Source organism: Podarcis filfolensis (genome assembly GCF_964270895.1).
Source record: "Podarcis filfolensis genome assembly, chromosome: 14".
Classification (NCBI taxonomy): domain Eukaryota; kingdom Metazoa; phylum Chordata; class Lepidosauria; order Squamata; family Lacertidae; genus Podarcis; species Podarcis filfolensis.
This window is the reverse complement of record NC_139616.1, coordinates 595,962-666,239: the sequence shown is the minus strand read 5'-3', so window position 1 is coordinate 666,239 and position 70,278 is coordinate 595,962. Positions and strand designations below refer to the sequence as shown.

The 70,278-nt window shown below is 45.4% G+C and overlaps 3 protein-coding genes across 12 annotated transcripts in view; 1 reads left to right on the top strand and 2 right to left on the bottom strand.

Annotated features, from left to right (window-relative positions):
* ACSBG1 (acyl-CoA synthetase bubblegum family member 1) overlaps positions 1–17,562 on the bottom strand; it is a 27,553-nt gene extending 9,991 nt beyond the window's left edge. The window contains exons 1-8 of one of the 4 annotated variants that reach the window (XM_083586555.1): positions 17,327–17,562; positions 15,517–15,578; positions 11,824–12,041; positions 11,195–11,283; positions 9,544–9,664; positions 4,054–4,134; positions 1,967–2,116; positions 1–7 (exon numbers count right to left, since the gene is read on the bottom strand). The exon at positions 1–7 is cut by the window's left edge and continues 170 nt beyond it. In XM_083586555.1, coding sequence (XP_083442681.1) covers positions 1–7; positions 1,967–2,116; positions 4,054–4,134; positions 9,544–9,664; positions 11,195–11,283; positions 11,824–12,041; positions 15,517–15,578; positions 17,327–17,349 — 751 coding nt within the window. In that variant the 5' untranslated portion in view covers positions 17,350–17,562. Of the gene's footprint in view, positions 8–1,966; positions 2,117–4,053; positions 4,135–9,543; positions 9,665–11,194; positions 11,284–11,823; positions 12,042–15,516; positions 15,600–17,326 lie in introns of all 4 variants that reach the window. The other 3 variants (XM_083586554.1, XM_083586556.1, XM_083586557.1) reach the window with 3 other exon arrangements.
* Positions 17,563–31,687: 14,125 nt separating this feature from the next.
* Positions 31,688–49,353, top strand: DNAJA4 (DnaJ heat shock protein family (Hsp40) member A4). 2 transcript variants are annotated; one of them, XM_083586724.1, is made up of 9 exons: positions 31,688–31,890; positions 33,503–33,685; positions 40,283–40,423; positions 41,224–41,404; positions 42,744–42,848; positions 45,279–45,506; positions 46,662–46,892; positions 47,961–48,061; positions 48,788–49,353. In XM_083586724.1, the coding sequence occupies exons 2-9, from the start codon at positions 33,527–33,529 to the stop codon at positions 49,001–49,003; spliced, it is 1,362 nt and encodes a 453-aa protein (XP_083442850.1). In that variant the 5' UTR covers positions 31,688–31,890; positions 33,503–33,526; the 3' UTR covers positions 49,004–49,353. The 2 variants fall into 2 exon arrangements, with proteins under 2 accessions (XP_083442850.1, XP_083442849.1); XM_083586723.1 differs by lacking the exons at positions 31,688–31,890; positions 33,503–33,685 and adding an exon at positions 37,428–37,564.
* Positions 49,354–49,709: 356 nt separating this feature from the next.
* SKIC8 (SKI8 subunit of superkiller complex) lies at positions 49,710–66,794 on the bottom strand. Of its 6 annotated transcripts, none has more exons than XM_083587001.1 (11): positions 66,515–66,794; positions 65,759–65,804; positions 65,647–65,674; positions 64,207–64,312; positions 63,448–63,620; positions 59,348–59,496; positions 57,425–57,518; positions 57,111–57,204; positions 53,698–53,790; positions 50,770–50,848; positions 49,710–49,969 (listed from the first exon to the last, which is right to left on the bottom strand). In XM_083587001.1, the coding sequence occupies exons 2-11, from the start codon at positions 65,768–65,770 to the stop codon at positions 49,880–49,882; spliced, it is 918 nt and encodes a 305-aa protein (XP_083443127.1). In that variant the 5' UTR covers positions 65,771–65,804; positions 66,515–66,794; the 3' UTR covers positions 49,710–49,879. The 6 variants fall into 6 exon arrangements, with proteins under 6 accessions (XP_083443127.1, XP_083443129.1, XP_083443131.1 ...); XM_083587003.1 differs by having other exon boundaries at positions 65,583–65,674; positions 66,515–66,713; XM_083587005.1 differs by having other exon boundaries at positions 65,647–65,669; positions 66,515–66,709.
* Between the last annotated feature and the right edge of the window lie 3,484 nt (positions 66,795–70,278).

Below are 70,278 nucleotides of genomic sequence, written 5' to 3'. Positions count from 1 at the left end.
AGGTTATCTGTGCAGATAAATACAGAGGCGTTAGATAATGGAGCAGATGTCCTTTGACAACAAGGAGCCCTCCATCAGCAAAGACCAAGGTCACATTCACACCATGCATGGAAAACACTGAGTCCACTTGAAGCAGTTCACGGCTTGCCCCAAATAATTCTGGGAGTGGGAGTTGGTCCAGGGGGCTCAATCCCTTTCCCCAGAGAACTCTGGGAATTGTCGCTCCATGATCAGAGGGGACGGGAGGGGGGATTTTGGCCCACTTCAAATTTGTGTTCACCAAACACTTCTTGAAATGCTACGTGGTCCATTAGTCCATTTAGCCTAGTAATGTTGACTCTGAAGGGCAGCAGCTCTCCAAGGATTTGGGAGAATCCCAGGTTGGGATTCAAGGTGGCTTACAACATTTTAAAACATCATTATAAAATACAAAGTAAACCCTAGTTTAAAACAATGGTTAAAATACATAAAAGCACATTTAAAATCAGCATTAAAGTTCAGTTTGCAGTGGCAGCTGCCCAGTGCTCAGCATCATCTGCCTGAACAGGAAGCTCCTAACCTCCCAGCAGAAGTATAGACAGAGGGAGCCTGTCTGACCTCTCTTGGGAGGGAATTCCACAACCTGGGGGCCACCACAGAAAAGGCTTTCTCTTGTCTCACCACCAGCTGAGCTTCTGATGTTGTCAGGACCCAGAGAAGGTGCTCCCCGAGGAGCTTAGCACCCAGGCAGATGTGTATAGAGGGATGAAGAAGATTAGACAAATTCATGGAGGAAAGAGCTCTCGAAGTCCACAATCGGAGGCAGCAGGAGGGGAGGGGCTCTTGTGCTCCGGTGCTGCTTGCAGGCTGCCCTTGGGGGCATCTGGCTGGGGGACAAGAGGCTGGGCTAGATGGGCCGGATCCAGCAGCCAGCCTCTTCTTAGGTTCTTGGGCCCAAACTTCAGAAACAGGCTGGTAGCCAGTGAAGCTGTTTCAGTAGGAAAGAGCTTGCGTCCTGTGACCAGCGCCAGTCGGCACTCTGACCACAGCACTTTGACTAGGAACGGAGTAAGACTGGGAAGCTTTGTGGCATGTGAGAAGGGCAATGGGCAAAGGCTGAGATCAAGCAGGTGCAAGAGCTGGTGGCAGAGAAAGCTTTCTTCTGAGTCCAAGGCTTTGGTGTCTCCTGCGCATCTAAATATGCTTTTCTGCATCATCCTGTGATGCTGTGGCTCCGAATTTAATCACAGGCAGAGGGAAACATACTTTAATAAAGAGGGCATCAGCCCACACATGTGGGCAAGGGATTTTTCCAGGCTGAGGGTGACATTATAAATAACCTCTCTGCTGACAGCTGTCAGGAGCAGGTCGACCAGCCAGAATAGAAATCACGTAGGGAAACAGGAGTCACCAACTTTGCATCCACTGTCAGGGACACAGGAAGCAGCCTTTTGCAGAGGTAGCCTATTGTCTATCTAGCCCAGCACGGTAGACTCTGGCAGGCAGCAGCTCTCTAGGGCCTGGGGGAGTGAGTCTTCTCCATCACCTGCTGTCTGCTTATTATTCCAGCTGGAGGAGCCAGCAACTGAACCCTGGGAGGTTCAGTGTGCAAATCATGTGGAATATAGCCTTATGCAGACTCAGACCACTGGCTCTTCTGCACTGACTGGGAGCAGCTCTCCATGATTTCAAATGGGTTCATTCCCAGCCCTACCTGCAGCTGCCATGGCCTGAACCGTTCTGGTTTGGGTGAAATTTTTGACATTCCGGAGGCAGGCTTTTGAGAGATGTCCCAACAAACCCCATGGATTGTTCTGCTCTCTTGCTTAGAGTTTAAGAAACATTTTTTCCTGTCCTGTTGTGTTCTTAAGGCAAGTTACTTCCAAGCATTCCCACGGCCAGGTACTGCCTATTTGAAGCTGAAGACTAAACTGCACTTTCCTGCCATGGGCCAGCCCATGGAGAGGTGGGTGCCTGGAATACACACATTGTCATGGTTAAGCATCACCCCTTTGGGTTTCCCCGTCGTTCCGGATGTGTAGATCAGAACACAACATTGATTTGGCTTTTGGGACTCAATTAGAGCATCCAGCTCTCCATCCTGGACCTCATTGCCCAACTCCATAAATTCATCCATCTGCAATAGAACAGGAAGGAAAGACATTGCTTATTTAACATAATTTATATAAAGCATTTTTACCCTGCCCTTCAGCCACGTGACTTCTAGAACAGCTCATATAATAATAAAAGCAAGACAGTCCCTCCCTGCTGTCTTACAATCTATAAAAAAAAGCAAAACCAAACACGGCACAAAAGAAAAAGGGGAAGAGGAGGGAAGAGTAAAACAAGCAAATTAAATAGCTAATTTTTGGAGTTGTGTGGCAATCCTTATAAGCACCATCTGGAATTCAGGAGCAGATGTCAAAAGCAGGTGGGCTCTCATAAGCCTGAGGGTCGGGACTGTCGTGTTCTGCTTTGGGAGCCTTTTTGCAGGGCGCACGTGCGCTAAATAAATCAGTGAACATTGCTGAACTTCTGTTTCCTGATAGCCTGTTTACCAGAGAGAAATAAAAAACTCTGATCTTTGTTACTCTTACTAAATTCCCCCAACGTACAAGTACATGTGAATCAGCTAATACAGGGGTCAGCAAGGTGTATCTTGCCTGGGCCGGATCAGTCCCATGGAGATTTCTCTGTGGGTTGGATTGCACGCGCGCACCCACAATTTTTGGGCTCTGTGTCTGCGCAGATGCGATTTTTGGCATCGGCACGTACGCAGACACGATTCCCAGTGCCATGGAAGCGAGTCCCCGCGCCGTGCCAGTTTAGCGCAGTGTGAGCGGGCAGCTCAGTTTGGGAGCAGCTCATGGGCCGGTCAAATGACCTCCACAGGTCGCTTCTGGCCCATGGGCCTTAGGTTGGTGACCCCTGTACTAAAGACACTTGCTGCAAACATGCTCAAATGGTAATGGCAGCTTACCCCTCACAGAGCTACAGTTCCCAGCACTCTTAACAAACTACAGTTCCCGGGATTCTGGGGGTGAGGTGCTTTAAATGTATAATGTGTAAGCAGACGCTTACTGGAGAGTTAATCTAACTGAAGTCAGTGATAGGGCTGATCTGAAGCTGCCCTTATCTACACCAAATTGTTTCTCAAGTCTAAGGCATAACTACATGATGATAAAGAATGGATGTTTGAGCTAAAGATTCCTGAATCCACGTTCCTTGTTGTGGCGAGTCTCCGTGAGCCAACGTCCTTTTCTGCCCTCTGCGCTCGCTGGGCAGGTGCCATCCCTCTGGTTATGGGTCAAGGATTAGTTCTCCTTCCCTGGTGACGCTTCATAATGCCCTCATCCTGGCCAAGTGATCCCTGTCATCCCATGAAGCGCTAATCCTTCTGCTCCCAAGCCGCCTGGCTGCGGATTTCTTGGCAAGCTCCTGCATCAGGGTAAAGTTTCCGTTTCCACAGACATTTGATGCCGCCATTTGAAAAGGCTGGGCTGCATCTGAAGAGCAAAGGGGAAATGAGCCCCAGGGCTCTTCTGCAGAGGCTTCAGGGAATTCATGCAGAATGCTGGTATAGCCGGCATGGGAACCTGCAGCCCAGAGGCTGGATGCAGCCCTTTAGGCTGCTCCCTGGCTCTTGGGCTTCCCTCTTGCCTGCCTTCTTGGTGCCCTGGCCTCCCTGGAAAATGCCCTTGAACTGCAAATGTGTGTCAAGTTCATATGAGGCCCCTGCCGGGCTGCCCAGAAGAGAATGCGGCCCTTGGCTTGAGAGAGGTTCTCCCATCCTTGCACTAAAGGAAGAAAAAGACTCACTGAAAACAGTCCTTGGAATATTCTGCTTGCAGGATAACAAGCTCACCAACTATTTCATATGTAAGCTATATTCTGCATGCACAATGTATTCCAAAGAAATGCTGTTCTTTACTATTTTTAACAACTTGCACTCCTGGAGGCATTTTTCATTGTTTTTCAGGCATTCCAGCAACAAGGAAGAAGAGACAAAATGAATCAGATAAGCAGAAATAAGCAGAATTTCTTGTATGGTTTGTGGTTCCTTGCCCATCATACCGTGTACAAATTGGGATGCTTCTCAGCCAAGGGCCCCCTGTACATCACAATGGCCTTCAAGTGTGGTAAACAATTCTGGATCTGTGCAACATTTAAAGGGGGGGGGGAGATGAAACATATGTGAATTTATTGCATTTTAAATCCTTGTTCCAAAAAAAGCCTCATAGCTAGTGAACCCGGAAGAGCTGGGAAAAGACTCTCAGCCATGGGGAGAGATACCTGAGCTGCTAGTGACCAGGCTGACTCAGGAGCGCAGCCCTGGGGCTTCTCCAAACCCCCTCTTGTTCCACTGCTCCCCAGCTACCACCCATGGCCTCCCTCAGGGAAAACCACTCTTTGGCGCTCAGTCAGAGCAAACGGCAACTTCCCTGGATTGCCCTTTGTTCCAATCTGTCACTGAAGAGCAGGTTTTCCCTTGGAAAGGAGCAGGGCAAGGGAAAATCTGCTCGGCCGGTGCTTTCTAGGGATGACGCAAGCAGAAGGAGGGAAGAGACCCTGCTCCTTCCAAGCAGCCATGTACATAGGATTTCCTGGGCCAAGGACACAGTGGCGTAGCATGGGTTGTCAGCACCCGGGGCAAGGCAAGTAATTTGCGCCCCCTAACCTGTGGATTTTAGCACTCAAGTCTCTTCCACAGTGCGAGCGCGCGCCCCCCGATGTTGCGCCCGGTGCGGCCGGCCCCCCCTGCACCCCCCACACTACGCCACTGCAAGGACACTCTCTGCGGGTTGGGCCCCCTGCATTCCTCCTGTCCCCAGCAATCTATTGACAAGAGCCACTGCTTATGTACCCAACCCCCGCCCAGCAGGCTTGGCTTTTATCAGGGGTTCCCAAACTTTTAGGGGTCACCCCCGCCTTTGGTTCCATAACTCATCCCCAGTGTCCCTCCCCCTTACCCTATAATAAGCATTGTTCTGAATTCATGACCAGTCAGCAATTGCACATTTATTCAAAATCCATTTTAAAGTACAGGTGTCCCCCCCACCACTTATGTGGGGGTGCATTCTGGGCCCCCATGCACATAAAGTAAACCACATAAAGTGGGGAGCACCCTCTAAAAAGCCTCCAAACACCCATTTTAACCCTGCTCTCCAGCTCTCTCCCCTGCTCTCTCTCTCCACACAACTGGAGTTGAAGCTCTGGAGTCGGCTGGAGGATGCGCAGGAAAAGGGCCGCTGTGGCTGCTGCTGGGCTACCAGCACACCAGCTGTTAGGCGGGGAGGCTGAGCCATGTAAATTATTATTGGTTTCCCCAGCCACTCTGGGCGGCTTCCACAAAGACCAAAAATACACTAAGATGTAACACATTAAAAACTTCCCTGAATAGGGCTGCCTTAAGATGTGATCTGAATGTCAGGTAGTTGTTTATCTCTTTGACATCTGATGGGAGGGCGTTCCACAGGGCAGGTGCCACTACCAAGAAGGCCCTCTGCCTGGTTCCCTGTAGCTTTGCTTCTCGCAATGAGGGAACTGCCAGAAGGCCCTCGGCGCTGGACCTCAGCGTCCGGGCAGAACAATGGGGATGGACCGCTCCTTCAGGTATACTGGGCCGAGGCCATTTAGGGCTTTAAAGGTCAACACCAACACTTTGAATTGTGCTCAGAAACGTACTGGGAGCCAATGTAGGTCTTTCAAGACTGGTGTTATGTGGTCTCGGCGGCCGCCCCCAATCACCAGTCTAGCTGCCGCATTCTGCAATAGTTGTAGTTTCCGGGTCACCTTCAAAGGTAGCCCCACGTAGAGCGCATTGCAGTAGTCCAAGCAGGAGATAACTAGAGCATGCACCAGTCTGGCGAGGCAGTCCACGGGCAGGTAGGGTCTCAGCCTGCGTACCAGGTGGAGTTGGTAGACAGCTGCCCTGGATACAGAATTGACCTGTGCCTCCATGGACAGCTGTGAGTCCACAATGACTCCCAGGCTGCGCACCTGGTCCTTCAGGGGCACAGTTACCCCATTCAAGACCAGGGAGTCCTCCACACCCGCCCGCCCCCTGTCCCCCAAAAACAGTACTTCTGTTTTGTCAGGATTCAACCTCAATCCATTAGCCACCATCTATCCTCCAATCGCCTCCAGGCACTCACACAGGACCTTCACCGCCTTCACTGGTTCTGATTTGAAAGAGAGGTAGAGCTGGGTATCATCTGCATATTGATGGACACCCAGTCCAAACCCCCTGATGATCTCTCCCAGTGGCTTCATATAGATGTTAAAAAGCATGGGGGAGAGGACGGAACCCTGAGGCACCCCACAAGTGAGGGCCCAGGGGTCTGAACACTCACCCCCCCACCACTTTCTGAACATGGCCCAGGAGGAAAGAGCGGAACCACTGCATAACAGTGCCCCCAGCTCCTAGCCCCTCTAGACGGTCCAGAAGGATGTTATGGTTGATTGTATCAAAGGCCGTTGAGAGATCCAGCAGAACTAGGAAACAGCTCTCACGTTTGTCCCTAGCCCGCCGGAGATCATCAACCAGCATGACCAAGGCAGTTTCAGTCCCATGATGAGGCCTGAATCCCGATTGGAAGGGATCCAAATGGTCCGCATCCTCCAGGCGTGCCTGGAGTTGTTCAGCAACCACCCGCTCAATCAACTTGCCCAAGAATGGAAGATTTGAGACTGGGCGATAGTTAGCCATACTGGCCGGGTCTAAAGATGGTTTTTTAAGAAGCGGTTTAATAACCGCCTCTTTCAGCGGATCTGGAAATGTTCCCTCACAGAGGAAAGCATTCACCACCCCGCAGAGCCCATCGCCCAGCCCTTCCCGGCTTGCTTTTATTAGCCAGGATGGGCAAGGATCAAGGAGACAGGTGGTTGGTTTCACGCGTCCGAGCAGCCTGTCCACATCCTCGGGGTAACGGATTGAAATTGATTCCATACAACTTGACCAGACAGGGTTCTAGCACTCTCCTGCCCCAGCCCTGCTCCCACAGTGGTGTCTAGCTCCTTCTGAATATGAGTGACTTTATCTGCAAAAAACTTTGCAAAATCGTTGCAGGAGATCTTGGGGTCTTTACAAGGCCCCGGTGGTAAAGGTGGTTCCGTTAAATTGCGGACCACCTGAAAGAGTCTCCTGCTACTATCTTCTGCAGATGCAATAGAGGCGGTGAAGAAAGTCTTCTTCGCCGTTGCTATCGCCACTTGGTAGGCTCGACGTTGAGCTCTAACCTGTGTCCGGTCAGATTTGGAGTGAGTTTTCTGCCACCGACGCTCTAGCCGTCTCAGTGATTGTTTCATCGCCCTCAGCTCCGAAGAAAACCATGGGGCTGTCCGGGCTCCATGCAATTGGAGAGGGCGCTTCGGAGCCAGACAGTCAATAGCCCTGGTTAACTCCGCATTCCAGCGGGCCACCAGGGAACCAGCTGAAAGGCCATCAACATGGGATATAGCATCCCCTGCCACTCTCTGGAAACCATTTGGATCCATTAAGTGGCGGGGGCGGACCATCCGAATTGGTCCCACCTCCCTGCAGAGGGGAAGGGTCGCGGAGAAGTCCAGTTGCACCAGGAAGTGATCTGACCATGGCACTTCTTTTGTTTCACTTTTACTTAGTGTCAGATCACCCACTTCACTAGAGGTGAAGACCAGGTCTAAGGCATGTCCGTGGCTATGAGTTGGACCAAACTTATTCAGGGACAGCCCCATGGAGGCCATGCTTTCCACGAAGTCCCGAGCGGCCCCTTGTAAGATCGTGTCGGCATGGATGTTAAAACCCCCCAGGACAACCAAACTAGGTGTCTCCAGGAGAACATGGGCCACTACCTGAAGCAGTTCAGGCAGGGAATCCTTGGTGCAGTGGGGAGGTCGGTACACCAAAAGGAATCCTGTACTGCCCCTATTGCCCAACTTCCAGAACATGCACTCAGAGAACTGGGTCTTCCCAGTAGGATGCCTGATGCAAGCTAGTGACTTCCTAAAAATCACTGCAACCCCCCCCTCCCCACCCACATGACCTGGGTTGTTGTGCATAAGAGAAACCTGGTGGACAAGCAGAAGCTAAGACAGGCCCATCTGCTTCATCCAACCAAGTCTCTGTTACACATGCCAGGTCAAGTCCTCCATCCACGATCAAGTCATGGATGGCAGTGGTTTTATTCATCATTGACCTGGCACAGCATTGACACAGCAACACCTTCAGGTCATGTGGGTTTCCCTTGTTGATTCCAGTATCCATCCGGTCAAGACCAGACCCGGAGGCAGGGATAGTCTTCAAACGACTAAACCTGCCTCCTCGGTAATGACATGGTTTGGTCTTAGCGTAACTCCTCCTCCTGCCCATGATCACCGAGATCGGATGTCCCAGTGCTCCCCCCCCCCCCCCCGTGGAACTTGCCCCAGCCATTGTGTTGGCTGGGGCCCCACTCCCAGGCAGCCCTGATCCCGCCCCTTAAAAACAAAACGCAAACTATACAACAACCAATAAAACAACAAAAAACAAAAACAGAACAATTATACTAAAATTAACCCCCAACCAGATATCCATCCCACCCACCCACCCCCAACAAAGCAAAAAAGGAGAAAAAGAAAGAAAAATTTAAAATGCCACCGACTGCTTAAGGACATTTTAAAACACATTAACCACTTGGAACAGGGAAGCAATAGCAGAACAACTTCCCGCACTTCCCCAAAAGTTTGTTCCAAATGAGGGCCTGGGCCAGCTGGAAAAGGCCCTGGAAGGGCGCAGGCCCTGCAGTCCTCCCCACAGCCGATGGTCCCCGCTGCGCCACTGGTCTCTCTGGGGCATCCTTTGCCCTCACTGCTGTCCCCTTCAGGCTCCAGGGAGGGTCTCCTTGGGAGTCATGAGGACTCTCCAGCTCTCTCCCACCATTACCTGGCTGGACTCTATTTATTTACCGGTATTTCCTGGTGCTGTGCGTATACACAGTTGCATGCAAATAAAATGTGAGTAAGTAGGGGGTGCTTGTATTTGGTTTAATTAATTCAACAAAATGGATGAACTTGATCCAGTGAGCCCAGCTTTTCAATGCCGCCCCTTGCCTCCCAGCACCCTGCCAAGTGATCCCACCCCAGGGGGCACTACCACCCACACAGCCTCCCCTTCGCCAGCACCAGTGCAAGGTCTGCTGATCTGGGGAGTTTCCTCCTCATCTGCAGCTGCTCAGGCTGATGGAATACAACCCAACTCAGTGAGGCCTGACTCTGCTCTTCAGGCCTTCCCAGAAAACAAGGCAGACAGATCAGAGCGCTGCTCCACCTGGCCCAGTATTGTCTTCCCTGGCTGGCAGCAGCTCTTTGGCAGAAGGTTATTTCTTAGCACCTGCTATCTAATCCTGTTAACTGGGGGTGGCAGGGATTGAACCTGAGACCTTCTGCATGCAGAGCAGGTGCTTCACCCCAGAGCAAGGTCCTTCTCCAGCTGCAACCAGCCTTGCCTCTCAGCCCCCAGTCGATTCCTCTGGGAATGGGTTAGCTTTCTAGCACAAACTTTCTTGTGCAGGTCAGTAAAAAGAAGAAGAAGCTGGAGTCTCTTACTTGCGTGATTTTGTCCAGTTGTTTCTGGTTTTCAACCACAATGATATTAGCTCGGCAGTCCTGAGCAATGTAGTGGCAGACCTCAGGAGAACTGGTTGTGTAGATCCCTGTCACAATGCCGCTGGAAGGGGAGGGAAAGACACTTTTAAAAAATGAAAGCTTTGCTTCCTGGCAATGTTGTGTGCACCTCAATCTCCGAGAGAGGCTCTAGGGGTTCCTGCACTTTCCTTGCAACAAAGGTCAGCAGAGACGGTGGTGTCTTTAGGACCTATGGTTTTATTTACACCCATACACAAACTGAGCATGGGATGGAGGCAGTCACAGCATTAACCCTCCAGCAGATGTCACTTCCCCATTAGGTTGCCAGGGAAGTGCCCCCCCCCCAGCCGGGGGTCCAGTGCTGAGCAGAGATGCCTCTGTCTCTCTAGCTTCCAGCATCAGCTTCTAGCCACACTGGTAATCTGGCTGGTTATTCCAAGTCCAGATAGGAAATTTGACCATCCTTGCAAGGGCTTAGGTCACACCATGGTACTCCAAGGCTCCTTCCTCACCCTGCCAGAATTACTCATAAGGCTGGGGAATCTGTGGCTCAGGAGGTCAGAGGATGCCGACGGAAACTGGTGTGGAAATTGACAATGTTTACTCATTCATCCTGTGTCCAGAATGGAAATCAGTCTGATGCATATGGACTGTATTTACTGTTATTGTTGCTTTCAGTCCACAAATCAACACATAATGGATGATATACACCCATTGTCATTGTGTTTCTTTCACACTGAAACTAACGGTATGGAATATCACATAATAATAACAATGCAGCTAATTGCACAAAATTCCACCACAGTGGACAGCAAGCCCAATGATGTAATTTTTGTTGGAAACTAAACAGCAGTGTAATGGAAACAGTGCAAGTAACACTGGAAATTGGAGTCTTCTACCCTGACCTCTTGGGATGCGGGTGGCACTGTGGGTTAAACCACAGAGCCTAGGGCTTGCCGATCGGAAGGTTGGCGGTTCGCATCCCCGCAACGGGGTGAGCTCCCGTTGCTCAGTCCCTGCTCCTGGCAACCTAGCAGTTCGAAAGCACCTCAAAGTGCAAGTAGATAAATAGGTACCACTCTGGCGGGAAGGTAAACGGCATTTCCGTGTGCTGCTCTGGTTCGCCAGAAGTGGCTTAGTCATGCTGGCCACATGACCCAGAAGCTGTACGCCGGCTCCCTCGGCCAATAAAATGAGATGAGCGCCGCAACCCCAGAGTCGGCCATGACTGGACCTAATGGTCAGGGGTCCCTTACCCTGACCTCTGGACCACCCAGGTGTTGCCGGACTCTGACCCCTGCCATTGGCTAGGCTGATGAGTGTTGGGTCCAACAACATCTGGAAGGCCACAGGCTCCACATCGCTGGCTTTACAGTATAGAATGTGTTCCCCAGGATATAGTCTTGCAAAAGCTAAGCACATGTGCTCAGGGTTCCAAGCTGGAAGAAAGGTGAGCTATCAACATAAGAAAAGAGTAAAAAAAAAAAATGAAATACTGGTGAGGTGGTGACATAATGGAATAAATGGTGGTTCCTTTTGTTTCTGATCTTGCAAAGCAAGGTTGGCTGAACAGTGCCTGAAATAAGTCCTGTATGCCTCCTCCAAAGCTTACCCAGCAAAAACAGCTCCCACGGCTGAAATGAACCATTCTGTGGAATTGAATCCAAGTATCGCTACACTGTGGAATCGCTCAAGGCCAAGCTGGAGAGAGAAAGAAAGAAGATAAAGCACAATTTTTTTGCAAAAGAAATAGGAGTCTGAATGCTGCCTGAGGTCAATAGGTGGGAAGTTCCAGCGTGCAGGTGCTGCTGCACTAAAAGATCAGTTTCCAGCACATGTGGAACTGGGATTATGTGGCACCTACAATAGTGCCAGTTCTGCAGATTGAAGCAGTCTTGTAAGGCCATCTTGTAGGTCAGCTGGTCCCAAGTTGCTAGGGCTTGAAACACTAATAGAAACACTATGAGCTTGGCCCACTGGCACATCAGTAACACCCCCCCACCGAGACACAGACAGCTTCTGGACCAGACATCTCTCAGGCTTGCTCTCGACGTTGGGGCTGTTGGTCCTCCTGCCAGGGACCTGCCCACCCTCCTAGGATGCTCGTCTGTTCTTATTGGGTGGCCTTATTGTTCACACCTCTCCTTAAGCTTTAAAAATTACTCTGAAAAGCAACCACACAAGAGCCACACCCCAAAGGACAGCATTTTGGATCTCCCACTTCAGGCCCCCCAAGTTTACCTTCAGGAAGCTTTTAGCTGCTTTGCGAGAATAGTTGTAATACTCAGCAAAGGTGATCTTTTCCCATTCCCCATCCTTCTTGCTGACCATTGCATTGAGAGACCCATATTTCTCTAAGGATTCTTGAAACATCTGATGAACAGTTATGGGAGCTTGCAGACATGTGGGGTCTATCCTCAGCTTAACCAGCCCATCAGCAGACGTGGTCCAGAGAGGCACTGGGGAACAGGCAGAGAAATAGAAGACTGCTGCAGCACCCATGCATCTCCATGTAGACAATGAAATATTCTCTTGTGTTTTGCAGGAGCGGGGCCAGTCTGTATGATGCCCTGGGTCCCATCCAGATCTTGGGCTCTTGGGCCCAGGGAGGACTGGAATCTCATGGAGGAGGTTGCTGGACTGGTCAGACAGGTTTCTTTGTAAGGCTAAGTGACCTTAGGGGGCCACCTAAGGGTCTTCATCAGCATATTGAAAAACCCGAGCTCAGTTGTAAGAGCTAACTGCCCTCCAGGCTATTGGGTGGCCTTTACTCCCACCCCCACTAGCTGCTTGGGAGGAGAACTGTGGGTAGAGTGGGGGGAGAGAGCTGAGCTGGAAGCAGGCAGAAGCAGATCTAGGCCAGTTCAGTTGCACAGGGCAGGGAGCCTTGCAGGCACTGCAGCAGGTGCCACAACTATGGTGTCCAATGGAAGGCAAGAGGTGGGGGGCACCAGAGGTTGGCATCGCACAGGGGGCCACTGAAATCTGAGTTGCCAAGGTCTGCCACTGAATCCGGAGACCTAGAACCCTGCTTGTTCTGTGCTACTTCTCAAGCTGAGACTAATGGAGAAGCAACATCTGTTGGGGCGTTAATGCTGTGAGCCCCTCCATCTTAGGCTCAGGTTCTATATGTGTGCAACTAAAACCACACATCCTCAAGACACCACCGTCTCCAAGGAAACGGAGCCCTGGAATCCCTGAAGTTTCTCCATGCTTAGCGATTGAGGCGGCACATAACAATTTTCTCATTAATGATGTCTCAGTGCTTGCCACCCATTCTACAGGCAGCTTATTCTGCTATAGAGAAGGTGGGATTTGGCATTTAGATGCAATTCCTCACTGTCAAGATTTTTAAAGGAATAAAAACTACAAAAGCTTGGAGCGCTAAGAAGGTAAGAGCTCTGCTGAGTAAGTCTAAATATCCATTAGGGTCCAATGTCCTGCTCCCCCCCCCCCAGTAGCCAACCAGTTGCCAGCAGGAAGTCCAGGCTTGAAGGCAATAGTCCTCACTTCTTGTTAATGTTTACCCCTGCTGCCTGATATTCAGAGGTATACTGTATTTGTACATGGAGGTTCCATTCTTATCATAGCTAATAAGAGCCCAAGATTCAGACCAAAGGTCCATCTAGTTCAGGGCCCTGTTTCACACAGAGGCCAACCCAACACCAGGAGTGAGGTAGCAAATTCAGAAGTGTGGGGTCCTTCACAATAGTCACAGCCATGACCCTTCTAAGATTGTGCAACCTTCTAAGATGATACAATAATCTTATAACATAATAATAATAATAATAATAATAATAATAATAATAATAATAATGAATTCATTAGAATGATCCTTGCTACATGTTGCCTTTCACCAAGATCTGCTATTTGCTGTGCACATACTGGGCAAAGGACGCAGGCTGCTCCAACATCACTTTCAGAGTGACCTAAGTCGTATTTTCCTGGAAGTTCCACTGCATGTCACAGAACTCGCTGCATCCCATTGTCTGGAAATGGAGGCACTGAATGTTTTCGGAGTTCCTGAATGCTCAACTTTGGAGCATGCAGTGGCTAAACAGCTCCCCTCCTATGTTGGTGGGGTGACTCCAGGGCCCTGGAGACTGGGATATTGCAGAGACCCCACTGCAGAACGAGCAAAAGGTCTTCAGCCCCCACCCCCAACCCAGGACCAAGGCCCGATGCCCAAAAGTGCAACGCATAAGAAGGAGCCTCTCTCCTGCAGCTGCAACTCAGATGCATCACTGCCTCCAAACGAGGAGGTGCTACAGAGCCATGTGTTTTATTTCATGGCTGTGCTAGAGTGCGACAAAGTGAAGGGATCCAGAAAGTGGCAGGGAGGGAGGACTTGGATCCATGGAAGGGAGACAGACATTTGGTAAGCATGGAGGTAGAGGGTTTGGCAGTCAGAATAGGACAAGGCTTAGCCCAACAACAACACACTTAGTTCTCAAGTAGCCCCCAGAGCAGCACTTGTTTCTAACCCATGGAGGGGTGGGGGAAGTGCTACTCGACTCTTACTTCAGCCAGGAGGCGGGAAGGAAAGAAAGTTTGAGAGTCCCTTTTGGAATGTGCTGCATCCTCAGCTGAGAGAAAAACTAAGGCGAAGATCATTTTGCCACCAAGGGATGGAAAGGGAGAACAAATCCCCCAAAGAAAGGCAGAGGGAAAGTTTGCATTTTTCCAGGGAAGGAAAGTCAGGGAGGAAGGCAGCAGAGGATTTGAAAGGGATTGGAAACTCTTTGGTGGAGCTACTCTGGATTGCCACCGCCACACAACGAGGCTCATTCAAAACGGGGCCTCTGTATCCCTGAGCTAGACATTCCTGAGGGTCCCTCTTGTTTGGAATTGTTGAAGGTGCAAAACCCATTTGTTTGTTTTCCCACCAAGTGGGAGATACAATATTTGAATGCTCTTCCATATAAGAACTTCCTGAAGCCAGGACAAAGGATCTGGCCTTGTCCTCTCATTGCTGTGCCACGTTTCTACGTGCACAAAGTCATTCATGTGGGACAGCGGTGAGGAACATGCAGCCCAGTGGCACACTTTATCCTCAGTATATACCTTTTTGTGTGCATTATTTGGTGGGGAAACTGCATTGCAAAATTAAACAAAGTGCAAATTTCAAAGGATGGCTGGGTTTCTGTGAGAATACTGTTTGGGGAAGTAGAAATAGTTTTGCCTTTCAATGCAACTGATTCAAACTGCCCCCTCCCCCTTAGGGATCCCAATGCTGGATCAGACAGGATTTTGGTCTGATCCAAGAGGGCTCTTCTCACCACTGAGGAAGTTGCCGCACACAAAGGAGGAACAGACACAATGGGGAAGCCCTTCTGAGTCCCAGAAGCAAGGAAGCCCCTTTTTAAAGCTGGCTCTGTTCAACAATGGCAAAATGCTCCCATAACAAGAAATGGCAGAGTGCCATCGAAACCCTGCACAAAGTTGTTGAGGAACAGAAAAGCCATTCTAGGTCCCCACAAAAGCTCCTTTATTCTGCAGACACCGACAACTAGTTCATTTTTGGCTTTGTCCTGATTATGCTTTGAGCAAGAGAGGTCGCAGACCACAAGAGGGGAAAGGAGCCGCATTTGAAACTCTGTGCGCACAGCAGGGAGAGGTATGAAACTCAGGTTAACAGTATAAAAAGTTACCACAGACAAATCCAGAAGGCTCCCATCCAACTTATGTGGGAGAAAGTGCCGGTGCACTCAGGAGGCGGTTTGGGTTGCGCTGAAGGCACAGGAATAGGTTGCGTTTGCTGCACTTTAGCAGTTGCTCTCCCCCCACGCTTACCTGCAGCAAAGATGGGTGCTACACCTGGAGCAGGTTAATTGGCCTCTTGTGCGTCCTCCTCCACTCCCCCCTTTCACAGAAGGCCCAATTAGGCAATTATGGACTACATTGTGGGTATCCCCTTTCCTGACATATGCTTACCTGAGGAATCTTCTTGCCCTGTTCCAGAATTTTTCCAGTTGTTCTGTGCTTCTGACAAATTCCTGAAGAAGGGGGAAGAAAGTCTGTAGGCAGAGTTTTGCATGGACTCAGAAGAAGCACATCACCAAAAGAAAAAAGGAGATAGATTTGCATAAAATGTAGTTAAAAAGGAATGTTTTCACCTGGTGACTAAGAACATGTAGTGAAGGCGCCAGGTGAGCCTCCCTGGGGAGAGCATTCCACAACTGAGGAGACACCACAAAAAAGGCCCTTTCTCATGTTGCCACCCTCCAGATTTCTCAAGGAGGCAGCACACAAAGAAGGGCCTCAGAGGTTCATAGGGAGAGAGGCAGTCCTTGAGGTATGGTGGTCCTGAGCTGCATAATAATTTCAGTCTTATTCATTGTTCAGGTAAGCCCAGGGTGGCTGGCCCTGCTCATTAACCCCCACCCCCTGAGCCAACTTTGAGAGGTGGGCAGGACAATTTATCTGACAGTGACCTGGTTTGGGAGAAGTTGGGAACCACAAGGGGTGTTGCAAGCTCTATGCCCAGCAAAGCACCCTGCATTTGGTTGGCAGAGCTGCTTTCTGAGTGGGGATTAGCTGCATGATTGAGTTCCCCATGGGGAACTGGGCCCCACAGTCAACCCCACAGCCAATCCAGCTGTGCCTTGCCTTGCCGCACTCCCAATTTCACACATCAGACACCATTATTTTTCTCCAGGTCTTTGGCTCTTAATTATCCTTGAGTGAGTGGGATGTTCTAATCCTGCCTTTTAAAAACAGAACTGTCTTTTAGATTTCTTCCTTTTATGACAGTTTCAACATATGTGTTTGTTTATATGTTGTAAGTTGCTTTGAATTACCTTGGTTAAAAAAAACCAAACAACAAATAAATAATAATAGTAACAACAACATCATCATAATGGTGTCTAGTATAGAAAATCAGTGCAAATTATGTTGTTGTTGTTGTTGTTGTTGTTGTTGTTGTTGTTGTTGTTACTATTATTATTTATTTGTTGTTTGGTTTTTTACTCCCATAACAGCAATTTTTGCTGCTTTGTGTACATGTATGTGGTTTGCAGAATACCTTGCGATTTTACAGAACTTTTCCCGTTCCCTGCCTGCCCCTTTCTGCATGCATTCTTATGACTTGGCTTCACTCCCAACTGAGCAGCACTTGTTTCCATGTCGGAATGCAAATTGCTACTTTCCCCACTTCATTCTCTCCTGTTCTATTTTCTCCATTTACTGGTTTCAGGTGTGGGGTTTTTTTTTTAGGGGGGGGGATAGTATCACATCTATGTACTAACATACATAGTATGCTAATATTAGAAGGTTCAGCAACTTAAAATTATTGCTTGCTTGTTGTTGTTGTTAAAAAACAACAACAAGGTGCAAAGTAGCTATTTTTTGAAGGGCAAAAGTTCTCTTTCCCAAGTCAATGTCAGCAAATGAGAAACGGTGCACAAACTTCCATGTCCTTCCATTGACAAAGAATTCCTTGTTTGGTTATCCTTGTTACCAGTTTTAAATTAGCAACCCATGCCTGCTGATTTACAGGGAGCGTTCGCTGAAATCTACAACATTTACTACTTGTTGTCATGGAATGAGAGAGAACACTCATTTAATTTCTTACAAGAGCAGAATCAGGTCCATGCTCTCAGAATGCACAGAAAATCAACCTTCCTCATGTTCACTCAAATGCAAGCCCCACTGTGTTCAGTAGGACTCTAGCTGGTAAGTTTGCATTGGACTGCAGCCACCATTTCTTAGGAAAGAAATATCGAATTTACAAAAATTACTTTACCTGATTTCATTGCTTTCGGTCATTCTCTCTCCGCTTATTGTTTTATCCTTGATGGGAGTTGGGGGAGAGGTGCCACTTCTTTGGCAGACGAATGCTGGCTTCAAATATGCTAAGAGTTTTGTATGGCCAGGCAGAAATAAGCTGATACGACTTAGGAAACCAAGAGCAAATGGTCACTTTCTTAGTCAAAGACGTAATGCAATAGGAGGAGACTCAGAGTTCCTAGGAGCCATTTCTCACTGACCATGCTAAAAAATGTATCAATGCTTGGATGGTGTTCAACAGTTACAACTTTCCTTTGCCTTTCTTTAATATCCATGAGAAGAATGTCAATGAGACTGCTGCTTTTTAAGATGCAAATTCTCTCTCTCTCTCTCGCTCCCCCCTTCTAATCTTTAGTTCAAATTATTCCAGTTCTCTTATTTGAATATTATATTTTGTAGGATAGTGGTTCTCTTTCTATAGGACAGAACTGGAACTCAGTCACTGACTTGGGGGAAAGGGTGTTGAAATTTTAAGGCATTTCTGCAACAGACCAACAGAAAGATGGAATGTGGGGCACACATCATTCAAAACCCAGATTCATACTGCTTAATCTCAGCATGGGAGAGTCTGCAGCTATTGTGCAAAATTCGTGAAATGAAGTCCTCCAGCTCTTAAACAACAGCAACATATATGTTTGTTCAGATTAGGGGTGACTAACATAGCTTCTAAGAGCCCATGAGGCAGCTTACTGCTCACAATATAGTCGTCACAAACTCATTCTCCAAGTCTGGAGCCTTTGGACGGATCAGCAGGCTTGGGAGAACTCCAAGATTTGGAAGGAGGAGAAAAACTTAAGGAGGGGTGCAAAACAGAAGGGCTGATCTGGCTAAGTGTGCAGCAGACAAGTGAGGGAAACAAAAGACCGGGGGGGGGGGGAGGCAGAATGGAGTATTGTGGGAAAGGGCATGGCAGGCTGGTTGGCAGGAATACTGAACAGGGGAACTTCACATTGCAATGTTTTGTTGCAAGCCATGTGTGTGTGTTGTGTGTGAGTCAGAAAAGTTTTCTCGTATTGGAAACCATGCTTGGTGTCGCCCCCCCCCTCCATTTCCCTCTACTGTTCTGCTGTCCAATGATTTCATATCATAGAATTGTAGAGTTCATAACCACTTAGAGCTTTTATTTACATTTAAGCACTATGCAAATTAAATAAATAACCTAAAATGACTAAATAAAGTGTGTGCAATGAAGGGGGAAAATATCACTTTTTAATATTAAAAAAATGCACAAAATTTCACTGTAACAGTAACAATTCCCAAGATAATTTCAATATAATATCAGAGAATGTGTTTGTTTGTTTTTAAAGTTTACCACATGATTGCCAGCTCTCTAACTATACCAAATGCTAAGCAAGCCAGTATAACACCTGCGAGGAGACAGTTGCATGGTGAGGGTGCCACAACCAAAAGCCCCAAGATTTGAGGCAGCCAGTCTCTCATTGGCCAATGCAGCAAAGAGCCCCATGTGAGGCAGCCCATGGAGAGGCGGATGCAGACACATCTTGTGCAAATCAAAGGTTCAGCAAAAGAGGAGCAGGTTTTTCTTTCTTTTCTTTTTTTTATTTCTTTTCAAATTTTTGTATATGAAATTTTACAATTTAGTATTCAACACATTTATCATATAAAAGAGAAAAAAAGAAAACGAAACCCCTCCATCCTGTGACTTCCCTCAACTTCCCCTTCTGATTCTTTAAATATTTGCTACTTCTGCTTAATTTTCATCTTATTTTTATGATCTTTTAGCTAAATGCTCTTATGTTCTTATCATTTTTATACCAAATTTCTTTCAAATTACATATTACACTTAATTAATTTCTATGTTGTTGTTTCTTAACCTTTACACTTGTTTTCTTAGTTGTAAGTGTTTCCTCAAATCCTGCTAGTGAGTCCATTTCTTTACAATATTTCTGTAGATAGAACATGAAGGGTTCCCAATCTTTTTTTTAAGTCTTCATTATCATTGTCTTCCCGTGAGTTTTGTTTTTCCAGCGTATTCCATAAGTTTGACTTGCCATTCTTCTTTCGTCGGTATCTTGTCCTCTTTCCATTTTTGAGCTAGTAGAATCCTAGCTGCCACTGCAGAATACATAAACAACTTCTTCCGCTCTTTTGGCAATTCCTGTCCAATTCCACCACATCTGTGGCGAAGCTGCATGCTCCGCTACCGGGGGTGGAGAGCAGGCGGGAGTGTGACTGGCGCCCCCAGGGGGCGGGACGCGTATCCTGAGGGCATGGTACACCTCCCGCAAGGGCGTGGCACGTGTTCTGGGGGTGTGGCGTGCCGTCTGTGGGGGTGTGGCGCCCAGTGCACACGGGGTACACAGCGTGTGTCCAGGGGGGGCGCCGTGATGGCACCCTACCAGAATAGTGGTGCCGGGGGCGGTTCACTTCCTCCGCTCCCCCGTCCCTCCACCAGTGCACCACATGTGATAAAACATACCTTCTTTCTCTTTACACTTCCAGCACTTATTGGAGCTTGTTCTATACATTTTTACAAGTTTAACAGGAGCCATATACCATCAATACATCATTTTCATATAGTTCTCTTTCAAAGTTATACAGTCAGTAAATTTTAAATCCAATTGCCATAATTTTTCCCAATCTTCCATTTGTATGTTATGTCCTAAATGTTGTGCCCATTTAATCATTACACATTTAACCTCTTCATCTTTGGTTTCCCATTCTAGCAATAAATTATACATCTTCAGTAATTTGGTATTGTCATCTATAATTTCTCTTTGAAATCTAGATAAAGTATAACTGAATCCTTTCTTTTTATCTTCTTTAAATACCTCATTTACTTGGAAATACAGTGGTACCTTTGGTTACATACGCTTCAGGTTACATATGCTTCAGGTTACACACTCCGCTAACCTAGAAATAGTGTTTCAGGTTAAGAACTTTGCTTCAGGATAAGAACAGAAATTGGGCTCCGGCAGCGCGGCGGCAGCAGGAGGCCCCATTAGCTAAAGTGGTGCTTCAGGTTAAGAACAGTTTCAGGTTAAGAACGGACCTCTGGAACGAATTACCGTATCTTTTGCTCTATAAGACTCACTTTTTCCCTCCTAAAAAGTAAGGGGAAATGTGTGTGCGTCTTATGGAGCGAATGCAGGCTGCGCAGCTATCCCAGAAGCCAGAACAGCAAGAGGGATCGCTGCTTTCGCTGCGCAGCGATCCCTCTTGTTGTTCTGGCTTCTGAAATTCAGATTTTTTTTCTTTTCTTATTTCCCTCCTCCAAAAACTAGGTGCGTCTTATGGACTGGTGCGTCTTATAGAACGAAAAATACGGTAAGTACTTAACCCGAGGTACCACTGTATTGCAACCAGTCATTGACATGTTCTCAAATCTCTTCACAATCTTTCAATTTTAATTTCCCTTCTGTTTCTGGTAAGCCATTTTTCTTTCCTATTTATTTTTTTAATTGATGTTGCTTCTCTTGGTGACAACCACCACGGGGTCTTTTGTTCTAATAAATCTTTATATCTTTCCCAGACTTTTAGAAGTGATCTCCTAATTATATGATTGTAAAATTCTTTATACACTTTCCCTTTATCATACCACAAATACGCATGCCACCCAAATCTGTTATGTCTTTCGAAGTCTAACAGATCTGTATTTTCTAATTTAATCCAGTCCCAGATCCAAGCAATTCAAGCAGCTTCGTAATATAAGTTAAAATCTGAAAGAGAGAAACCTCCTCTATTTTTTATATCCGTAAGTAATTTATATTTTATACTTGGTTTCTTTCCTTTCCAGATAAATTTTGTAATATCTCTTTGCCATTTCTTGAAGCATGCTGCATTACTTATAACCGGTACTGACTGAAATAAAAATAACATTTTTGGCAATACGTTCATCTTGATCACTGCAATTCTTCCTAACAATGATAAATTCATTCTCCCCCATATTTCTAAATTCCTTTTTATTTCATCCCAATTTTTTTCATAATTGTCTTTAATAATGTTAATGTTTTTGGTTGTCAACCAAATTCCTAAATATTTTGCTTTTTTATGGATCTCTATTTCTATATTCTGCTGTAGTTCTTTTTATCCTTTTCTGATAGATTTTTCACCAACAGCTTTGTCTTATTTTTATTCAACTTAAAACCTGTTACTTGCCCAAATTTCTGTATTTTTTCTAAAACTTTTGGAAGAGAATTATTAGGGTCCTCAACTGTAATTGGAAGGTCATCTGCATATGCCTCTATGTCTTTTCCCCCACTGTAATTCCTCTATTTTTCTGCCCTGATGTTTCTTGTCAGGACTTCTAGAATCAAAATAAATTATAAAGGTGATAATGGACATTCCTGTCTTGTTCCTTTCTCTATCTTACAATTATCTGTTACCACCTGATTTACAATTAGTTTGGCTTTTTGATCAGAGTAAATTGCTTGAATCCCTTTCCTAAAGTTTTCTCCAAAATTCATTTCTTCAGGGACTTTTTTTCATAAATTCCCATGAAACATTATCAAACATCTATAAACATCAACGCTGCCTGTTTTTCATTTCTTACTTCCAGGTATTCTATCACATCTATGATATTTCTTATATTATCCTTAATTTGTCTCCCCGGAAGAAAACCTGCCTGATTGTGATGTATAAATTCCTTCAATATTGTTTTCATCCTATTAGACAATATATTGGCAAACAGTTTATAATCGTTATTTAATAGCGAAATCGGTCTATAATTTTTTATTGAGGTCAAGTCTGTCTCTTGTTTTGGGATTAGGGTTATATACTCCTCTCTCTTTCATTCAAAATGAATGAAATGAAATTTCATTTATTACGGCCATAGGCCCATACAGGTAAAAACAACACATAAATAACAGCTTGTGCCGTAGGGGGGAAAAAAGCAATCGCTAAAACACCACTATAACAATAAAATACTATAAAATGGAAAGGCATACTACGCCTTAATTAGCTTGTAGTGCTCCTTGGCGTCGCTTTTGGGAAAGGACAGCAACTAGGAACCTAGCCACCTTCAGGGTCGTGTGGGTATCCTTGTCCTGCAAGATTTGGGCAAGGTGGAATTTTGGTGGGGTACCCTCTAGTTTCTGTATGATTGATCCCAACAAATTTGCCCGTGGCACATTAAACAAGGGGCAAGTGAACATAATGTGCTGGAGCGACTCCAGCGTCACCTTATCACATTCGCACACGGCGGGGGCTTGGCCCTTTGAGAACCTATGTCTCAGGACATTGGAGGGAAAAACGTTAAACCTCGCTTTGGTGAAGGCCAGTCTATGGGCAACAGTCGAAAGGGGGGAGAGGTATGATGGAACGCAGTAAGTTAAAGTGATGCCAATGTTCTGGGGCGAACAAACACCTCCCCCCAGCGTATAATTTCGCTGTAAATCGATGTCATCCGGTCTTTGGTGGATCAGTCTTTGAGCAGTGATTTGGTCTAGTTTTAGGGAATCTGAGGGAGAGATTCCGTAACTCAGGAGTTTGGCATGAATTCTACTAGTCCAAAGGCTAGAGAATTCGTCTCGCCATAAGCATTGGACAAGGTAATGGTTTGGTAATCTATGCCACAATGATAACCAGTAATTGAAGACTTGCTTCCACAGGCAAGTTTCTAAGGATGCGACCTTCAATTCTAGTCGCATGGCTGCGTTGCTTACGCACCGGGGGAGCATTAGGAGCCGACGTAGGAATTGGCCTTGCAGAGTCTCAAGGGGAGCAAGATCTGTCATCACGGCCCAGAGCGGGGCAGCATAAGCAAGCACGGCAACCACTTTTGCCTTAAACACCTTAAAGGTGTTCAAGGCCGAGGGAACATGCAAAGCTCCGTCCGAAAAGAAGAATCGGAGGAGCGCATATGACAAAAAAATTCATTCATTGTAGCTTGTAATGGTGCTAATAATTGTTTATTTGTTTTTTAATAATATTTGGCTGATATTCCATCCAGTCCTGGCGATTTCCCTGTTTTTGCCCGACTAATTACTTCCAATACCTCTGAAGTTGTTACTGGGGCATTTAGAATTACTAATTTCTCATTTGTTATTTTTTGGTAATTTGCTTGCTCTCATATATTCCTCTATTTCAATCTTCTTTTCTAGTCCTGTCCTATATAGATCTGTGAAATTTTTGAAAAATTATTTCCTAATCTCCTTTGAGTTATCTATAAGTTTTTCCTTAACTTTAATTTTACTTATAGTATTTTTCATCTCATTTTTATTTAATTGCCATGCCAACAACTTCCCTGGTTTGTTAGCATTCTCAAAATATTTTTGTTTCTTTTTTTAATTTTCCAGTCTAATTCTTTACTAATGATCATTGAATATTGTGTTTGTAATAATTTAATAGCTTGCTTTGTACTCTCTTTATTTGGTTTGTTTATTAACTCTTTCCATTTTTATCAGAGCCTCTAAAATTTCCCTTTTCTTCTGTTCCCTCACCTTCTTTTGGTATGCATTTTGTTGAATAAAAAACCTCTCATCACAGCCTTACTGGCATCCCTAACAATCTGAAGGTCTGTTCCTTTTTTAAAAATTTAGCTCAGAATAATCCCCTAATATTTTCTCTGTTTTCTCTAACAGATTCTGATTGTCTAACAAATCTTCATTCAATCTCCATCTCAGAGTGGAATGTTTTTCATTTTGCAATTCTAAAATTAATGGATTGTGTTCTTGGCATTATTTCTTTTTCTTTTCTTTTCTCTTAATTCCAATTCTTTAGAGAGCCACATTACATGACTTCTTGCACTACTTTCGTAGACATGTGAAAAGACTGTAAACTCTCTATCTAATGCAGGGGTCGGCAAGGTTTACTGGCCATGGGCCAAATCACTCTCACGGAGATCATCCGTGGGCCAGACTGGCGCAGCACGAATGCAAAAATTGCATTTGCGCATGTCCGCGGCGGCGGAAATCAATTCTGCACATGCCCAGACGCCAAAATTGTGCCTGTGCGGAAGCGATTTTTGGTGTCTGGACATGCACAGATGCAATTTCCGGTATCTGTGCATGCACAGGCACGATTTCTGGCGCCGCTTGGTGAGTCCCTGTGCCGCACTGTACTGGTTTAGCGAAGCGCGCGGGAGACTCGCCAAGCAGGCGGCTTGGTTCAGGGGCGGCTCATGGGCCGGTAAAATGGTCTTCGTGGGCTGCATGTTGCTGACCCCTGATCTATTTTTCCCCCAAATTTTTTTATTGATTTTCCAAAATTTTAAACAGACAAACAAACATAGATCTTAACTGTACTTGATCCAATCTTAGTAACATTGTTAAGTGACTTCCTCAAATCCCCCTGGCTGAATTTCAGTGTATATCATTGTAACAGTTTTACAAAACCAATTTTTCTCATAAAATTTACTTAATCACTTAACATCTTTCTTTTCTTTTCTTTTCATTTTAACTTTAAACATATTATTCTCTAACATCACATATTTAAATCCTAAGCCTATCTGATATTTGCAAGTTTTTCCAATTAAATTATCTTAGCATATTTAAGTAAATAGTCTTTGAATTTCATCCATTCCTCCTGGTACTCCTCCTCCTTCTGGTTGCAGATTCTTCCAGTCAGGTCGGCTAGCTCCAAAAAGTCCATCATCTTCATCTGCCATTCCTCTACTGTTAGGACTTCTTGTGATTTCCAATTCTTGGCTAACAAAATTCTAGCTGCAGTTGTGGCATACAAAAACAATCTAACATCTTTTTTTGGCAATTCCATACCTGTTATTCCAATAAGAAAGGCCTCTGGTTTCTTAATAAATGTATATTTCAACATTTTTTTCAATTCATTATAAATCTTCTCCCAGAAGTCTTTCACCTTGGTGCAGGTCTACCACATATGATAAAAGGTACCCTCTTTTTCTTTACATTTCCAGCATAGATTATTACTATTATGATATATCTTTGCTAGTTTTACAGGGGTTAAGTACCATCTATACATCATTTTCACAATATTTTCCTTTAACACCGTACATGCAGTGAACTTGACTCCCTTCCTCCACAACTGGGCCAAAAGAGAACTGGGCCAAAACAAACAAGATGAATTTTAACAGGGAGAAATGTAAAGTATTGCACTTGGGCAAAAAAAATGAGAGGCACAAATACAACATGGGTGACACCTGGCTTGAGAGCACTACATGTGAAAAGGATCTAGGAGTCTTGGTTGACCACAAACTTGACATGAGCCAACAGTGTGACGCGGCAGCTAAAAAAGCCAATGCAATTCTGGGCTGCATCAATAGGAGTATAGCATCTAGATCAAGGGAAGTAATAGTGCCACTGTATTCTGCTCTGGTCAGACCTCACCTGGAGTACTGTGTCCAGTTCTGGGCACCACAGTTCAAGAAGGACACTGACAAACTGGAACGTGTCCAGAGGAGGGCAAACCAAAATGGTCAAAGGCCTGGAAACGATGCCTTATGAGGAACGGCTAAGGGCATGTTTAGCCTGGAGAAGAGGAGGTTAAGGGGTGATATGATAGCCATGTTCAAATATATAAAAGGATGTCACATAGAGGAGGGAGAATGGTTGTTTTCTGCTGCTCCAGAGAAGCGGACACGGAGCAATGGTTCCAAACTACAAGAAAGAAGATTCCACCTAAACATTAGGAAGAACTTCCTGGCAGTAAGAGCTGTTCGACAGTGGAATTTGCTGCCAAGGAGTGTGGTGGAGTCTCCTTCTTTGGAGGTCTTTAAGCAGAGGCTTGACAACCATATGTCAGGAGTGCTCTGATGGTGTTTCCTGCTTGGCAGGGGGTTGGACTCGATGGCCCTTGTGGTCTCTTCCAACTCTATGATTCTATGATTCTAACCTTTCCCACTCTTCAAACATTATATTATGTCCCACATCTCTTGCCCAATCTATCATCACAGATTTAACTTGTTTATCCTTTGTATGCCACTCCAACAGTAAATTATACATTTTAGACCCATTTTTAACTTTAGAGTCCAACAACTCCATTTTCAACTTAGTTTTTTCTGAAGCAAAACCATTTTTCTTATCTAATTTGTACAGTTCATTGATCTGGTGGCTGTGTAGCCAATTTATTTTATCTTTAATTTGATCAAATGGTTTTAATTTGTATCCTTTATCTTCCAATAACAGATCAGAGTATCTCAACCACTTGGTTTCCATATTTAACTTTTTCTGGGCCTTTGCCTCCATTGGCGAAAGCCATCTGGGTGTTTTCCTCTCTAAAAGATCTTTGTATTTCATAATAATAATAATAATAAATTTTATTTATATCCCGCCCTCCCCAGCCGAAGCCGGGCTCAGGGCGGCTAACAACAATAAAATAGTGCAACATTCTAAAAACATTTCATTATAAAAGTTAATTCAAATCAAACCGATGGCAACCATTGGGCCAGAGCTCCACGAAGATTGCCAAAGGAGGGAGTCAGGCTGTGCCCTGGCCAAAGGCCTGGCGGAACAGCTCTGTCTTGCAGGCCCTGCGGAAAGATGTCAAGTCCTGCAGGGCCCTAGTCTCTTGTGACAGAGCGTTCCACCAGATTGGAGCCACAGCCGAAAAAGCCCTGGCTCTTGTTGAGGCCAGACTAACCTCTCTGTGGCCTGGGACCTTCAGGATGTTTTTATTTGCAGACCGTAGGTTCCTCTGTGGGGCATACCAGGAGAGGCGGTCCCATAGGTACGAGGGTCCTAAGCCGTATAGGGCTTTAAAAGTTAAAACCAGTACCTTAAACCTGATCCTGTACTCCACCGGGAGCCAGTGCAACTGGTATAGCACCAGGTAAATGTGATCTCGCAGCGAAGACCCCGTAAGGAGTCTCGCCGCGGCATTCTGCACCCGCTGGAGTTTCTGGGTCAGTCTCAAGGGCAGCCCCACGTAGAGTGAGTTACAATAATCCAGTCTGGAGGTGACCGTCGCGTGGATCACAGTGGCTAGGTCAGGGCGAGAAAGGTAAGGAGCCAACTGCTTAGCTTGGCGGAGATGAAAAAATGCCGCCTTTGTTATAGCTGTAATCTGCGCCTCCATGGAGAGGGAGGTGTCGAAGATTGCACCCAAACTCTTAACGGACGGTGCTGGCACTAATTGCACCCCCGCAAGAGATGGGAGTTGCCCCCTCAATCCCATATCATCCCTTTCCAGCCAGAGGACCTCTGTCTTCAAAGGATTTAACTTCAACCGGCTCCCACGTAACCATCCAGCCACAGCTTCCAAGCATCTGATCAGTGTGTCTGGGGCCGAGTCAGGATGGCCATCTATCAACAGATAGAGTTGGGTGTCATCAGCATACTGATGTCAACCCAGCCCAAAACTCTGGACAAGCTGGGCGAGGGGGCGCATAAAGATGTTAAAAAGCATCGGGGAGAGTATCACACCCTGAGGCACTCCACACACCAAGGAGTGGCGCGATGACAATTCCCCCCCAAGCGCCACCCTCTGTCCCCAACCAGAGAGAAACGAGTGCAGCCATTGAAGGACTGTGCCCTGGATCCCCACGTCGGCAAGGCGGCAAAGCTTCTGGGGGGTTTTTGTTAAATTTTCTAATTTATTGCACATTTCTGTGACCATTTTAGTATTTTTTCCCAATTCCACTACCATCATTTCAGACTGTTTCTGCATTTCTTTCAACATGTCTTTTTAAAATTCTGCCAGAAAACCTGCCATTTCTGGAGAGACATGTCTGTCTGGTGTCTCCTGCATAGATCCCCTTCTGCCTGCAGCAGCCTGTTTTCTGATGTTGTCATTCTAAGTTAGTTTACACTGTTTCTATACTAGCCAGTCTTCTGGTTTATTCTCAAAACAATAATTCTTTCAGCTCAGTCTTATCACTCCTTCAAGGCCACAAGTCACCCCTTGGTTGTTCTCACCACCCAGCCTTAGCTGGGAGCAAGCAAAATAGAAGGCAAAATATCAGACAAAGGGATAGGAGCAATTTGGAAATGGAAATATCCTAAATTAACAAAGACAGTTCCACAAAATAATGACAGAAAATAAAGCTAATAAAGTGGGGAAAGTTAACAAAATGATACTGTTTACAATGTCTAGATGGTATGCAGTAGTTGTTAATTAGTTCTCTCAACATCAATCCAGAACCGTCGGTTGAAGGAAAAGGCCGCAAGGACAAAGAGAAACTTTCCCCAAGTCCAATTAAATGTAGTCTACTTTCTTTTTGTGATCAATTATTATTTCCTTCCAAAGTTCCAAATACTCTGGTCTTCACCAATCACTTTATTTGGCCTGATTAGTTGCCCAACCTCCAGCTATTTCCAGGCTTTTCCATGGACTTTTTTGTCCAGAGTTAGATGAGTGTTCCCCTCCGTAGGTTTGGGTTTGATTGTGAAGTTCCAGGTAGTTCCAAATAATTCCAAATAGTTCAGTAAGGTATTTTCCAAATCAGAAACTGTGCAAGTTTAAGTCAAAGATCAAAATTATATCCAATATTCCAATAAGATAGATATGCTAATGAAGCTCAAAAAAAGGATTTCTTACCAGAGCGATTGAAGTGGCTTGTCAATCTTCCACTTACAAATCTTTCCCCAGCAGTTGGAAAGTAGCCAGAAAATGGAAGTTGACTTCCTTTCTAGTTTCCGTTTTCACTGAATTGAAAGAAAGAAATTTCAAACATTTACAGAAATCTTCTTACTGATATTTTTCGGCTTTATAATGTTGGTATGAAAATCCCCTGCTTACAGTGGCAGATTGAGGCTTTGACCCACAGGTTCGCGATGCAGCCATGAGCGCTCTAGACCACTCTTTCCCCGCTACTTGCCTTTCGGTGGTGTTTTTCAGGGGCGGGAGATCGGCGCTCTGCCGGACTTCTCAATGTTCCACAACATAGCGGAACTTGCGGGGGGGGCTTGCCTTGGAGCTCTCCCCTCTTTCCCCTGCAGGTCTCAGACTGATCGGACGATCAGATCCACGCTCCCTTCCCGATCGGCAGGAAACCAGAAGAGCAGGTTTTTCATACAGTTCCTAAAAAACTTTAGTTCCCCCAAACCATTGCTGGCCACCTCATGCCTAACCCCTTGCCAGCTGGCTGCAAGTTTTTAAGGCTCAGGCAGCACATCTTTAACCCTCCAACCAGGGTTTCTTTGCAGCCAGAACGCACCATAGCTCTGTTCTGGCACCTCACCTTCCAGGTGGCCACTATTACCATTCTGAGAGAAAGAGGGAGGTGTTCATGGTGAGTTCTGGCATCTCTTTTTTTGGAAAAATAGCACTGCCTTCAACAATCCTCTGATGAAAATAGGGACATCCTAAGGAAAAGCAGGATATTCCAGGATCAAATCAGAATCCAGGACAGCTTTTGTAAATCTGGGGCTTTCCCTGGAAAACAGGGACACTTGGAGGGCCTGAGATAGCCCATACGGAATTGCCCAGATGTTGTTAGCTACCGCCAACAGTCAGCAGAGATGGGGTGGTAGTCCTGTGCTGCCGGCCACGGCAGAGCTCAGTGGGGGGAGAGGCCAGCCAACCAGCCGAGTCTCAGGGGAGAGGTTGCCTGACAGCAGAGTCCATATACAGTAGGACCTCGGTTTAAGAACAACCCTGTTTATGAACTATTTGGTATATGAACTCCGCAAAACCGGAAGTAGTGTTCCGGTTAGCAAACTTTACCTCAGTCTACGAACGGAAGCCGAACAGTGGAAGGGGCACCTGTGGTGGGAGGCCTTATTAGGGAAAGCACACCTCGGTTTAAGAACGGCTTTGGTTTAAGAACAGACTTCTGGAATGGATTAAGTTCATAAACCGAGGTACCACTGTACAAGGTCCAGTCCAGTCCTAAGTTCAGGAGTATCTCAGTTCACATAGTCAGACGATCCGGGGGTCAAGAAAGCCGAGGGTCCAACGTCACAAAAAGCATGAAGCAGCAAGAGTCTGGTCAGGAATTATGAATGTTGTTTCAGCAACTCACTGAGACTGGAAACCCTGCTTAAGAAAGCTGGAGCCAGCTGGTTCTCATCAAGAGCAAGAAGGTTGATCAGCAGCAGGTAGAGCCACTTCATCTTCTGCTCCTTCAGGCTGCTGCTCAGCAGGTGAAGCCAACTTCTGGCCCATGACAGATGGGAGTTGCATTCCAACAGAATCTGGAGGGCTCCAGGATGGCTGTTCCTGCTCCAAGGCTTTAATTCTGTGCATGTCTTCTTGGAAGCAAACCCCACAAAGCTCACTGGGATTTACTCCCAGATAAGGGTGTTTAGGCTTCTATTCCAAGTCTGTATTAGAATGGTGTGTGCCCCCATCAATCTGATTTGGGGCCCAATCCAGCACATGAGAGTGGGGACCTGAAATGATCTGGAGCCAACCCAGCCAGGGTCTCAAACCATTGCAGTGGCCTTGTCCGGTGTTCCATAGGGACTTCACACCCACGCTGGCCCACCCATGAGGCAAGGGGAGGCAACCACCGCAGGTGGCAGGATCCACAGGGGCAGCAGATCTGGCCTCCAAGCAATGCATCACCACTGCTGCTGTGGCAGCAACAGCTGCAATGCGCTTGCTGGAGGTCAAACAGAGGTGCTGCTGGTCTCTTCCCACCGTTGTTCCCAACATAGATTTTTATTCCCCACCCCACTCCCTGTTCCCGCTGTAGATCATCACTCACCCCTTCTTCCCTGGTGGGGAGAGGGCATCATTTGATAGCCATATGATATGATAGCCATGTTCAAATATATAAAAGGATGTCACATAGAGGAGGGAGAAAGGTTGTTTTCTGCTGCTCCAGAGAAGCGGACACGGAGCAATGGATCCAAACTACAAGAAAGAAGATTGCCCCTAAACATTAGGAAGAACTTCCTGACAGTAAGAGCTGTTCGACAGTGGAATTTGCTGCCAAGGAGTGTGGTGGAGTCTCCTTCTTTGGAGGTCTTTAAGCAGACCTTCTTTGGAGGTCTTTAAGCAGAGTGTTCTGATGGTGTTTCCTGCTTGGCAGGGGGTTGGACTCGATGGCCCTTGTGGTCTCTTCCAACTCTATGATTCTATGATTCTATGATTTCGTGGTTTGCCTCAGGTGTCCAAGTGTCTTGGGCCAGTTCAAATTTCTGTGGCCCAAATTTGCATCTCCATCTCCCCCCAAATCACTCTCTCTCTCATCACTTGCACAGGCATTTTTACTATTGAAGTTGTTTTAATAAATTGTGGCTTTGCTACATAGATTTTTTTTGGGGGGGACACACTTTTGCTGTGGCAGAGGAATTTGTTCTGCATTAAGTCACTAGACAAGGCAGTATGGAAATATTTTAAACACATAAAACAGACCTCACTCTTTTAAAAAGTCCATGTACACACACACAAACACACATATTTTTAGAGGGTAAAGGAAGCAGCAAATCAGGAGCAACTGTGTTCCTAAGCGACCATAAAGGTCAAAGGGGGAAACATTCCATTCATTCCATTTGACAGTTGGCCAGAGGAAAGGCTGCTGGTGGTATTGTTCAGTGGTCTCTGAAAGGACGGGATGTTTCTAAGCTCTCTGTTGTTTTTGTTTTTCTCAAGCAGATCTTCCGTTGTTTACACCTGCCACAGCTGAATCTCCCATCTGCACATTTGGACAAGATGTCTTCAAGCATCACATTTGTTAGATGAATTCTTACGTAAATACAGGTATGTCCTGTCCTGGGCACCTCTTCAACAAAAGATTACAGCTCACGATTGTTATAATAATAAAAATTCAGTCCATAGGAGCCACCTCCTAGGCACTGAGGTCCCTTCAGCCCCCCAAAGTTCATGGGCATTGCCATTCATATGGTGTGGGTGTGCCATGTCATGTGATTGATTATGCGGGGTGGGGCTTACCTCTCCCCCCCCCCCAATATTTTATTCAGGTTGGCACCCCTGATTCAGTCCCTATACTTAAAAACTGGACGTTTTAAAGGACATTTCAGATTACAAGTCAATGCTCAGTCAATGTTCAAGCTGGAAAGTGTGCAAAGGAGGGTGACTAAGGTGATAAAAGGGTCTGGAAGCCAAGCCTGATGAGAAGCAGTTGAGGGAGTTGGGTAGGTTTAGCCTGGAGAAGAGGATATGAAAGCCATCTTCAAATATCTGAAGGGCTGTCACATGGAAGATGGAGCAAACTCATTTTCTGCTGCTCCAGAGGGTGGGATCTGAACTAATAGATTCAGATTACAATAAAGGAGATTCCAACTAAACAGTCTGATTATAAGAGCTGTCCGACAGTGGAACAGACTCCCATGGAAGGTGGTGGACTCTCCTTCCTTGCAGGTTTTCAACCAGAGGTTGGATGGCCACCTGTCATGAATGCCTTAGCTGAGATTCCTGAATTGAAGGGGGTTGGACTAGATGACCCTTGGAGTCTCTTCCAACTCGACAAAATGATGGTAAATGATGCTCAGTGCAAGCACTAGTGATGGGCAACTCACTTTCCCTTCAGTCTAGGTTGGAGTAGCTCAGAAATCCCCCTCATCCCAAAAGAAGTTTGGTGTATTTTTGAGTCCAGTCTTCTTTTGGAAGTACATCTTAGGAAAGCTACATTACTCAGGTGCCTTTTTGTGCTATCAGTGCAGTATGATGAATGAAAGATGAATCAGCTGACAATTCTTCCTGGGCGCAGATTTGAATCCAAGCCAGAGAAGAATTTAGGAACACATGATAGGACTTGATCCCATATAAGTGTGTATATTAATATTATTTAACACTCCTAAAGCACCTTATTTTTTCTATGCACTCTACATATATTAAAAGACAAAGAAAAAGGAATGCAGAGGGAAGAATGCAACCCTGTGCATGCTTTCCTGGGAGTTAGTCCCATTGAATTGAGTGGGACTTACTTCTGAGAAAACAGGCTTGACTTTAGGCCTGAAATCCTACACCCACTACCCCAAGGGTATGTACAACTGACCTCCATAGGAAACACCGAGGAAACATGCATAATTTTGCTTTAAGATTGCAAAGAACTGTGCACTTATTTGACAGTGAAGATCCAAGTATGTGTTATGTTAGCTATGAATCTGTGTCCTAAAGTGCAAGGTTGTTGTTTTTGTTTCCACAAATTGTCAGCAGGAATAGTGGTGCTGATCCAGATTGGGACCCTGTTGTGGAGGATGGGTTTTTTAAGTGTTTTTTTAAAAAGGTTTATGTGTACTGTGTTCCCAAAATGGATCATGGGCAAGGGGGACACACTTGCAATTTGCATTTGGGGAATAGGTACTTTCATATCTCATCATTTCTGAATGTTTTTCCCAATCTACTTCAGCATATCTAAACAAAGGAACCTGAAATGGAGCCTAAAGAGGACAAAAAACCCAACGGACAGCCCTCAGAGGAGAAGAAGGCTAATGGGCAGCCAGCAGAGGACAAGGCATCCAGTGCCAATTCTGCAGAGAAGCAGCAAGTGGATGGACAAGCAACCGAGGACAAACAAGCTGATGGAAATGCAGTAAGACAACCTCCTTATATTCCATGCATATTCCTTCCTATAAATCAAAGTTATCCAAGATACTATTTTATAACATGTCAGCACACTTTCAGAAAACTACTTCTAAACTGCCAGGTCATTCTAGCACAAAGCTCTCTAGATGTTTGATATGAATTGCATTTCACTCCCTCGTGGAAGCCTTTCCTAAATTTCAGATCTGTGCATTCTTGCTCTCTGCTTACTGGGCCAGTTTGAACGGACCTCTCTGCCAAGACAGGCTGCCTGTCACCCGGGCACATGGATCCTATCTCCAAGCTCACCACTGGAGAGCCCTGTGCGGATGTAATGGCAGGAATGCAATGTGGCTCTGAGATGGCTTCATCGCTGCAAGCATTTCTTTGGACTAAACAGAACCATCTCCCCTCTCCTACTCCCTCCCATGCACTGTTTTGGGGGTTCTCTTGACCCCCCAGAGCAGGCCTGGGGAAGACACATGGGACACATGGGAAGGGGGCAGGAGAGTTGCACCAGCAGCAGTCCTTGTGCTGGCTTCCACTAGCAGAACAATGTACCCCAGTAGGTTGTATTCGGCAAAGTGTTACTCAGAGTAGACCCATTGAAATCAATGTACCTGAATAATTTTTATTTAGTTTACATTCTTCCCAAAGGAGCCTACAGTGGCAATTTTGAAATTAGTCATGTTCTTTGATTTCAAGGGGTCTGCTCGGAGTACGACTGACTTTGGAGACATCCCAATATTTCTGAAGGATTTGCACACATAACATTCAGTCAGCCTCCCCCCTCAACACACCACTAACGCCCTGCAGATATTTTGAGTACAACCCCCATTTATTTATTTTAACTATTAAATTCATATACTGCCCATCCAAAGATCACAGGGCAGATTACAACATAAAACAAAAATTAAAAACTGTTGTTGTTAGCATCTGTCTGTCTCGGGAGACAATGGAGGACTGCATTTTCAGAGCTAAAGTCAAACCAATGGAGAGTTACAGTGCCTGCTGTGGCTATAGAGGAGGAGACAGGTTTTGTGGCAGCTGGGGAAGAGGAAGGCTGCTGCAGATGCACCTTGGCACTTCTTCTTCTCTCTGCACCCCTCCCAGCGCTCATTCCTCCTCTAGTCCCTGCTGTGGATACGCAGCCTGACCGATTGTCTCCAGGCACTGCGATTAAATCATAACAAAAAAGCAATTCCCCTCCCTGCAAACACATCTTAAAGGCTGTAGATGGTTTAATCAGCCATCAGCTCCAGCTGTTGTCCTCACTCAGCCCTGAAAACTGGGAAGATGCCCAGGACAATGCTCAAAAAAGCCTTCTGTGTGCAAGGGGGTCCAGCTTTAAACTGCAGTCCTATGCTCTCACTTGTCCATCAAACCTGACGGGAATTACTTCTGAGTAGGCATGGGTACGATTGCATTGTAAGGCTGCAGTCCTTTCTCAATGGGGCTTGCTTCTGATTAAACACATCTATAATTGCATTGCAAAAGAAGAGGGAGGGGTGATGTGTATTGCTGATTTGTAGTTTTGGCCACTGCTGCTTTCAAGGAAACCTTTATTTTGTATCATGGATATTTTTAGTTTTATTATTCTGAAGTGTATATATTTCCACTCTGGAACCTTCAGGTAAAGGGCAGATCATTAATCAACCCTTTTCAGGCTTACTCAGTCATAAGCCTTGCTTAACTTCACAAGACGTACTCCTAAGTAACTGCGGGAGGGGGGGTGTTTGTTTGTTTTTTAACTGTTTTACCTATTTATTTATTTATTTCCAATGGTCAGCTTCCTTGGATATCTCTTGTTGAGATATCCAACAAAATATTGGATATATCAATATATCCAATATAGAGAACAAATGTTTAATACATTTTAAAATATGAATGTTTGCTTGGAATTGCATCTCATGGAGCTCAATGGAGTTGACTCTCATCTCAAATTTTGTTTTAATTTGCTTATTTATTATGTTTGTATCTGACCCTTTCTCCAAGGAGCTCCGGGTGGCCTACATGGTACCCCCTTCCCAATTTTACCTTCACAACCACAGGGCTGTGAGGTAGATTAAGCTGAGAGGCAGAGAGTGACCCAAGCTCTCCAAGCAAGTATCACAGCCGAGTGGGGATTGGAATTTGGTTTTATCCACCCCTTGTTATCCGTGCAATTCTATATCTGACCTATGTGGGGTGGTGAGAGTGTCAGGTGAGGACCTGGGAGACCCCCCCCCCCCAGCTATGGGTGACCTTGGGCTGCTTCTCAGCCTAGCCAACCTCACAGGGTTGTTGTGGGTATTAAATGAGGAGGGGAGGACCATGGACTCCACCTGGAGCTCCATGGAGAAAAAAGGGGCAAGATAAATGCATTAAAATAAACCAACCAGCAAATTTTTTTGGCCTGGCTTTCCAGATCCTTATGGTAGTGTAGCCTTTTTAGCCTCGGGTGAGAAGAGCTTTGCGCCTGGGACGGGGAAATGGGAGTCAACAGACACTCAAGGAATAGTTTCAGAGAAAAAGCTTTATTTCGACCACCCGGGCTGGTAGAAGGAGCAAGTGTGATAGATTCACAAAGCAAGCACGAGTTCACAGCCATTTGCACAGAGCATATATTCCCCTTCCAGTTCCCTCCCCTTTCTCCTCCTCCTCAAGAGTCCTGCCCCATGACGAGTTTCCTGAGCATGAACAGAAAGCTCCTGTCTTGGGACTCTTTTGGACTCTTGGCGCCCTTCCCAGGAAAAGGGGATGAGAAGCCTTGCATTCAGCGTGTCCAAGATATGTTTCTTTTCTCTTGCTCTATTGGCACAGTTCCCGGAAAGAAAAGTTTCAAGTTGAATGTACTTTTTGGCAAGGTCAGCTAGCCTGAGAAGCAAAAAGGCATTGTTCTATTCAGCTACCTTTGTTACAGCAGAGCGAAATGCTTCTAACTACTGAGAAAGTAATTTTGGAAAAAATATTGAGGCTTGATTTGAGGGGGAGGGTGACTTCGGGCCTAGGTAGGGCACCTGTCCTCACCTCCTTCAGTAGGGGGGTAGGGGTGGGGTGACAGCTTTAGCAAGCGAGTGGGGCGATTACATCTTCTGATGTAATTATGACACCAGGTGATTGACACCTGCCAGAGGTTGCAGGTCAACCACGTGAGCCTAGGGCCTAGCTTGCAAGCCGCTATGCCTTGGGCCATAACAGGAGACTAATACATTTAATAAATAAATGATAAGAAATAAGCGGGGCAGTCTCCTGCCCGGAGCCCCGGGGGACCAGCCGGCGCGCCCCGCCGGGGCAGGTTCCCTCTCCAGCCAGTCCCACGCGGGAGGCCCCGGGGCTTCAGCTCCTCCGAGAGGAATCACAGCTTGGTGGGATCGGAAGGGACCCCGCGGGGGGAGGCGGAAAGAGAAGGACGAATTGCAAGGCAGCTGTGCAAAGCAGGAACTCCTTAGAGCAGCGCTGCTGCCGTCCTCCTGGGCGGAGACTGCGCACTGGGGCGCCCAGAAGCGCCGCTCGCGAAGCAACGAGAAAGCGGCAGAATCCGGGAGGCGCTCGGCCGCCGGCTGCCATATAAGGCAAGAGGCGGGGCCTCATGCTCCGCCCTCCTCGCGCACGGCGCCGGCCCGATTGCGGCTGCCGTCGCTTAGCAACTCCGCGCGGCCGAGGCGCCCTTTCCGTCCTCGTCTCCCCTCTGAATGGGCGCGGAAAGGAGGGGGCGGAGCCTCCGCCCTCCCGGCGCTCGCCGATTGGTCCCGCTAGGTTTGTCGAGGCTTTAGTCGTGACGTCGCGGCGGCGTCGTTCCAGAAAGTTCGCGGCGGCGGCGGCGCCTATAAAAGGCTCTCGGTCGAGGCGCCGCTCGCCTGGTCGGAGCGCGCGAGGGAGACGCGAGAGAAGCGCCGGCGAGGCTGAGGTGCGGGCGCGGGATGAAAATGCGGGCGGAGGGCGGGCCGACGCGGCTCGCGAGGAAGGACTCGCCGCCGCCAACGCCTTCAGAGCTGCAGGCGCAGCAAAGGGACTGGGGGTGGGCTGGATGATCCCTGGGGGCCCCTTCCCCGCTCTCGGCGGTGCCCTGCTCTGGCGCCGGGCCGCGCCGTCCCTCCGGGGCTGCCGCGAAGGGGCTCGGCGGGGCCTCTCGCCCCCTGCCTCCTCAGGCGTCGCTCTGTGCTGGAAACGGAGAGGGGGGATGGAAACGGTTTAAGCGAGGCATTTATTTGCGTTGTGAATGCCAATAGGCGCAAACAGTTTTTCGTGGTGAAGAGTATTATAAAAATACAGATGAACGAAGAAACAAGAATTGCATCAAGTAGAGCTTGCTATTGGTACAATACGATAATTTCTAATATGCATTTTGGAAATGTTGGGGGAACGTTGTGTTTCCGTTGTGTTTTTGAGTGTTCAGAGGGCTTTCTGTAAGTTGCCTTGTAGTAGTTAAGGCAAACACTGTGAGGTCGGGGGGTCCACGCTGTTAACCTCCTGTGGCGGCACTGGGGTTAAAAGAGGACACCTGGAGCCGTCTTGGTATTGCCTTGCATTTACATCAGATATATATATATATTTGACAACCCAGCGCGGTAGGTTGTGACAAATGGGGACTGAGGAAGAACGAACTGGTGGCTATAGGGATAGTCAAACTGGAGACCTTCAGTTTTTATCTCCCATCTCTAGGAGATGGAGAACAACCGTGGCCCATTTCTAATGTTCAAGAGTGCTTCATTTTTGTTACCATGTCATAATTTATTTTAGCTTACGGCCTTGCAGTTCTCTGTGCAAGCTAGGCCAGCATTGTCGTCCCCATTTGCGGGTTGAGTGAAGTGGCTGAAGCCAAGTGTCTCATCTAAGGCCTTCTAGAAAACTCCAGGCTGAGACCTGAGACATGATCTGAAGAAGCTGCCTTGCAGCAAGTCAGCCCATGGGTCCATCTAGGGCAGCACATTGACTGGCATCAGTTTTCCAGGGTTTCAGACGGCAGTCTTTCCATAACACCAGCTGGAGATGCCCAGGGTTGGAGAATTAAGGACTCTGCAGGCAAAAACAAGTGCTCTGTCATTGACCTAAAGGCCTCAATGTCTTAGACACTAGAATACTCTTTAAAAAAGGAGAGCAGCAAACTGATTTTGTCATTTTTAGGTAGTTTCTGTGTCTAGTGATGTGGGCCTTCTGTTGGATTTTTTCTGCTCTAAGTTGATGGGAATTTGTTTTTCCATAGTTATTTAACCTATAAACAAAACTTTAAAAATCTGTGCTGTGTTGCTATTATGTTCTCTAATCAATGTTTGAAAAAAAAATTTCCAGTTCCCTCATGATACGGAAGCGGGGGGCATGTCTTCTTCACCTTCTTCTTCTCTACAATATATCCATTTATTTCCAATTGTCAATGTCAAAAGGGACTAAAATCTATAAAATTCATAGAAAATCAACGTGCCAATTTGCTCAATTTCTCTAGGACTCCATGACACCTTCCCTGTCCTCCATAATCCCTCAAGCAAGGTGTCAAGACCCTAATCCTGTCAAATCACTCTGCCAAGCCTTTCCTCCGGGCAATGCCAGGTGGCAGACTATGCGTACATGGACCATTGTCTTCTCATCACCGGTACTCAGGATATGCTTATCTGCGCATATCTCCAGCTCTGCATATTCCCCCCTCCCTCCTCCATATGTTAATCCTGTGTAACCCACCCTCTTCTTAATGTATTCATGATGTAACTGGGATGTATTTTGCACTGTATTCTGGGACATGGAGGGAAGTTTCAAAAGTTCATGTCACCCCTTTCTCGCTGTTCAATCTCGCCTTGAACCTGTTGCGCAATAAACTTGGATCTTCTGCAGTTTGCTCCTGTCTCCGGCTGAGCTCATTTTCCTCCGCAGGGACCTGCGGACTTAGTCCGACGAGCTGGGTGGCAGAGCAGCCTCGCACCCATATTTTACCGTAACACTCAAGTAGATGAAATGAAATAATGCATTAGATGAAGATGCCAAAATATTTTTAACGTGACTGAAAACAGCATGCAGAATGCATAGTCGCATAACCCTGTCAGTGGACTTCCCCTTCTCTGTTCCCCCACCATCCTCAAACCTGCCGGAGAGGTTCTCCCACCATCCTAAGCAGAGTTTGGGGGGGGGGGGCTGCAGGGAGGAGTGGAAGGGTGAATCCTGTTGTACCAGAGGATATCTGTTCTGATAATTGAAAAAAGTAAGGACTGTCTGGGACAATTTTTGTGCTTGTTTAATGTGTTCATTCAATTGTGTTCATTTTGGATTAATTTGTTAAAGTATACATTTACATAATACAGTAGTTCTGAAGAAAGCATGCTTTGTGTTTAGACAATGAAATGTATGTAGGAAATAATGAAGCATTTACTTTGTGTGTAAGGAAAGAGCATACCTCTTCTAAAATGGTTCTTGCCATTTGTATTTTTACAAGTTCTTCTGTCTTAAACCCCAGCTTAAAAAGGGAACATTTGATTAATTGGCAGTATCCAGTTTTGGTTTTTACCATATACAAAGCTTTCTTAGTGCCTTCAAACATATTTGATGACAACCTGCATTCCAGGATGGGAAATTCTTTAGCAAAATGAGGGAAATTTGATGAGTGCTGTCTTCATTCCTTCTGTTTCTTTCATCCTCTCAGGCTGCTGCCATGGTGAAGGAAACAGGCTACTATGATACGCTGGGGGTGAAGCCAAGTGCCACCTCGGATGAGATCAAGCGGGCCTACCGCAAGTTAGCCCTGAAGTTCCATCCGGACAAGAATCCCAGCGAGGGCGAGCGGGTATGGACTTTGGTTGGAGAGGGTGAAGTGGGGGTCTTAGGGAGGCAACTGCAGGTGGGCCAGTTGAGACACCAGCTAGGAGGCACATGTTTTATTTTTTAGTTCATGAAAGCAAGTGGCTGGTCTTTTGCAGAAGGAAGTAAACCACTGTGCTTAGTTATTGTAGTGGGAATGACCAACATTTGACACTTAGTAGTCCTAAAACGAAGACAGGAGTGCCTGACGTGCTCTGGTCCATGGGGTCACAAAGAGTCGGGCACAACTAAATGACTAAACAACAGTCCTAAAACAGGTACTCTATGCACAGGAGTACAGTGGGTGTCCATACAGAGTATACACACACACACACACACACACACACACACACTGTATTCCGGAGATCCTTGCAATATAGATTACATTTTATCCATCAAAATGATTGGCATTTTGCTAGTAATTTCTTGGGTTCCATCTTGGGATGGGAAGTCTTGCAGGCAATAGAGCATTTTCCTCAGTGAGTAATGCTGTATATCTGTTTTATTTTCCGTGGCATACTGTGAACATTTCTTATGCTGATCAATATATTATATTATATTGATATAATTTCCTTTACAGCATTTATTTTGGCCTGGCTTTTTCTTATATTAACCACTGCAGGGGGGGGGGAATACTCTAAAATAGGTGGACGACTGCTTTTGCTGGGTATATATTTACTGAATAGTCTCTTGATGGATGTTCAGGAGTTTTCTTAATCACTTGTATGAAACTTAACTATTGTTGTCTGCTAGCCAGCTATTTAGAGGGTCTGTTTCTCTTCTTAGTTTAAACTCATATCCCAGGCTTATGAAGTTCTGTCAGACCCAAAGAAAAGAGACCTCTATGACCAGGGTGGGGAGCAAGCTATTAAAGAAGGAGGCCTAAGTGGCGGCAATTTCTCTTCACCCATGGACATCTTTGACATGTTCTTTGGTGGTGGAGGCAGAATGAATAGAGAAAGAAGAGGTATGCATGTGTGTTTTAAATACTGCATCAGTTAAATTCTAGTGTGTGAGACCAAAATGTAGAATGCTACTGTAGTATTGTGTCCAAAGCGTAAAATACTTACACTGGTACCTTGGTTCTCGAATGTAATCCGTTCCGGAAGTCTGTTCAACTTCCGAAACATTCGAAAACCAAGGCTTTGCTTCTGATTGGCGTGGGTGCCCTGAAAACAATAGCTGACAGCTGCATCTGATGTTCGGCTTCCAAAAAAGAGTTCAAAAACCAGAACACTTACTTCCGGCCTTTCGGCGTTTGGGAGCTGAAATGCTTGAGTACCTAGGCGTTGGAGAACCAAGGTTCCACTGTAGTTACCAATGGGAACTGCAACTGAAGGTTTCATTCATGAGGCAGCTCTCTTGGCCTTACTGTAAGGCAAAGCTACTATTATTAATGATTGACTTTTGTTGGCCCTGTTGCACCTGTTTTTTCCATTCTGGGAATATGGCAACAATATCTTACTTAGCATTACTGCAGAAATGGCAGTGTGGTTTATCTGAAGCACTGTAACTTGAGGTTATCTTTGGAAATGCTTAGATTCAGGTGATAGACCTCAGAACCAAATAATTTGGGGAGTGGGGTTGAACAAAAAAATGCAAAATTCAAACGAGGATAGTTTAATCAGTTCTTTGGTTTCATATCCAGGAAACATACTAATTTTGAGAGTTTCCCCTTGGTTTTTTTTTGGGAGGGGGTTTGTTCTGCACTTAGAATAGTGTTTAGAATTTGAGGGCTATAACTATTAATACAATGCATTTGAAAACTGGTTGGTTTAGGGATACATATTTCAGCACTGCCCAGTAGTGTCTAAACAAGTGGATAGAGGTAAGTTGTCCAGGGGACCAACTTTATTCTGGTCAATAGCCTCTGCTCAACCATCCCAAGTACAATTTTTTAAATTATATCTTGCCATGGTTGCTGGCCGCCCTGGCTGTTTTTTCAAGAAAATTGCCTTTGAGAGGGAGGAACTGCCATGGCCGCCTTCTTTGCCTAGGCTGCATATATGATAAAGCCAGATGAGGGGAATTTCATCTTGGTTTTGTCCATGTGTGGCATTACAGATAAGTTAAAAAAAAAAATAATTAAATAGCTATATAGGAAGCTAACTTTACAAAATTCTGAAAAGCTAAGCCGTATTGCAGAAACAGAGCTGTTGTGTTCCAGAAGCAGTTTCCTCTTAGTAAAAGGTACACATTCCATTCTGGAGGATTGTTAGGCTTGCAGGGAGGTAGGATAAAAAGCTTAAAATGAACATTGGAAATGGGGATCTTGTGTTAAGCATCTGACCTTCATTTTCATTAAGGAAAGAACGTTGTCCATCAGTTGAGTATATCCCTTGAAGACTTGTACAATGGAGCCACAAGAAAGCTGGCGCTTCAGAAGAATGTAATTTGTGATAAGTGCAAAGGTAATGACTCTGTGAACTTGAATATAGAAGTTGGGCTGTGCCCAAAAAGTGTTCTAAAGGCCACTCCTGTAACCTCAAGTGAAAATGCTGAACATTATATGCAGGGATATTTGAAGGCACCAGCTGCCTTGAATACATTAAAGTCAGACACAGAATCATTTTGTGGGTGTGATTACTCAGGAAGTACTTGCGGTGCTCACCAAACCATTCTTAAATCTAAAATCAAGAATGTGCCATTACATTCTTTCAAATTCACAAACCTTTATTGACGTTTACACAAGATTCCAGTATGGTTCAGTACAATAAAATCACTCATCAGAAACCTGCATCTAACACTTGAGTTAACATTGTACAGTGGTACCTCGGGTTAAGTACCGAATTTTTCGCTCTATAGGACACACTTTTCCCCCTCCAAAAATGAAGGGGAAATGTGTGTGCGTCCTATGGAGCGAATGCAGGGGGGAGGCAGGCAGGAAAAGCCCCCAAAAGCCGCACACAAGCTCCGCGCGGCTCCTGCGGGCTTTTCCTCAGGAGGGACAAGGGACTGACGTGGCCAGTCACTCCCTTCTCCCTCCTTGTAGAAAAGCCCACAGGAGCCGCGCGCTCCTTAAAGGGTGCGCAGCTCCTGTGGGCTTTTACGGGAGGTGGGGTATTGCCATAGCCGCGCACCACCTCACCAGCTGGGAGAGGTGACGCGCAGCTAGGGCAGCAGCTTCTTTAGCCGCTCCCCACCTCACCAGCCGGGAGAGCATGCGCGGGGCTAAAAAAGCCATAGCCCTGGGCTTCCCCAGCAGCCCCAAGAAGCTCGCGGAGCAACGGGAAGGCTGCGCGCCTTTCCGCTGCTCCCCAACCTGCTCTTTGGGGCTGGTGGTGGGCTTCCCCCCACCAGCCCCAAAGAGCAGGTCGAAAGCAACCTGAAGCCTGGAGAGCGAGAGGGGTCGGTGCGCCCCGACCCCTCTCGCTCTCCAGGCTTCCAAGGTAGCCGCCTGAAGGCGGCTGAATGCACCTTGAACGACACCTTGTTTTAGAGGGGGAAAACAAGGGGGGGGAATTCTCCTCCTCTGCGCAGCACCTCCTGCCGCTTCACTGGAGGGGCGCTGGGCAGAGAGGGGGAGATTTTTTTTTCTTGTTCTCCCCCCTCTAAAACAAGGTGCGTCCTATAGAGCGAAAAATACGGTACTTAATTTGTTCCGGAGGTCTGTTCTTAACCCGAAACTGTTCTTAACCTGAAGCACCACTTTAGCTAATGGGGCCTCCTGCTACCGCTGTGCCACCAGAGCACAATTTCTGTTCTCATCCTGAAGCAAAGTTCTTAACCTGAGGTACTATTTCTGGGTTAGTGGAGTCTGTAACCTGAAGCATATGTAACCCAAAGTACCACTGTATAAGCATTCATGAGTCCTCATTGCATGGTGCAGAAACCTGGCTACTATCTCCATCTTATCCCCATCCTGAGTAAACATAAAGAAGGCTACATTAAATCCATGTGAATACCACTCCCTACTAACAACCAACTGATTATGCGCAGCGGATTCTATTTGTCTGTGCACAGAGGCATAGTCTTTCTACAAGTGGTATTTTCTAGAATTTCCCTTTTCTTGACCTTAAAGGAGCATTTGACTCTATCTCTAGAAATCACTTTTGGGACAAACTTCTGAGGATGGGAATGGAGAAAAATATACTTTACCTAATTAAGAAGCTTGTATTCTTCGACAAGCTGCCAAGTTAAATTCACTCCCCAAGGGAACTTAAGATCCAAAATCTCAATCCACAAAGGGGTGAAACGGGAAACTTTCTGTTTCAGACGTATTTGCCTCTGAAACAGGCAAACGGCTAATTTTCTTAACAGCAAACATTCTTTTTAATGACAAAACAAGAATGATTGCTATCAAAAAAAATGAGTCCATAGTAAAAGTGGCCATGATCCTCTTTAAAAAGGTGTTCATCTCTGGTCGATGATACAGGTCAGTTGTGGATTGATAAGTGTATATCACGTAAATTGTGAACTGATGGGATTCCAACTGATCTCCACTTCTCAAGGCTGTTGTCAAATATTTGGCAGTCTTATGAAAAGTCATGAGAAGTGAACAGATTGTTCTGTTCAAAGAGTGCACTGGAAACTGTTGAGCAGCCTAGCAATGTTTGCGGACTTAATCAAATAGTTTCCTTGCTGTTGTCCAAACTGTACATAAATATGCTTAGACTTGTTCATTATTTTGAATAATTATGCCAGACCCAGGGAGACGCAGAGCTCAGAGGGAGTAATGTTTGGCACTGAATTCGTAGGTAAGATGTAGTCAAAGCCCTGTTGGCTTGGTACGAGAGCTATACACGGATGTTGAGATTGGTAATGAGAGCTTGGTGAGTTGCTGTCTGCCATCAGGGAACTTTAGGAGTTACTGTGTGTGTGCTTATGTATTTCCTTCCAAGGCCTCGGTGGAAAGAAAGGTGCTGTGGAAAAGTGTCCTACATGCAAAGGAAGAGGAGTGCAGGTGCTTGTTCAGCAGATCGCACCTGGAATGGTGCAGCAAATCCAGACTGTTTGTCCAGACTGTAAAGGCCAAGGGGAACGAATAAATCCCAAAGACAGATGCACCACCTGCAATGGCAACAAGGTGGTTAGAGAGAAAAAAATAATAGAAATACACATTGACAAAGGTAAGGATTTCATCACACCCAACCTTCCCAGACAGCTAGCTACCCAAATTGGCAGCTCACGAGGGAATATCTCTTTGCTCATACCCAAAGCCTGGCCCTCCTGCACATGCCCATTGCTTCCTTTTTCAAGCACGACATTCATGGCAAGGCTTCACTGCCACAAGGCACTAAGGTATCCTAGTGATCTTTGAGGACTGGAATTTCATTGCTCAAGTAACTACATAGTGATGAAAGGAAGGCAGACACATAGGCATGCAATAATTTTTATCTTGCTGTTTGCCCCGTAGGGAACCCACAGCAGATTAAAATAAGTCATAAACAGTATCTCAAATATTAGATACAGGTAGGTAGCCGTGTTGGTCTGCCGTAGTTTAAACAAACAAACAAAAAATCCTTCCAGTAGCACCTTAGAGAACAACTAAGTTTGTCATTGGTATGAACTTTCGTGTATCTGAAGATAGCTGAAGTGTGCATGAACACAAAAGCTCATACCAATGACAAACTTAGTTGGTCTCTAAGGTGCCTACTGGAAGGATTTTTTAAATTTTGTTTCAAATATTAGAGATACTTTCAAAATTGTCAGTTTTGGAATTTTGATCCTATACAGTATGTTTCAGTTGTTTCAGAAGGCAGTAGTAGAGTAGCATGGCACTAAGCGATGGATGGATTTCCTGTTCCTCCACATTTTGAAGCTTTGCTGTGCTTTGTTGCTTAAGTTACAACTTAACTAGGATAATTAATCCCAGTGTATATAGTTGGCTGCATTTTAGAGTTAATTTGCAGCACACCCTCTTCCTCACACACATTTATAAACACACTGCAGATTAAGCAGTCTTCATGCAATCATACTTAACATTGCATTGTGATTGTGCTAGGATTGTAGTGGTTTTTATCAATACGTATGATTTGTTATAAGGGAAAAGAAGCAAAAGGACAAGGCTGTTGAAACCCTTGGTCAGAAACTTAAAAAGAAGCATTCCTAATGCATCAGTTTTACTTTGAAAATAAGGCCACATAATTTGGAACTTTTGGAAGTATTCCTAACTTGCCATAGGCTAGAAGTTACAGGATATCCATTAATCAGGTTGCTGGCACTGTTTTGACAAATCTTCTGAATGTGATTTCTTTTATGTGTGTGTATGTGTTGCTTCATAGGTATGAAAGATGGTCAGAAAATAGTATTTCACGGAGAAGGTGACCAGGAACCTGATTTGGAGCCTGGAGATGTCATCATTGTGCTAGATCAGAAAGACCACCCAGTGTTTCAGAGAAGAGGCAACGACTTAATTATGAAAATGAAAATTCAGCTCACAGAAGCCTTGTGTGGCTTCAAAAAGACAATTGATACCTTGGATGACAGAGTCCTTGTAATAACTTCCAAAGCAGGTAGGTGTTGCATCTACCTTGTTAAAGAAAAAAATGCTTAGCAAATGCTATTAGCAGCTTGCATGTTTCCATTAAGATACTGATTTTAATGAGTTTCTGCTGCAAACCAGTTTAGATCATCCACTGGAGCTGATGATTGGAGACAGAGGATGGACAAAAAGACGAGCTGGTTTCCATGAGATGTGATGCCCACAAACTTAGATGGCTTTAAAAGGGATTGTCTCTCAGAATCCATTGCAGGGAACAACAGTGGGAAAGGGCTATGGCTCCTCATGTTCTGCTTTTGTTTTTTTGTGGTTTTTTAAAATAATTTTTATTAAGTTTACATTTTACCATGATCACAATCCATTAAATAATCTCATCACCAAAAACATTTCTCAAACTGAGCTTCGACTTCCCCCCCATCCCACTCTCTGGCTTTCATAAATATTCACTTACATCTTTGCATTTCTATAACCGCCTATTTACCTTCTTTCTATCTTAATAAAACTTACCTTATTTATTGTAAACCAGCTTCAAATATTAGCATTACAAAATATTTTAACTCAAACCTACAAACATTTTCAGATGTTTACAGTGTTCTTTCATATATTGTATAAATATACTCCATTTTCTGCTTTTGAGCTTTCCAAATATCTGATTGGCTGTGTGGAAGTAGAATGCTGAACCACGCTGAGCTTTTTAGCCCAAAGGGCCAAATTGTCTCCCCTACCCACACATCTTGAGCAAAGTTGGACAGGAGAGCAGAGTCAATCACCTGTCAGGTACCTGATGTCACAATGACATCTTGCCCATTTTTTTTGTTTTGTCCAGATTGTCAGAAGCCCTTTTCAAAACGTTATTCTCTACAGAGCTTTGAAAGGCTCAAAGCCTGCAACACACTTTGAGCTGAGACAGAACCTACCTAATTAGGCCAGTGGGCCTCAGGTTCCTCACCACTGAGATAGAGACCCTTGTCTGATCCAGTAGGGTTTCGTGTATCATTTTGCTGTTGGGAACCTCTCTGCAAGGAAAAAGGGGTTTCGGAAAGCTAACGAACTTAACTGTGTGTAATCGCTATTCAAACAGGTGAAGTGATAAAGCATGGAGATGTCAAATGCATCATAAATGAGGGAATGCCAATTTACAAGTCACCATTGGAAAAAGGTTCCCTAATAATTCAGTTCTTGGTAAGTAAGTTAGTTGCTTTTAAACAGTTGTTTGAATCTATCTTCCTACAAGCTGGATGAAGTGCATTTTCAACTGAATGGGCAGTTGTAAAGTCAGCAACATGGGCTGTGCCCTGTAGGTGCCACACAAGCAGCAAAGCGTTCTTGAAACACACTGAACTGCAAGCTCATGAGGCACCTCAACTGTCCCTTACTGCTTCCTGCTTCAGGGTTTGTGCACATGAAGCAGTAGAAGATTTGTAAAAATGGGAGGGATGTGCCAAAATGTGTTGTTCCGAGGTGAGGTAGGGAGGTGCACAAAGGAACTACTCATTGTTCAGTGTCAAATGAGCATCACCCTGTTTTCTTGTTTTAATGGCATCTGGGATCCTTTGAATAGCTTTTTAGCAAAGTTTTCACCTAGCTCTGCCACTTAATCTGCTCTTATTTTGGGATTGCTGGCTTGTTTTATATTGTAAGCTATCTTGAGAAAGCCAAGCTGTGTGTCATCTTGGTAGAAAGCAGCTGAGGGACAAAACGAGGGAGAGAGTGCTGGATTTTGTCTGACCCCTTCACACACCAGATTGCCTCCCCTGCCATCTATGCAAGACAGTGGCAATAATTCCTGATGGTAGTTAACAAAATCAGCCTTAAGGTATTTGCTTGTGTTCAAGGAGCTGCTGTTCCAAATGCAGGATGTGAGCATAGCTCCACACTAGTTACATTAATGCTGCCTTTTTATTATAGGTTGCATTCCCAGAGCATCAGTGGCTTTCCAAGGAACAGCTACCCTTGTTAGAAGCTCTGCTTCCTCCAAGAGAAGAAGTAATGATTTCAGAAGACATGGATCAAGTTGATCTTGTTGAATTTGATCCAAGAGAGCGAGCTTTCCGTAATCATGGGGAAGCCTATGAGGAGGATGACGAAGGTCCTAGAACTGGTGTGCAGTGTCAGACATCTTGAACTGGAGGTGTAACTGGACTGCTAGTGACAGATTCAAAAATTGGCTTTTGAAGCCACTTGTCATGTTCAGCACAGAGATGCTGAGTATCATTTTTGTAACTATATATTTAAGCGTTCATGCAAAAAAAAAAAAAAAAAACCCACACCAAAAAAATCCCTCTGTAGCAAGACTTGAGTATACTGCAACTTGGTTGAATAAGCACTTCCAGTTTCTCTAAAAATCCCTAATGTAGAAATAATTTTCAGAACACTATTTACATAAAACAGCTATAGTTTCAGCTTAATGGGCTGTTCTCTAAACCTGTTTGCTGTAAAACTGAATTATTGCTTCAAATAAAACAGGACCATTCTGTGTGGTGTGAGGACTCTTAACCAAGAAGGCAACTCTCTCACCCCATCCCTCTGGAATGGGAACTAAATGCTTTCTTGGCTTAGGGAGCTAGGACATACAATAGAAATTCACCAGCTAAAAGCTCAAGAACTTGCATGCAAGCAGCATCTTTTTCTGATTTTTTTATGCTTGGGTGCCCCCTGCTGGAAAGAAACTCTTTGTATATTGCATATATTTGCAAATTGCAGGGCTCCCCTGAGCACATGCACAGCCTTTATTCTTGTTTGTAGTCACACCTGTGCCGTCCATGACAAGCACTGCCACCCCTAAAACAGAAAAATGTCTAATAGGGAAAATGATACTCCAGTAGCCCAGTTGGCAAATTAAGTAATTTAAAGTAACAAATACATTTATAAACATAAATAGCAAAATCCATACAAACTTAGATATATATTGATTTGCATTTGTCAAAATCTAAAGGTTTTCTTGACACCTTTTGAAAGTTCCACAGCTTTCAAAAGGAACCCAAATTGATTTAGGTACATTTAAATTGGACAGTCATAAATATGGATTTCTTGATCATCACCAACTGATACAATTTTAGAACCATTTCCGTTGTATTGCACTCCCCAGACCTGTGAACAAACCAAAAATCTGTTAAGATTGATTGCATAGAGTTAGGCAATAGCTTATAACAGACATTAAAACAATTATAATGATCACAAATCCTTTTCTTTAAAGGTAATTTATATATGCTGTGTACTGCCCACTGCAGAAGAGAAAACCAACCCAATGGGCCCTCAGATGTTGGGCTGCAACTCCACTGTGCCTGACTATGGCTGATAGGAGTCAAACAGTGACAATCGTAAAACTGAAACACAAGAAGCTGCCTCATGTTGAGTAGCAGCAACTCATAGTCTGAGGCAGAGCTTACCCATCGCTTGCTCCTTGATGTGGAGATGCCAAGCATTGGACCTGCATTCTTTGCATGCCAGGCATATACTGCCACCAAGCTATGGCCCCTCTGCCAGCAAAAGCACACTCATTCTGCTAAAAAGGCAGGCCAATGGGATTGTACTTTCAGTCTCTCACACCCCTGTTACCAGCACTTTGCACAGAGGCAAGCTGAGTGGTTCAAGCATCTTGAATTAAAATGCCAGTTTTATTTGGGGGTGGGTGGAAATCTTCCGTTTCAGGTGTTAAGAGAACTCAGTAGACAGCACTAATAGACAATTAATTGGACACACTTCACATTTATTTTATGGAACAAAATTTATATACTACTTTTGTAAGAAAACTCTACATATATAGCAGGAAGTAACCCTTCAAATTTTGGAACGTCTCAAGACTAGTTCTATGCAGCCTAAACTAAAGGTTTTAATGTAAGGAAAGTTCCCTAGGCTGCCACAACCGACAGCCACAAAGTTCTATATACCTGATCTTGATGATCAAAGAAGGTATGAGCACAGGTCTTGGAAGGTACATCCCACACTTTCACAGTTTTGTCTGATGAACTAGAAAAGAACAATGATCAACAATTTTGTTCCCTGTTAATACCAACCCACCAGAAATAGGAAATGGCCTCTGCTTCCTGGAATCATCACCATTTGTGCAGTCCACTGGTGTGAGCCTCCAACCCTGAGCTCGCCCTTCCCTCTTTGGGGAATTAAAAAATTGCAAGTCACATCTCTCACTTCATCCCTCCTGAAGCCACGGTACTCACTATTTTGTCATGTTTATTTAGGATATTTCATTGAAAAGTTCCAGGCCTGGTGTACAAAAGTGTGACTAACGCCTCCAACCCCAAAGAAAAGCAGAACAGAGCAAGCAAAAACAAAACCACCATCTGAATTGTCTGGGCAAAAAGGTCTTCCCCTGGTATTTTAAAAAGGTGCCAGTGTTGGCACCAGACGTGTCCCTTGAGCGGAAGCAGAAAAGGTCCTCTTTTAAGAGTGTAGCATACTAAAGAAGATGCTTGGAGCAGGGACTCTGCAGAAAATCTGAAGACTGGCATTAGAATTGTTTTTGCTTCCCTAAGTGTTTATTTGCCATGCATAATGTTCAGTCCATGTGTTGTGCAAGACAGCACAAAGCAGAAGCTGCCATGCTACATAAAGATAAAGGATCCCTGACAGTTAAGTCCAGTTGCGAATGACTCTGGGGTTGTGGCACTCATCTCGCTTTACTGGCCGAGGGAGCAGACATTTGTCCGCAGACAGTTTTTCCGGGTCATGTGGCCAGCATGACTAAGTCACTTCTGGTGAAACCACAGCAGTGCACAGAAACGCTGTTTACCTTCCCACCGGAGCAGTACCTATTTATCTACTTGCACTTTGACGTGCTTTCGAACTGCTAGGTTGGCAGGAGCAGGGACCGAGCAACAGGAGCTCACCCTGTTGTGGGGATTTGAACTGCCGACCTTCCGATCGGCAAGCCCAAGGCTCAGTGGTTTACACCACAGCACCACAAAAACTAAGCAGATGAGTAAAGAGTAACTAACTGACCTTAGCAATACAAGATTAAAGACTGCAGTGCATTTAGTTTCCAACCGAGACCAAACTTGCAGAACTCACTGGCCTGACCCAACAAGGCAACTGAAAGTTCAAGCATCCATGTTCCTTCACCACAGCAAAATGCAGTTCACACATTCCACTCGCTGTACACTTGATGACCGGCAGCTATCCAGTTACCAAACAACATGCAAGAAAGTGAGCCCACAGCTTGCAACTGTGTCTAATGCAGAACCTTGCTCAGTGGTGCGGCATCTGACTTCAGTCCCCAGCACTTGCAGAAAGGGCTGCCAGTCAGTGTAGGGAACCCTAAGCTAAGATAGATCAATGGTGTGAGTCAGCGTAAGGCAATTCCTTTGTCCTGCACAACCCCGCAAGACAAGTGTGGCTCAATGCAGCTGTCAGAAAAATTCTGCACGGCTCATACCCCTGCAATAGATGCCCCTCATTTTGCCATGCTTGAAGCTGACACCAACAGTTATCTTCCACTCACACAAACAAACCCAGGAGAACAAGGGCAAGAGCTTAGGCATGCTGCTAACACCTTGCTGTTTATGGGGAAAGCCACACACTGAAGTACATTGCAGCACAGTAGAGCAAACCCACACTCAGTAGAGCAAGATCAGCAAGGTAAAGAAACGGAATGCCTCATACATGTTTCTCTGGGCAGCAGACCCCATTTGAGAATTTTTCCTTAGGAATTCTTTGTCATTTATCCCAATACACTCTTAATCAGACTTCTTTTAACGTCAACACATATTTTTCCGTGTAGAAGATGATTTTTTAGTGGGTCTTAAACACGGATAGGGCAGAGGGGGGATGGGCAATTGGTTGCAGGTGCGAGTAGGAGATTGCCAGTGGCGATTGGGTGGGTGATTGGTGGCTGCTGGCAATTGGGAGTGTTGGTCAGGCAGGGGAGCGATTGTTGGCAACCCCCCACCCCAAAAAAGCTGAACAACTCTGGGCAAACCCCCTCCAAATAATACAGTATATTCATTTGTGAAAAACTCATCTTAAAAATAGGGGAAGCAGTTGCATAGGTTGTATTCAACTAACTTTTACTCAATAGTAGACCTATGATTGTAATTAACTGGCCATGACTTAGGTCCATAATTTTTAAGGAGTCTATCTGAGTATAAGTTAGTTGAATACAATCCTACAGTTACTTGGCACCTTTTGAAAATAAGGCTGCTAATTCTTAGTTCTGCCCAATTAAGAAAATCATGCACTCAGTTTTACAACTATGTGAATTTTACTCTATGAAGCCCCATTTATAAACAGGCCTTCCTCTCCACATCCCATCCACATAAATGAACGGTGATGCTGTAATGTCATAGGTTCAGGGAGGAAGTTCAAATCCACACTGAGCCTTGAAGTTCACCAGATGACGAGGGACCAGAGTCTATCTCAGCCTAGCCTGCTTTACAAGGGTGCTCTACTTACCTCTGTTGTAATTCTGGGGATTCCTCTCATGTGTTATGTGTTTGTAGTCTTGCCCCTTATAAAATTAGTGATTTAAAAAGAATGGCTTGGGGGGAGGCAGAAGAGAGTAAACCCAGCATAGGCCTGCAGCAGGCAACCATTCCCTCTGCTGGGGGCCACATACAAGCAACAGGCGTGGAAAGGTCAAAGCCCAGTGTGGGTCACCACTTCTCCCCCCCCTCTCTCTCTGCACCACCTCCTTTCCCCTCCATTTCCCCCTCTCCTTGCTACCCACATGAAATCAGGCTAAGTGCTGCTCAACAATGAACCCACCAGTGACATACTCCTTTCTAGAGTTCCATGAAGAAAGTGCAAGATGAACATGTAACACATAACCCAACCAAATCAGGTCATGTCAACATTCTACATACCTAGAAACGAAATGGGTGTCGTCAGGACAAAACGCTACATTTAGCACCCAAGATGCGTGGCCGCTCAGGGTGCCTGCCAGGTTCGCATGCTGCCTGCAGAATTCAAAAACAGGCTCCAGTTTAGAAATACACCCTAACAACAGGCTCTTCAAAATAATATTCCAGGGAACTTCTGAGTTTCTTCAGATGTTTATCAGAGGATTCTCAATGAAAAGTTGGAGCAATTGTGGACAAGTGTGACAAAACGGTTGCTTCTCATGAATCTTCCTTGCAATTCTCAGCTACCTGGGAGTGATGGGTCCGTTTTACCACATTCTTCATTCAAGGTCCAAGAGATTAGCATTCCGAAAGAATAAAACGTATGTGCTAGACTGCATCCCATATTTCCTGCCATGTGAAAGGGTTCACACTTCATGGAAACACAACCAACATCATCACTTAGCAGGATATGACTTATCCCTTAATTCAACCTTCCCCAACCTGGTGCCCTCCAGATGTCTGGCTCCAACCCCCATCATCTCTAATTAGTTGCCATGCAGCCTAGGGCTTATGGGAGATGGGGTTCAACAGCCGCTGCAGGGTAAGAGGCTGGGGAAGGCTGCCTTTATCAGTCACATTAATTACAACCTTCGTCTTCCAAAGGAAAAGGGCAAACAACATCAAAAGATGCTTCTTTGCAGAAGCCAAATGGATGAAGGTAAATATTTTTATGGTGGTCCAGGGGGAAAATGGGCTCGATGAACCAATACCACCTGGTATAAAGGCAGCTTCCTAGGGGCTGATGGCCGGATGGGAACAAAACAAATCCAAGGAAAAAGAGGCTTTTTGTTGCTATTAGATATGTCAACCAAATAGAACTTCCACATTCAGACATAGAAGGCCGCTCTTGCAGGATACCCAAAGGCATCTGGGTGGCCACCAGTGTTTGAAACTAACTGGGCACCAGGCACCTCCTGTAACAGAGAATGGGCTGATTGTGAGGAATTTCTTATGTCTTGTCGCCGTGTATTGCAACTAATTTAAATTGCTGGCGCTTCTAAGAGGCTGTTGCCTGTTGCTGGCTGCCGCTTGGATCTACTTGCACACGTGAATGCTAATGCCACCCTACATTAGAAAGACATGAGAAAGAAGAAGAGAAGGAGTTTGGATTTGATATCCTGCTTTATCACTACCCGAAGGAGTCTCAAATCAGCTAACATTCTCCTTTCCCTTCCGCCCCCACAACAAACACTCTGTGAGGTGAGTGGGGCTGAGAGACTTCAACGAAGTGTGACTGGCCCAAGGTCACTCAGCAGCTGCAGGTGGAGGAGCGGAGATGCGAACCTGGTTCCCCAGATTACGAGACTACCGCTCTTAACCACTACACCACACTGGCTCTCTAGAGAGAAGGCGGCTGCCTGCTGCTGGTGTGTCTCTGCTGCTCAGCTGCATTTGAGTGTGTTTCTCCACCAGACACAGGAGGCTGAGAAAGAACAAGCAAGGGTGGGAGGGTGCCATAGGGGAGGCTTTTATTCAGGATTAAATCTGCACTTCAGAGAGCCTGTCTGAGTGCTGGGAGGGAAGGAGCCACCACTGTGGGAGGAGGGACGGAGGCTGAGATCTCTCCGCGGCAGAGGGAGGGAGAAGAGGTATGCATGTGTGTGCCATTTGGAGAAAAGGGTTGTTTCCATCCCGGATCCGGTGTTTGTCTTCTACTTGCAACAGAACTCCATGGGGCTTCTTCCAAAGTAAAACGTGCATGGGTTGCCTGTGTTTGAATGGCTGAAGCCGTGTGTGACACTGTGTGACTGTTAAGGCTGGAGTGAACATATGAAGGTACCGTCTCCTCCAGGGTCAGTGCTGCCTGGCCGGCTAGGGGTTGTGTATGTTTTAAAGTATACCATGTTCACTCTACTGCCTCCTGCAGTTTATCTTGCCCACTCACCACCCCACCGTTTCTGCCTTTGGGGAGGAATCCCAGCTTTCTCATGACCTCTTCCTCCCCCCGCCCCACCGGATCATTCTCCTTTTCATTGTCTGGATATTTCCCCCATTTCTTCCCTTCTGACCACCCAGACCCCTTCTAAAGGGACAGTGTTCTGTGTTTGAATCCTGTCTCTGCAGGCTCCATTCTGCTCTCCTCCTTCCTTCCTCCTTTATCTTAAAATGCAATGGCCCCTTTCCCCCCCTCATCTCCCCAACTCTTGTAAGATCCTTCCCATTTTCTTTCAAATCTAGGCCACCAAACCTACCCTATCATGGTGATGGCCTATTTCGTTTTTCTTTCTTTCTTTTTGACTTTTCTGCACCCTAAATTTGGCCTGGCCAGCGTTGTAGGTGAAAATTTAACACAGCCTTTCTTTAGCGGAGGAAGCCATGGGAAGCATGCAGATTTCCTTGCCATCGCCATCTAACAATCTGAAGAATGGCCTGCTTCCATATCGATTCTACTGATACTTGTTTTATTTGGTAGTTTTTCTGATGATGTTCTGGCTCACTTATAATTGTTTGTCTCAATTGTAAACTAACTTGTGAATCCATTGGATTAAAAAGCTAGCAAGCAATACATGCACATGCACATGCATGCATTGGGCCTCTCTGCCATCAGTTGCGTAGGCTGTAATAAGTGGTGGTGTTGGTTAGAACAGAATCAGGAAATGGTAGTTACTCTGGATTTATTTGCCCAAAACACAAAGGTATGGTCTGGGGTGCTCATTTTATTTTTGATGCTTTCTTTTTAGAATGGTTAATTGCTTCCATTGTTCAAAAGGCCACAAAAGACACCTGGAATAACCCAAAGGAATCAAAACAGCAGCAAAAAGGTGGGGAACCACCACTGTTAAATTTGATTCTGCTTGATGATATACACAATTCATTTTCAGCTTTGTAATCTGGGGGGGTGGTGGCTAGACTTTCCATTGTTGTGATCATAACCTAGGCTTAAGGTGCCATGTGATGCCTAGTTTGTATATCTGAGTTTCTAACTCTGTTGGCCACTGTAAGAAACTGGTAACACTAGATTAGGGTTGTCTTCTGGGGCTGTTTGCTCTTTTCTATGAAAGCCAAAGTTTGTCACTGACGTAAGTGATTCAGACAGCCTTCCTCATCCTGGTGCCTTCCAGATGTTGTTGGATTACAACTCCCACCGGTCCTGACCATTGGCCTTGCAGGCTGGCGCTGACACAGGAATTGGAGTCCAACAACCTCTGAAGGACATGCTATCAACATACATCCTGGCAAGTTTGGAAACTTCCTGTTGGTTTGGGAAACTGAGGAGCAGTTAAAAGGAGATACAAGGAGGTAGAAAGGTGTACAAGAGTCAAGGGAAAATTGACTTTTTTATCTCCAAAAGGTAAAATTTTACCATTACATTACCACTGAATCAGTTTTGAGAGACATTGCCATGCTCTGGACAGAGAAGGATTAGCACTTACACGTCGTAAATCTTGATGTAGCCATCATCTGAAGCTGTGACAAGTAATTGGGAGTCTGGGGAGAATGTCAAGGAACGGATTGGCATAGCGTGCCCTGAAACATAAAAGAATCCCACTTTCATCCATGAAGGCCTGAAGGAATCACATCTTGTACTGCCCCCACCCCTGCAACCCTGTTTGACCAGCTCCTTTCCTGAACTGTTTCTGGAACCTGAAAACGAGGGAAGAAAGCAAAGCACAGCCTCTATATTTGGAGGCTTCAGACCACTTCCCAGAGATGGAGAGCAATCTGCTGCAAGCATTCCAAGCCTTACCTTCCAACGTGTGAAGAAGTTTTCCAGTCGCAATATCAAAGATATTGATAATTCCATCTATAGCTCCACTGGCAAGATATTTTCCATCTGGGCTCTGCAAATAACAGAGAATTTGCTATTTTTTTAAAAAAATGCTATCTTCCTCCATCCCCAAGTGCAAGCAGGCATAAAGGGAAAACATATTCTATTTAGAGAAATTTACAGACCACCTAATCAAAACAACCACCACTAAGTTGAAATAAAAAGTTTTTTGAAAACATCTAGAACAGCATAGAAAAGATGCCTGCCTGTGTTAATGTTAGGAAGGTTGCTCCAAAGCATAGACTGGATGAGTCCAAACAGATGAGGAATGAACATTATGTGGCATTTTGTGAAAGTGCAAGTTCCACAGATCAAAGTGGTCAAGTACGCATGTAAGGGGTAAGGTGATCTTTCATGTAAACTGGTCTGAAGTTCTCAACAGCTTTATGTAATAAGAGTAAACCTTGAACTTGTCTGAGTAACAAACTGGCACCCAGTGCAAATCTTGAGCTATAATATGCTGCTCTCAACAACTGCAGTATTCAAACCAATGGCAAGGACCCCCCGCCCCGAGTTCTTTGCAGTAATCCAACCTTGAAGTCACCAATGCCTTGAATACTGTGGTCACGTTATAAGAACATTACGTCAAAAGAGCACAGTTGCATCAGGCCACAGTCTAATCAAGTCCAGCATCTTGTTCTGACAATGGCCCATCTGGTGCCTATGGGAAGCCCGAGAGCAGCAGCACTCTCCCCAGCAACAGGGATTCAGACCAGAGGTTGTGGAACCCAGAAAAAGTCAGCTATACCTAAGCCTCGCCAACATCAGCCAATTTCTTTCTGGGACAAAGATGAGAAAGGCAGCCCTCTCTGCACGAAGATTAAATATGCCTGTGGGTATATCAAGCAGATCCAGTGATGGGAAAGGCTTCAAGCTGCAGCTTGACATTGCAGGTCTCTTACAAATCATCCTGCTTGGGGCTAGTTTGGCAGCATTAGGCAAGTCTGCAGAGCACTAGATGCTTTGCAGTACTGGTCTACACTCCACCAGAGGATATCAGTCTCACTTCAACAAGGCACTGATTTTCCTGCAAGAAAACCCAGAGGTGGATCCCTAATCCCTAATCAAGTGCACCAATTGGTCCGGGGCATAAAATGTGCCAACTGCTGATTTCAGGCTATATCACAAGGGTGGTGAACCTTTTTGGCGGTATGGGCCAGATCCTTATCAAGATCAGCCTCACTGGGCTGCCCATACGCCAATCACATGTCATCAAAATGACATAATGTACAAAGTGCTGTTAAAAGGAAGCCCCCCCCCCCACTTCTGTTTCAGTTAGGGTTCCATGCAAAGCCCCTGAATCAGGAATTTGGGGAAACAGCCTTGGCCAGCTTAGAGCCTTTGGTGGGCAACGACTGGCTGGCAAGACAAAGGCTCCCCACCAGAACATATTCTAGGATCAGCTAGTGGGGACACACCTATAAATCCCATGAAAAAACAAACACTGATTGTTGACAAGTACACAGTTATATTCTTGTCACATTCAATTTATCTGGGCCTGTGTTTTAATGTCTCTGGGCACCCATACAATTTTCCTACTGTGGGCCCCATATAGTGTGAAAGCATAGCATTTTATCTGGTTTAGATTTGCACACACAGCCTTGGAAGAAGAAAACGGAGTAAGAGGTGCTGGATTTGAAAATCTTCTTAAGCAGCACTTATTGATCAGCATTTTGAAACCATTAATGACCTAGCACAGCGGAGGTCTGGGGCCTGGTCATCTCTCCCTTGGCACCACTTTTTAAATGCTAGCAAAACACAGGGCATTCAGGACAAATTAGTAAGTGGTGGAGATAGTAAAAGAGATTGCACCAAAGGCCAATTAACAGACAGGATTCTTACATATGCAATACTCAGGATGAATTTGCCTCTTGTATCCAAGGAATATTCTTTTTTTCCAGTCTCAACACCAAAAATGTTCACTTTCCCTATGTGGCTTCCTGTTGCAACATACTGGGAGTCAGGCGAAAAAGCGAGTGACCAGGCATCCACTGTGAGAGGAGAAGGAGGGAAAAGTTAATGCTCTAAACTCCAGATTAAATATCCAACACTGATTGAACTGTTCTTATAAGTGCACAGCAATGTTGATGTATGACTAGCTGTGCATGAAAGCAGATATTAGAAGGTGCATCCCATTGCAAGCCATTATCATCGTTCACATGCTATTGTGCTCAATATCCTGGTGATGATATTGAAGATGATATCTGTGTAATGGTTTGAATCATTCAAAATGATTTATATTAATTTTTTAACAACAACAACTTATTATTATTTATACCCTGCCCATCTGGCTGGGTTTCTCCAGTCACTCTGGGCAGCTCCCAACTGAATATTAAAAATACAATACAGCATTAAACATTAAAAACTTCCTTAAACAGGGCTGCCTTCAGATGCCTTTTAAAAGTAAGATACAGTGGTACCTCCAGTTGCGGACAGGATGCGTTCCGGAGCTCCAGTTGGATGCTAAGGTTTTCACAACTGGAGGTGCCTGCTCTGTGCATGTGCACATGGCGAAACCTGGGGAAATACTTCCGGGTTTGCCACGTCCGTAACCCTAGGATTCGTATCCAGAGGTGCACGCAACTAGAGGTACCACTGTAGTTGCTCACTTTCTTGACATCTGACAGGAGGGCGTTCCACAGGGCCGGCGCCACTACCGAGAAGGTCCTCTGCCTGTTTCCTATAACCTCACTTCTTGCAAGGCGGGAACCACCAGAAGGCCCTGGGAGCTGGACCTCAGTGTCCAGGCAGAAGGAGACAGGGATACAGGACCAAGGCCATTTAGAGCTTTAAAGGTCAGCACCAACACTTTGAATTCTGCTCGGAAACGACTGGGAACCAACGTAGGTCTTTCAGGACCAGTGTTATGTGGTCTTGTTGGCCACTCCCAGTCACCAGTCTAGCTGCAGTCTAGCCGCATTCTGGATTAATTGCAGTTTCCGAGTCACCTTCAAAGGTAGCCCCACGTAGAGCACATTTGTAGTAGTCCAAGCGGGAGATAACTAGAGCATGCACCACTCTGGCAAGACAGTCCACAGGCAGGTAGGGTCTTAGCCTGCGTACCAGATGGAGCTTGTAATCCTTACAAACAATCCAATAAGGTGAGTCAGGATTAGTGATGCTAAATTCTTGAGAATAATCTTTTGGAGAATATTCTCGAGAATATTCTTGATTAATGAGAATATTAGAGAATTTTCATTTAAAATAGAATATTCATTATAATTAAAGTTAAACCATTCTAAGGTGATGGCACCAGTAATGGTCATGTTAAGGTTTGGTATAAGGAAACTCAGTAGTTAAATCATATTTTATTCTTCCATTAGAACACGTATTGTATATGTTACAGGACTAGTCAAAAAATCCAGTTGGCATGTTAAGGTTTAATACAAGTAAATTCAGTAATAGGCTATCTTGTGCTTCTAATAGCTCTAACACTTAATAACTGTTTTGGTGACTAAAACACAGCTTGATAAACAAAACTATATGCATACATATAAAAATGATAATATATTTCAGTATGTCAATCCCTGGTAAATGGCACCTTGTACCATTGAATGGCACTGCAAAAACCAGTTACTGGCACTAAATAAAAATATAGAAACACCAACTGTTTAAATCAAAGCCACCTCACATGCTGTTACACATAATTGTATAAGCCTAGGTACTTTTAAGTGTATAAAGCATTAAAGCTACTTTCTGTAAAAAAAATAACACTGTATGGCCAAGGGTACAGAATTGTTAAGAATAAGGTCACACCAAAATAGAAAAAAAGGCTATTACATGTAGTTGAAATGCATGCGAATTAAAATGCACATCAGATTAAATGAATAGCATTTTTAAAACTAAAAAATAAATAAAAAATGCTCACATTTCAGAACTGCCAGTGGTGAATGACACAATGCCCAGTAATGTAACTGGATCAAAAAAATCATTATTCATTACTTACACTGGCTTGACTATTTACTAGATTTTTTAAATGTGGGTTGTAAAACTGGTTCTTACATTCAAATTTATAATTTGAGGAGAATATTCTTCAGAGAATTTTCTAGCAGAGAATACAGTGGTACCTTGGGTTAAGTACTTAATTCATTCCAGAGGTCCGTTCTTAACCTGAAGCACCACTTTAGCTAATGGGGCCTCCCACTGCCGCCGCAGCATGATTTCTGTTCTCATCCTGAAGCAAAGTTCTTAACCCAAGGTAATATTTCTGGGTTAGCGGAGTCTGTAACCTGAAGCGTCTTTAACCTGAAGCGTCTGTAACCCGAGGTACCACTGTATTCTCATTCTCGATAATATTCTCCAGAGAATATTCTCACCTCACATCACTAGTCAGGATTACTATCCTCCATTCTGAAGATGGAGAAAAAGAAGCTGAGAAGAAGTGGCTTACCTGAAATTCAGCTAGTGACCTTCATCACTGTGACAAGGTTAAAACTGGGGCCCCTTACTGAATCATCACCAGCTCAGTCACCTTGGAACTGTCCCAATGAACAAACCATCTGAGCAAACATGCAGAGCTCTACTTCCTAATGGAACAAATTACTAACTAACTCCCCATTGACTTCTATGGGATCCACAGCCGGATCCTGTGTCAAGTTATTCAGAAGTCAGTCCTGAAGAGTTTAATGTGATGAACTACAGTCAGCATGCATATGATTGCAGTTAGTTGTGACTAGATTTTTATGGAACATATGACCCTTAAGGTCTTCAACACCAAAATTATAGCTCAATTGCTCTATGAAATTCCAATCTGGCTGCTACGGTTTACCCAGATGGTTGAACAAGTGCAGGCAGCTTTCCTTTTTAAGATTTTTGCTGTCCCACGCTGTGTACCCTATGCAGCCTTGTGTCTAGAGGGAGGTCAACACAAGGTAGAGACTGTTGCCTGGACGAGATTTCTTCTATGCTGGTTAAACATCTGCCTCACAACAGATAAAGATCCTCTCCTTAGTGAAGTGTTGCTAGATTCCTTTCTTTCCCCAGGGCTACAACAGTTTAACACAAAGGTACAGCAACTTGGGCTGTCAATGGAACTTCTGCGTTCAATGTCCCTACCATCTGCCAAGGCTAGGTTGTGGGACAATGAAAGCCAGATCTAACAGTAGCAGCACAAAAAACATGCTCCCCTCTTTACTTTCTTGGGCACATGAAACTAACCACAACTATCTCAAATTTTTGTTTAACCCTCAAGAAAGAAGGGCATTTTCGCTGGCCAGGTTCAACTCAAACCCATCAAACCTCCTTTGGAGAAACGTTCTCGGGCAAGGTGGAGTGAGGTAGAATCTGCCCATGTGATGACCACCTGGTGGAAACTCTTACTTATATGGTTCTTAAATGTAAACTATATGCTGATCTCCACCAGCAATTCCTAGAGCAACTCTGCATCCCCAAATAGAAACCAGAGGCAGTGGTCATACACTTTCTACTATTGGGGAATGACCAGGAGCTCACCAAGTTAGTGGCCAAATATCTTTATCTGGTATTCTGTTGTTGAAACACATTGCAGACGACTGATCTCCCTGGAGATCTAGAGATGTGACAATAGTCTGCTCTGCCTCTCCTTTTTTTTTGGTAAATGTTTTGTGCCACGGGGGAAGTGGTAACTCTGTACTGTTATGTTATGGATGTTTGTATGTGATTCCAACAAAAGGTTTGATGATGATATGTTCACCTTGTAATCCGCCACAAGGTCCTCTTTTATGAAAATAGCAAATACATACATAAAGCTTTAGTTAATGTTTTAAATTAAATATCAACAATAAATCAATAACCTATTAATTACCTTCCTCTCAAAGGGTTCAGAGCAATGTATAACTCTCATATAAATTTCATAACACAAATACTAGAAACAGTATGCTAAAAATAAATATTAACTACTCATTAGAACACTTGCAGCCCTTGAACCGTATATTCTTAGTAGTCAGAGAACTTTTGAACTTTACCAGGTCCAGCATCTATTGACTTGATCTGTTTGCCAGTGTCTAAATCCCAAATACGAATGTGAGCATCTAAAGAACTTGACGCAGCAATGGTACCCGTGTGACTAATATCCACCGAAACTACACCCAGCTGATGACCTTCTAATGTCCACTTGAGATCCAGCTTCTCTCCGTTCCTTTGCAAAATAAAAGGAAACTAAAATTTAAAAACAATACATGTTTCTTCATATGGCACACCTATCACCACATTCTGAAATTCTGTTCTGCATATTTTTCCATTTCCATATTAATTTTGGCTTTCACAATCCATTGCCCTCCCCAAATTTCAGTCTTCCACATGAAAAGGAGATGAAATAATTATGCACCTAGAAGTCCCAAGAAAGTCAATGGGAAAGGCCTTAGCTCAGTGGCAAGGATCCCACATTCAATCCCTGGCATTTCCAGGAAGGAAACACCCTTGTCTGAAACCCACTGTCAACACTTTCGAAACCACAAGTTACTAACAGCACAATGAAAACAATTTTTTGCAAGGCTTGCTTGGGTAAATCAAAGCACAGCTTAAAAATCAAATCTGAATTTGTGTTGAACTACAGCGTGTATACACAGGAAACCAAATTACATCAGAGCTAAAAGAAAAAGGATTAGACAAGTTCACAGAAGTTATATCAGCAGCAACTAGCTATGATGCCAAACAGACCAGCACATGTTTACATCATGTCAGTTTAACCAATTCTTTTTCTTTCTTTCTTTTTTGGAACTCACCATTTCCAGACTTTCACCATGTCATCCAAAGAGCCTGAGATGACTGTTTCTGAGCCATCGTTTCTATTCTTCCCCCAGGCCACTGACCAGATGGCGTCGTCATGTGCTGGGAAAGAAAATAACTGATTGAAAGATGAATGCAAGATGATTCCAAAAAGGAATGCAGTTTAACAGCTGTGGTTATCTTAAGTTTTACTGGATAACAGCAAGGTGTCACAGATAGTATCAATTCTGCCCTAATATCCATTAGTCCACTCTGGACACAATTTTAGAAGTAGATATATTTCTCCTTTGTTTTACTCAGCTAGTGAGGTGGGGTAGGGGTGGATGGAGTAACAGAAAATCTGGCTCCATATCCAAAGTGTCTTTAAGTTAACATCTTACATTAAAAACCTGATAGTACCAAATTATCGAAGGCTTTTCACCAAAGCCAGACTTTCCTTCTGCAGTGTTGGATGGCAGGTTGAGAGGAGTTCCCTACCAGGACAGACTTTGCTCGTGTGCTCAAGACATCAATTCCATAAAACATATTTTGTTGCACTGTGCAAAATATGAGCAAGCCAGGGCTGAACTGATATTACCCTTGCTGGTACCTTTCCTGGGAAAATCAGAGGCTTACTATATCAGGTTCCTATTGGAAGATTGGACAAACGCTAGAACATTAGCAGTGGCAAAGTTTTTATCGGTGGTTGCAAGAACCAATGATCCCTATATTCTGAACAAAATGCTTGTTTAACTTGAAGGTAGGCTGTATGAATTGTGTATTGCCTTGTAACGATTTGTTGAGTCTCTGGACTGTAATAAAGGTTGATGATGATATCCAAAGTGACTAGGTCTGACACACTATCATTGCTCTAGGAAACTGGTTCCATTGTCAAACTGCTCGTTCTCAAGAACGGTACAACCAAAATCTACTCTCCTGCAATTTAAGCCCATTAGATCTAATCATGTCCTCTTGAACAGCAGAGCCTTTGCCAGCTTTTATTTAGGAAGCCATTTGAAGAGTGTTAGGATGTCTCTCCCACCACCCCGTTTGTCTCTTCTCAAGACTGTACATAACTTCTCCAACCTAGAGACTACAAATCCCATCATCCTGACCAGTGACCATGCTGACTGGGACTGAAGGGAATTGGAGCCCAAGAACATGTGATGAGCCAAAGGTACCCTATCCCTATGGCATCAGAAATTATGACAGCTGGATACAAATTGGATTCATTTTTCACACTTTTCCCTTCTCTGATCCTTAATTTTGTGTCTTCATATTTCAAACATACCAGAAATCACGACAACTAGAACATTTCTTTCATAAATTCTTTTTTTCTTTCTTTCTTTGAACAGTTAAGATGGAATTCATAACTTATGTTAAAAGTCTATACCTTTCTCATACATTCAATTTGCCAGCTTTTGTTAATCAGGCACAAAGTAGGATAATTTCCTCACCTTGTTCTTGCTTGAAGAGAATACTGTACTAGGGGAGAAAAAGGAATATCCCTGTTATAAAGTAATAAAATTTAAATCATAAAATTAAAAGTTGTGGCTCTGATACACTTACTTGCGTAGTCATTTCTTCATACAAACTGAGGACACACAGAACTGGTCTGGGGAAAGAAAGAGGGGTAGTCAAACCAAGGTAGAAACATTCCCAGTGAAGAAATAAATGTGCGTAAGATCAAGTTACAAGGAAAGCAATAAAATAATAAACAATGTAGAGAGCAAGAAAACAAGCTACATGTTCTAATTTCACCTCTGCCATAAATTCACTAGGTCATGATTTCCAAGTCCTAAAAGGTTGGTGCTGTGATGTTTTTACTATAATGATCTGTATGTTCTCATATATCAGATAGAGAGATAGATAGCTTCAATTTTATTGTTTAATTGCTTTTTAATGGCTCTTCCCACCCACCCCTCTTTTTTTTCAGCTGTTTCTATTTTATCTGTAAGCCGCCTGGAGTTCCTGTCATGGAAAAAAGGTGAGTCCAAAGAAATATAAAAATAGCAGCCGAGGGAGCCGCCGCCGAGGGAGCCCTCTCCCCGAGGTGGCGGAAGGGGAGGCCTTTCCCCTCGGCTTCCCATCCCAGCCAATGGCCCAAAGTTTGCCCCGAGGCAGCAGCGCAAGGGCGGCCGCATCCAGCGCCTCCCCGGGCAAGAGGCCCACCCTGAGGGGGGGAGACCCCCTTCCTCGCTCTGCAGAGGGAGCCCCCGAGGGAGGCGAAAGGGATGTTGCTATGGAAACGCAGCCTAGCAAACCCCGCCCCCCACGGCCGCCCCCTCCCTCGCCTTCCCCGCGCGACCCCCACGCAGTGCTCGCCTCTAATTCAGAGATCTTTGTCTCGACGGATATAGCGATAGTTCAATTCGTCTCCAAGGCTCCCCGCAGCACTTCCGGCGCCTCCTGGTGACGCAAACGATGGCGCGCCGCCCGCCGCCAGGAGGTCGTGGAGGAGAGCGGGGAAGTCCTGGCAGGCCCCGAGAGGGGCTTCTCTGCCGCCACCTGGTGGGCAGGAGGCCGTTTGCCGGGCGGCGTCCTTTGCGCTTTCCGCTCGCTGCTGCCCCTTGTGGCTGCGGAGAGGGCGTCGGGCTGCTGGCGCACACTTGCTGTCATCAGTCTTTGTTTGGTTTTTTTTTTCCCCCTATGGAAACTTTAGCCTTAAAAGAAGTTCATCATTGTGTTTTGGGATGTGCTGAGTGAGAGCGGAGGCCAGTTCCTACATCTTTTATGACTCAGTTCATCTTTCAGAGTTCCTGAGAAGCCAGGCTTAATTTCATCCCACCCAGAGGGCAGCGAGGTGCCAGGCAAGGGGAGGCAGCGTCTCAGGGGCCAAACATCTGCTCTGCACACAGAAAGCGCAATCCCTGCATCTCCCAGTAAGGCCTCTGTCTGAAACCTTCTGTGCTAAGAGCAATAAGGGATCACTGGATTGAGGGCCTCACTTAGGGTGGGTTGCTTCCTCCTCACCTGGAGGACATGAACTGGGAACAAGGAAGGGCGTTTTGCAGGGCCTTGGCTCAAGCAAGCAGAGCTCAGCCCCTCGACTCCAGCATCCGGCTCTCGCAGTGGCCGACCACATCCTCTCCAAAGAACCTGTGTGAGGCTTGATAGGCCAAGGCTGAGCCTCTGAAGCGGGGGGGGGGGGAGTCCTGCGCTTGAGCAGGCCTGATATACCCCCAGGACAAGCTGCTGTAGAAGGCAAAGCCGTCGCCGTGTGGAAAAGCCCCAGAAGCATTTAGCTCCACTTTTCCAGGTCATTTCAACACATCCAAAGAAGGCCCAGCTAGGAATCAGGAGGCACTACCCTTGTGGTTCTGAAAGCAGGTACATTGGCTGCATCCACACCAGGCAGCAAAAGCACTATGATGCCACTTTAAACAGTCAGGGCTTCCCCCAGAGAATTCTGGGAGCCACAGTTTGTTCAAGATTCTGAACGTTCTTAAAGGTAAAGGGACCCCTGTCCATTAGGTCCAGTCGTGGCCGACTCGGGGGTTGCGGCGCTCATCTCGCTTTATTGGCCAAGGGGGCCGGTGTACAGCTTCAGGGTCATGTGGCCAGCATGAGTAAGCCGCTTCTGGCGAACCAGAGCAGCACACGGAAACACCGTTTACCTTCCCGCCGGAGCGGTACCTATTTATCTACTTGCATTTTGACGTGCTTTCGAACTGCTAAGTTGGAAGGAGCAGGGACCGAGCAACGGGAGCTCACCCCGTCACGGGGATTCGAAGCGCCAACCTTCTGATCGGCAAGTCCTAGGCTCTGTGGTTTAATCCACAGCGCCACCTGCATCCCTTCTTAGGAAGCCCCTGTTCCCTCTCACAGAGCTGTTTAACCATCAATCTCTCTTCCTAGGGAATGACAGCTCTGTGAGAGGGAATAGGGGCTTCCTAAGAATGCTCCGCCCCTTCATGGATCACTGCCTTGCAGTGGCGAAGGGGCTTGAATAACTCAGAGAAGCTATGAGCTATGCCCTGCAGGGCCACCCAAGATGGACAGGTCATAGTGGAGAGTTTTGACCAAACGTGATCCACCTGGAGCAGGAACCGGCAAGCCACTCCAGTATCCCTGCCAAGAAAACTCCATGGACAAAGACAACAGGCATATGAAAGTTATGACGCTGGAAGACGAGATGCTTGGACAGTGTTCTCGAAGCCACAAACATGGGTCTGACCAAACTGCGGGAGGCAGTGGAAGATAGGAGTGCCTGGCGTGCTCTGGTCCATGGGGTCACGAAGAGTCGGACACGACTAAACGACTAAACAACAACAAGAAGAATGCTCCGCACCCTTAACAGCCTAACAGCTGATGTACAGCATAGCGCAGCAGCCACAGCGGCCCTTTTCCTGCACATCCTCCAGCCGACTCCAGAGCTTCAACTCCAGTTGTGTGGAGAGAGAGAACAGGGGAGAGAGCTGGAGAGCAGGGTTAAAATGGGTGTTTGGAGGCTTTTTAGAGGGTGCTCCCCACTTACATGATTTTTGCTTCTGCTTGGGGGCCCAGAATGTGACCCCTGTGTCAGTGGGGGGGGTGCTTGTATCCCAGACAAATAACATGGTGTGGTGTCTGCAGTTTACAGCTCCTCTATTCCAAGTTATGAGGGCGCTCATGATCCTGGGTGGGTGGCTGTTCCTTGTGGTGTTCCTCAGGCAAGCAGCAAAATCCTACACATGCTTGCTCAGAAATTGGTCTCCCTGAGCAGAATGGAGCTTGCTTCCTAGTCAACATGTTTAGGATCACAGCTAAAATTGTTTGCTGTGGCTGAATAGGGGGAAAGGTACTGCTGAGTTTTGAAGCTGAATGTTTGGAGATTCAGGACACATAAAAGGAAGCCCTTCTTCATGCAGCACATAACTAAACGAGGGAACTTACTCCCCAGGAGGCAGGGGTGGCCACCAACCTAGGTGGCTTTAAAGGAGAATTAGACCAATTCATGGCTGACAAGAGGGCTATTGATGGCCACTAGCCAGGATGGCTCTGCTCTGCTTCCAATGTTGGAAGCATCAATGCTTCTGAATTTCAGTTGCTGGAAACCATGGCATGGGTGAGAGTGCTCTTGTGCCCAGGGGGTCCCATTGGGGTATCTGGCTGGCCACTGCGAGAACAGGAGCTGGACTAGATGGGCCACTGGCTGGATCCAGCAGGCTCTTTTTGTGCTGTTAGGTTCTTATGAGTTTGTCAACATGACCCAGTTTCCCTCAGCCGCAGACTTTGCAGACGCTGCATGAAGCCATGCAGAGCGACCTCGCTGGGATGACACCTGGGGATTTTCAGAAGCCAAAGGATCCAAAATAAGCCATGCATCAAGCCTCCTTTGGCATGAAAGCAAAACAAAAATAGACAACCTCTAAGCAGAAAAATCAACAGTGAACTTTATGCAACCTCTCAGAAATGCACGCAATGTTATTCTCAAGAGTAAGAGAACCATTTTTAGAAGACTTACTCCTTCTCATCACACCTCAAATGTCATTTATTACTTTTTTCCCATGCTTTCTCCAAGGACCTCCAGGCAGCAGACGTTCCTCTTCCCTGCCCTGCTAAAATACTCACAACAACCCTGCAAGGTAGATTAGGCTGAGAAATGCTAGGCCGTATCTGGAGTTCTTGGTCCATGACATAGGAATCCAATGCAACAGCTACTCTAGTGGAAGTCTGCTGCCCAACAGCTAACCCTTGGTGTGGTATCAGTTGCCCAGCCATCTTCTGGAATGTGCTTGTCTTTATTTTTGTACCACAATGGTCCACTAGTGCAACAACTATACTGCTAAATGACTTGAAAGTAGTGCTACACAGAATGCAATCCAGTGATCAATCCAGAGTCACCCGCTGAGCTTTAAGACTGACTGGGGATTTGAACTCAGTCTTTTGCAACCTGGTGCCATTCAGAAGTTGTTGGATGCCTGGTTACAGTAGCCTCAGCAGCCAGTGTGGCCAATGGTCAGAAATGAAGGGAGCTGTGAAAGCTGCTCTAACCACTGGGCAGTCTCAACTATGTTTTAACACAAAATTATGCTTTGGTGTTGTCTGAGTGACCATATCCTCCCAGGCTCACCTTCTCCTCCTCTTCTCTCCATTTCCTGTACAGC

What these genes read in the sequence shown, in the direction of transcription:
- DNAJA4 (XM_083586724.1), top strand. Translation starts at nt 33,527, where the DNA reads ATGGAGCCTAAAGAGGACAAAAAACCCAACGGACAGCCCTCAGAGGAG. An exon ending in AACAAGCTGATGGAAATGCA is followed by an intron (nt 33,686 to 40,282) that starts GTAAGACAACCT and finishes TCATCCTCTCAG; the next exon opens with GCTGCTGCCATGGTGAAGGA. An exon ending in AATTTGTGATAAGTGCAAAG is followed by an intron (nt 42,849 to 45,278) that starts GTAATGACTCTG and finishes TTTCCTTCCAAG; the next exon opens with GCCTCGGTGGAAAGAAAGGT.
- SKIC8 (XM_083587001.1), bottom strand. An exon ending in TCTCTTCAAGCAAGAACAAG is followed by an intron (nt 64,313 to 65,646) that starts GTGAGGAAATTA and finishes TTTCTTTCCCAG; the next exon opens with CACATGACGACGCCATCTGG. An exon ending in ATGGTGAAAGTCTGGAAATG is followed by an intron (nt 63,621 to 64,206) that starts GTGAGTTCCAAA and finishes TATTTTGCAAAG; the next exon opens with GAACGGAGAGAAGCTGGATC.